This window comes from Amphiura filiformis, chromosome 18, assembly GCF_039555335.1.
Source record: "Amphiura filiformis chromosome 18, Afil_fr2py, whole genome shotgun sequence".
Classification (NCBI taxonomy): domain Eukaryota; kingdom Metazoa; phylum Echinodermata; class Ophiuroidea; order Amphilepidida; family Amphiuridae; genus Amphiura; species Amphiura filiformis.
Window position 1 is genome coordinate 11,287,547 of NC_092645.1, and position 72,089 is coordinate 11,359,635.

The window sequence follows — 72,089 nt, forward strand, 5'->3', positions numbered from 1 at the left end:
TGTAAAGATTAGAATTAGGTTTGTATGTCCCATATTTGCCCCTTCCAAAGACCGGCTTGTAATGATCGTCAACGATGAAATTAATACTCAGCAAGTTTACTATAATATGAACACGCTCATATTGCCACAATTCATATCTACATAATCACATCATTTTCAAAACTCGTTATACACAGCTGGTCCGAATGACGTTTTTACACGGTACATTGTAAGCATAGTCGACAATACAAACTCAACACCACTGATCTTACTTTAGGGGCAGTGCAATAATTATGAGCCTCCGGGGGTGTACAATTTCCAATCGGCTCGCCAAAAATTACTTGCCCCCCTCTTGGCCTGCCAAAAATTATTTGGTCCCTCCCTTGCACATGCCAAATTTTGGGGGTCCCAATTTGCAAACCTAAAATAGTCTAGATATATGTTGCGAGCACAGCGCGCATGAAAATCTGCATATTTAAACGTTTCCGTAGTACTATTTTCCTAAACCTTTTTAGAGCGGTTTATTTAGAAGGCGCCCCATGAATGTGTGCCAAAAATCGCTTGCCCCCCCCGACTTGCTAAAATTGCTTCTCGCCCCCCCCTTCGGCTCGCCAAAAATGTCTTGCCCTCCCCCCTCTCGTTTTACCCTCCCCAGGACTCATAATTATAATTATTGCACAGTCCCTTAGTTAACAAATTTATCTGTGTTGCATTATCAAAGTATTTAATTGATCATTTATGTGAATCATATTTTATACTCTCTATTTCTACACGTAACAGTTGTTTGAAATGATTTTTGATGTCTATATTACAGCATCATTTAAAGGGCATGGCTTGGACAACATTGGCAATCTAATATTATGAGGACAATAAAAATGACTCTTTTTTTAAGAAAATAAGTTCCCAGCAAACACAAAACGTTTTCGACATCATTCGCAAAAGGTTATAAAAGGTTGTCAGAAAACGTTTAAATGTCGGGTTATATAAAGGGTATATTAAGAGAATAAAACGTTTTCATAACCTCAAAAACATTTTTGATAATCTACTGCTCAGCAAACAAAAATGTTTTACAGAAAACGTTTAAATGTCGGGTTATATAAAGGGTATAAAAACGTTTTAATAACATTCCAAAAACATTCTTGAAAACTTGATACAAAACATTCTAAACAGAATGTTATTTTGGGAGTTGAAAAATATTTTGCGAAAAATGTTTGCCCAAAATATTTTCAATAACCTTTTAAAAACGTTTTCATGACCCTTGTATAACCCGACATTTAAATGTTATTAAAAGTTTTTGAAAAAAACATTTCTGTGCTTGCTGGGTTCAAATATTTTAACATGATGTTATTTAAGTATTGACAAAATATTTGGCAAAAATGTTTGCAAAATAGTTTGCAATAACATTTTTGAAAACATTTAAAAATATTGTTGTAGTGTGTTTTCATACAAAACGTTTTAAAACGTTATCATGACCTTTATATAACCCGACATTTTAATGTTATTAAAATGTTTTTACCTAAACCAAAACCCAAAATATAACTTATTTAAAACGTTTTTGTGTTTGCTGGGAAGGTATCATTTTCGCTTCGAACGGGGGGAGGGCCCGTAAAGCCAGCATTTTACCAACACAATTTCTCTTTTTTCAGGAGAAATACGAATAAAAAAAATGCAACGAGTGTCAACTTGTAATGTAATAATTATTCTCTTCGAATGGAGTTAAACCTGTTTTTGCAATAGATATGCCCTTTAAACAAAATTAATGGTCAACATCTGTTGCGTGTTACTGTCAAAAGCACGCACGTATATATTGAGTTGGATCTTTGTAACAAACTGTTACAGTTTATCACATTATCATTGCTATATAGCATTGAAAATTAAATCAAAAAGTAGACCTTAAAAAACACGCAAGAAATATGTCAGATTTATAATTTTTTTTTTAAAGTGGCTAGAAAACCATATAATAACCTTTTTTTTTTAAACCGTGATTTTGAGAGGACGCTGTTGTGATGATCGAGAGCTGAGTGGTCAACGTGTGACTGCTCCGAAAATTATTGATTTTTAGTATTCTCCCCGAAATTTTCTTATAATTTTTGCAACGTAGTGATCATCATGTCAGGGAAGCACAAGATCGATGAATCGCCAAAAAAAAGAAAGACGCCAAAAAAGAAGAAAGACAACACAGCCAAGAAGAAGAAATCTGACGACCCGGCTGTTGCCAAAGAGATTTTTAAAGATGGCGGCGCCCCGGCATAGCTCAGATCATAACAACGGAAATAGTGCAGGTATTGATAACGAAACACCACCGAAGTGGTTCACTAATTTTGAAAGTAGATTGGACAAGAACCTGAGTGACATAACAAATCCGATAACACTCCAAAGTGAAACGTATGACAAGAAGCTTAATGATATGCAGAAGGAAAATCGACAGAGTCTGGGACAAAGATGATGAATTTGAAAACCGAGCAAGGAGAAATAATGTGATGGTTTTCAATATTCCAGAAGGTACAGAAGGATCAGGATCTGGTATTAATATTAACTTTGTAAAAGCCTTCATTAGAGACTTTGTTGACCCTGATCTAACTGACCTAGATATTCAGAGAGCCCATACGACACCAGCTTTGTCCAAGAGACTTCAGAACAAAAGGAAACAGCTAATGCCAGCTATCATAGCTCAGGGAAGAGGGGAAGAAGCCGCTTTTCTCGTATCCAGCTACTTTGTAATTTTGGCAAAATGGAACTGCCAGGGTGTATGATCCAGAATTACAGCCACTCTCGCAACCTATGAGTTTGAATGGAACTGCAAGCTAGACTGCTTAAACTATTTAATACTCAACATGGTCTGACTTTGTTTGCATTGACTCTTACTAAATTTAGCAGTCAGTTTTATGATTTACATGCCTAAAGTATAGGCTTCTGGACTTTTGAAAATTTTGCTTGCTTTGACTTTTAAATTCTTTTGAAAAGTAATTTTTGCTGATATGTCCATATTTAGTTCTATTTTATTCCTTTGTGATTTATATTGATATGATATGGGTGGGCTGAATGAGTCGTTTGTCGGTTCCTTTTTGACCATTTTAAAGGGTTTTTAATCTGTGGTTCCCTTTTGCCCCATTTTTGCCCCCTGTATCCTTCGGGTGGTTGTTTTGGTGGTTTGTCTAGTTTCTTTGTATGGTTAACTTGGGACCATCAGTTGGCTCATTTTGCTTGCTCGCATCACATGATGTTACACTGGTTGACATACCGTATGCATAATTTTATTTGGCCTTGTCATTAATTGTTTTGATTCTTTCTCCAACGTACATGTACATGTAACTCAAGTGAACAAACTCACTTGCATTATTTGGCTTTCATGTTTTTCATAGGGAAGATTGCTGTTCTTTGATTGTTTTTTCTGTGATCTTTGTTTTGCTCCATTAAAGGGCAATCGCTTTTTATGATATTTTATCACGGTAGATACATGGTCATGCATTTGTTTAGAAACTGATTTTGACTTTTTCATATGTAACTCTTTTGTGCACCAGTATTGTTTCGTTAAATGTTCTTACTTTCAATTATTGTGTTGTCCACCATTCAGGTATTCGATGATCATGGTCGATTATCTCACTTCGTCGATGCGTCCGATGAGTCTCTCCGTACATGGATGTGTTACGTCAACTGTGCACGGAATGATCAAGAACAAAACCTAGAAGTCTTCCAGATGGGATCAGAAATATTCTACAGAACTCTCAAGGTATGTTTGTTTTAAAATGAACTTCATGTAGAAACTCGACAACGACCCGAGGGTTACATCTCGAACTACCCGCATCCCCGGTCTACACCAAGCTGAATGTTGATGTCTTTCAGGAAATGCCATTTCGTAAAACTTGCGTCTTGACCATCCTATTTGGATGATACAATATTTCAACACAAACGGACTAACTGATTCTAGTCTCTAACACCACTAAGGCAGAAGTATTTTAAGACATGAAATAAGATTTCTTCTGAATATTTTATTCTATAAGACTTCCTTTCATCTTTCATGTCATCAATTGTTTTTATACTTGTTTGGGCATGAAAAGTATAAAGTTTTTATGCCTGCCTTTATAATTAATCGCATCTTTGTGTTTTTTTAAGAACATACTATTAATCGATAAGGTGATATTGTCAAATGACACTAATTTCCACAATAATTTCGACAGTATAATTATGTCACAAGGCAATAAAATAAGCCACGTGCGTGACAAACTCACTAAATCATGTAAATGTATTTCTAGATGATGGTGCGTCGTGGTTTATTTGGCAATATTTACAGCCATTAATTTTGTTACACTAATTAGCCAATACATCGATCAATTAGCAATAACGGATACATCGATTGTTCTTTTTGTCCAGACAATTCCACCAGATCAAGAGTTGCTAGTTTACTACGGCACTGCATATGAAATGTTCCTTGGTATTCCGATCGCATTAGCTACACGTGACAGCCCACCAAATGAACCAAAGACGAAACAATCAGGTATGTATACATGACATGACAGGACATGACATACGAGGATAACATACTATGCATACTGCAGTTACTGTCCGTTTTCCTATACACAATACACAGTGCTCTCACCATTGACGCGTGACCTCTACAAATGATGTACGTTGGAAGAATGGACACTTGCCTAGTTAACATCACTGTGTGAAAAATAACCAGCCAATATTTAATTTATTCTCTCAAACTTCTAGCAAATGTGTTTCTCTAAGGGACGCACCATTAGATTCTCAGGGGGGGCATGGGAGTTTGGGTCAGGCAGAATTTTTTTTTCGCCGCAGGAGGCGGTGGAATTTTTTTTTTTTTCGCCTCCAAGAGCACCAAATTTTTTTTTTTCGCCGCCTTCGGCGGCGAAGTTATTTTTTTTCAATTTTAATGTAAATTTGTATACAAAGTTGGGTGGGGGAAATTTTTTTTTATTATTCATCAGTGAGGCAAAAAAATTTTTTTGTCTCACTAGTGGGCAAAGTTTTTTTTTTCCTCACTAGTGGGCAAAGGTTTTTTTTTTCAAAAAACTCCCATGTCCCCCCCTGGAAATCTAATGGTGCGCCCCTAACATGACCTAAAATTACAGCTAGGTTAGATGTTCAGAAATGGTCGCACTTTTGTAAAATATGAGTGAGGGCAAAGTATAGCTAGCTCATAGCTAGCCAACTCCCCGTGTTAATTGAATGGAGATTTGACCGAAAATATTGAGCTATATTGGTAACAGACCGCTCCGTTCTGAAGGATGCCACAAAAAAACGGTACAAGCTACATTTCAACTATTCTAAATAGGTTCTAGAAAATATAGTTTTGTAACATGTCCTAAATTTTTAGCTAATTTAGATGTTTGGAGAGGGTCGCACTTTTGTGTTTTAGGAAGGATATGTAAACGACAGATAACACCAAAAATATGAAGAAATTATTTCCAAACCGTGTTAAGGCGATATAATACCCCGATTTTCATCAGTACCCCTCTTCTTTTTTTTCTTGCAAATTTATTAAGTACATATATATATGTTTATCACCTCATGTCCTGAACTTATAAAATATATCTACATATAAAGTGAATTTCAACAATTTTAGTAAGTCATTTTAGCCCTATATATGTTTTGTTTACTGTAACCTAGTAACTCAGATCTGTGTTTCATAACAAACCATAATTTATTCTTTTGAAAATGTTCAAGTAGGGTACATGAATAGAATACTTATTTAAATCCTTTGTTATACTCTCTATAGAAAATCTATAGTGGTGCATGCAAAATACCTACCATGATATAACACTGAATAAATTAAATAAACACTTATACAATGGATGCATAGTCATTAGTTGTTAGGAGAAGAAAAGGCTATTAGGTCACCGTATGTCAGGTTATAGGTCAATTGGTTCAGGTCAAATTTAAGCATCAATTTTGAATACACATGTGAGAGTCTGTGATATCATATGAGGCATAATTTTGATATTCTGTCTTTAACTGGATATATATCGAGAAGTGCATGGTGGATATACTAATATACCTTGGGATGTAAATGGTGAGTACAATTTAGAATGCCTAGTTGAGACGGATTTCACAAATAAATATAAAATAGTTACCAAAATCACAAAACTTAAGCTTACGGAAAACTACCCAATATGGTTGTATAGGTGACAAGAAATACAATTTTTTTCATCATTGCTGTAGTATGGTTGTTGTAACCTGTTACCTATGGCTTAATTAAGTTTCAGTGCAATAATGTCGCAAGTTAAAAATGCAAAATATAGCTCAACATTGAAAATAGAAGCATTTTAACCAGTTCCTTTTTTGATAGTTGTGGAGCACCAAGTTCATGAAGTCATAAAAGAAATCAGGAACCACTTATTCCCATTTTACATATCAACTTTATTTCCCTAATGTGTTAGCAACACATATCCAAAATTTTAACGAAATCCGTTGATAGTAAGCTTTCCAAAATGAAGTGAATTTAAATCATCAGTGATGTACCTCCTTTTGGCTTCTATCTGTAAAAGCATGTAAGCTACATTGATACCGATACCACCAATAAAACGAGAAGATTTGCCCTTCATTTTGCATACCACTTTGTCCAATTTTTTTTGTAATTTCTTCACAAAATGCAAAAAATGCAAAAAAAATCAATGGGTGTAGTACCCCCTTAAGTCAACAATCATTATGTTGCTCATTTTGAAGAATGCTGGTTAACAAAAAGCAGGTCTTTGTCTCATTTCGTGAACAAAGCTACACATACCATTGTTTCCTTTCGTTTCCTTTATAATCGGTTACCCAACTGAAGCTATAATACCAGCTTTATTGCGATGTCGCACATTGAAAACAGACACTTGTGCACAACCAGAGAAGATCTATTTAATTTAATCAGTTGAGCTGCTTCAATGAGTGTTATCTTGGTTTAATAGCTTTTAATTGGGTTTAAGTCCTGCAAAGGTCGAGATGAATTCTACTGTAGACATGACTGCATCATGGTGACATAACATGACATTACATGATGACATAGAACATAATAACATGACACAATATATCAAGACTGCAAGTGATACCGGTATGACATGAACTGAAATGGCATGGCATGGCATGTTGTGATCTAAAATGACTTAAAGATAGGTATGTGATTAAATAATTAACAGTCACCAGGGGCGGATCCAAGGGGCGGACACCAGGGGCCGAGCCACCGCCGCCTTACAAATTTATCTTTCAACTTATGTCACTTTAACGATCTGAAATACTTTTACAGGTGAATGTTCTCCCGAAAGACACAATAATCATCGAGATTCACCCAACACTAATACTAACAATATAACAACGTCCGATACAAGCAGCTCACCAAGTCGTCTCAACTGTACAGTCTGTAGACGGGGGTTCAATTCCCGCAGTAATTTACGCTCACACATGCGCATCCATACCCTTGAGAAACCCTTTGAGTGCATGTTTTGTTATCGAAGATTCAGCCAATCATCGACACTTAGAAATCACGTGAGACTACACACGGGTAAGTTTACATAAATGATTTGTTTTGTTTCATCTTTAAAAATAATCAGTGATGATAATACAGACCTCCGATTTGCAGATGACGTTGCCCTTACTACCTCAACAGTGAAGGACATGGAAACACAACTTAATGACTTGAATAAAGAAAGCAAGAAGGTGGGATTGAAAATGCACAAAGGAAAAACAAAATATTGACAAATTTGGCAGCAGATGAAAAGATCATCATTGAAGACCAGGAAATTGAAACAGTTGAGGAGTATAAATATCTGGGCCAAACACTGAGGTTAAATGATTGTTCGAATGAAGAAGTATTGAGAAGGATAAATGCAGGATGGAGCTGCTTTGGAAGACATAAAGAAATCTTATGCAACAAAATTATACCTATATGTCACTCAAAAGGAAAGTATATAATCAATGTGTCCTTCCAACAATGATGTATGGCTCTGAAACATGGTCATTAACTAGATATTTAGAAACTAAACTACAATCTGCCCAAAGAGCAATGGAACGTCAAATGTTAATTATCTCACTGCGAGACAAAGTAAGATGCTCAACCATTAGACAGCTGACCGGTGCTGCAGATATTTTGAAAAAAATTAAACAATCAAAATGGAGATGGGTTGGACATGTTGCCAGAAGAAATGATAACAGATGGACAAAGAGATTGTTAGAATGGCAACCAAGAATGGGAAAAAGAAGAAGAGCTAGACAGAAGAGGAGGTGGAGAGATGATATAACATCATGTATTGGCACAACATGGGCGAGAGTAGCAGAAGATAGAAAGGTCTGGAGTGATCATGAGGAGGGCTATATATATACATCCAACAGTGGATTGACATAGCCTAGATAGAAAAAAAAATAAGATTCGTGTAAAGTATTTCACTTTTTTGACCTGCTTTTCAGGATTCGGTTATGGGGAAATTCGAAGTAAAAATGACCGGTTTGTTCAAGTATTAAGCTATTCATAAGTGAAAGAAGTGCCCGTGTAAAAACTACCTGTCAACCGCTAGCGTGTACTTTTTCATGATGACTATTCAAGAGCCAATAGTCGCTTGGATCTTATATATATATGTTATATACCTATTTAATGAAATCATAATAAACACTTGTAGTAGTTAAAACGGATAATTATCATCGTAGGACACAGTTCGTTGCAAAAATCAAATTTAAAAAAAGATTTAAAGTGCTGAAATTTTATAGTTTGCTAGAGGGCGCAGACTGTCCTTAAGTCTGCAATTAGGTCGGAGACCGTACGCGCGTCAAAATGATCTTCAGGCTCGTGTGGTGATAGCTTTTTTTAAAAACAAGCAAATTACCTTAATTTCAAGTTGCACTTTGTTGGAATTTCAGGGTTAAATTCATCGGATGCAATGTAATGATCTGATAAGTTGGAATTTAAGTTGGGTGAAATAATGATCTTATAAGTAAAACAGCAATGTAGAGAATTTTGTTAACAGATTGTGTCTTTTTATTTTGATTACGTGTTAAGTGCTGATGTGATTTTTGGGCAGTGGCTGTGATTTACTGTGAATTCAATATAAAGTGTGACCTCTATAAATAGACCAGTTTAAAAACAAGTTACAGCTTTGCAAGCCTACTGGTTTAACTTCATGAGGCTAACTTATTTCTAACATGAGCTGAACCGTTTACTACCATGGCTTATCAATAATTGAAAATCTGAGAAGAAATACAACATTTTATGCCGGACAGTGTGGTCCTTTGACCAGGCCGACTATGACATATATTTCAAGTTCGCGCGATTCATTTATGCCTGCATTGCCGTGGCTGCAATCCTGAAACCATCATTACCAATGTTTTAGACAAGTTGCAAAGTATATCAAAAGTGAATTTAGCCTGGAACCATATCTCTGCTGAAGAGCTTGAAATACCAGAAAAAACTTTAGTGGCAAATATAAACCTTGCTCCAAAAAGTGTTGTACAGGATCAGTCAGGGGTCAAATTTCAAAATTGATCAGATTTGCTGCTCAAAACCGTACCAAAGTATAGGCCTATCCTTCTTGTCAAAATGATTCAGAAAAAGTATAGTTTGGTAGTCTCTCTGCGATGGTTGGTTCTCGACGTATATGCAAAAACAATTAAAAGTTTTAAAATTGGCAGGCTATTAAAATATATCGGAAGTCAAGATTTTCTCGCCCATCTGCACAACCTGAACATCATGGCACTGTAGCTCATGTTTCTGCATATAACTTTTTGCAGATTTAGATTTCCACGAGATTTTTTTCTTACAATTATTTTTATTTCTTGTATCTTTCCATGCAGGTGAAAAGCCCTACCGTTGCAATGTATGTCACAGTGCCTATTCACAACTTGCCGGTCTGCACGCTCATCAGAAGAGTGCCCGCCATCGCCCGCTAGTCACGACTGTGTCACCCCCCGCGTCACTTACAAGCCTGCAGCCGGTTCCAGTCAGCTTTCAAGACAGAACATTAAATGCAATTAAAACGCGGGAATAAGATGAACATTTGAAACAGAAAGGACATGTGCAACTAAAATAGTAATAATATGTTTATATTTATATTGTTTAATATATTATAGGCATGAGAGGCCTTTAGTCATTAAATGGCTAAATTTTGTCTTCAAGCCATCTGTAAGTCTCTAAAAAGTACCAATAAGAAAAACAAAAAAATAAAAAAATAAACAAAGTTTTAACAAACACACCAAAACCAACATCTAAACACCCTACACTGATAGCCAGGATAGAGTCAAGTGACTCTATAAGTGGAGTAAACTAGCACTGGCTCTAAGGAGTCACCTGCTTATCACAGGAGAGTCAGTTGACTCTACCTGTGGGGTCAATTGACTCTACATTCAGAGTCGTCGACGGAGTCAAGACATTTATGACTCTTCAAGGGAGTCAAGAAATTTATTGCTCTTCAAGGGAGACAAATGACTCCCAATATGGAGTCATTTTAGACATAGAGTCACCTTTAATGTTTAATTTACACTGCAAAATTAAATGAGCAAATTTACCTAACCTTTGGTCTAACATCAACTTTGATGTAAGTTTACACATTATTAATGTTTTGATGAATCCAAGTGTGTGAAAATACTGGATCCAAAACATAATAATGATAAAATTGGATGCTTTACGCCAAATGTTTATTGGTATTGCTATGAGTTTAATATTAGACTCGACTACGTCTCGTCCAATGTTTTTAATAATTAATCGATCCAGTTTTAGTATATGAATGTTGGGGAAAATTTGAAATTTGAACCAAAATTGCTTAAATGTTTCCCAATAATTTTGACTGTTGATATTAGACGTGGGTAATACTAATTTTGCAGTGTATAGGGTGCTTAATGTGGGACGCTGGTTTTTGTTGCATCATGTTTTTGAATTGCCATGGATGGACATTGGACAAGTATCAAGGGTGGATCAGGGTGCAGAGGGGGCACCAGGCGCCAATAAATCTGCACATTTTTCTGAATCTGAACAGCCAATTATAGCCTTTCAACCCCGATAACTTTAAATCATATGCACCCGGTATTTCCCAGCAAATATTTTTTTGTTTTGGTCAAAAACGTTTGCATGACATTCAAATATCGGGTTATATAAAAGTCATGAAAAAAATTTTTAATACTGTGTCAAAATGTTATTGCAAAATATTTTGTCAACACTTAAATTTCGTGATCCTCTTTTTATGACATTTTTCAGTAGAATAATATATCAGTTGATTCGAGTTATGCATGATTATGTGTATTACACTGCTCAATAGGCCATAGTGTTGTAATTTCGTTATTTTTGCCAAACGAATTAATCTGCGAGAAGTATTTTGTAGTACATAAACGTTATTTGTCTCCATTGGTATAAAAATAAATCTCAAGAAAGTGGGGGGATGAGGCTGTGGATCACGAAATACCCGTTTGATAACATTATGTTATAATTGAAGACCGAATTAAAAACACTAGTTTGCGTCTGACGTCAGGGCAATTTAAAGGCGCGGCGTGATTGGTTGCTGACCTGCGCAGTACGGCATTTTTGGTCTGGTTGACAGGACGTCATACGCAAACTATAGTTCGAACATTGATGTATGTTATCCCATTTACCTTCCATTATGATACAATATTTTGCATCGAGTTTTCAAAAATGTTTCTAAATATTATTAAAACGTTAGCCCATACCCTTTACGTTTTCAGCAAAACCGTTTTGTGTTTATTGGGTTCCAGGCTCCACGACATACCAGGTTTTAGTTTTGTTTGCATGTACTGTTCATTGCATAAAAAGGATAAGCTTAGCTACAGTTGCTACTCAATTGGTCAAACACGTTTTACTTCCACGTTTTAACCAAATTTCATCATAGTTCATTGAATATAATAGCTGCATGGTCAGCGCTATCAATTATTGGCCAAAATAAAACAATTCTGAAGTTTGGTCACGCTTTGGCACCTAAATCAGTGCCGCCGGGGGGGGTTAAGGGGTGCGTTACCCCCGGGCCCGGGGTCCTAGGGGGCCCGTAAAAGTAAAGAAAAGATACTTTACTACGGGCCTGTAAAACAAAGAAAAGGGACCTCACGGGCCCGTAGAAAAGTAAAGTGCTTTATTATACGGGCCAACTAAGGTATCTTTTCTTATCCATTAGCCTTAGGGTAAAGGTATCTATTCTTTGCTTTTTACAGACCCTCCTTGATCAGAGGTCCTTTTTTCTTTGCTTATTAAGCTTTATTTTAAACATGCTCACTAAAGGTCTCTGGTCTTCCTTTTAATACGGGTCCATGGTATATTTTCTTTGCTTTTTTACGGGCCCAGCTACGGTCTCTTTTCTGGTTCATTACAGGGTCTATTTTCTTTGCTCTTTTACGGCCCATTAAAAGCAAACAAAAGTAGTGGGCCCGTAAAACAAGTAAAAGAGACGTGCATTAACAATACAAGATTGTTACCTTTGACACAAACTTTCTAAAAAATATTTCACTTGAAATATGTTACTGTCTGCTTTTGCCACAATGATCACCCTCGATATAATGAAGACTTCGAGAAATCAGGGGAATGCAGCTTAATCGTGGGAACATAAATTGTAAATTTTCGCGCTTCGCGCGCATTTTGCCCCCCAATGTTCATTATTATTTGATCATTCAGCTTAAAATTGGCAATATTGTTCCAATAACTTCAATCTGGGAGTAAAAGCCGTTATTTTCGCATTGCAAATTTTCGCGCGTTTGTCCAATTCAACGGTTCATACTTGATCATTTTAGCTTCAAATTGGCAGTGAAATTGGTACATTATCTGCACTTCGCGCGGAAGTTGTTCAGAGAAACTTAATCTGGGAGCAATATGTCGCTTTCAAAGAAATTATTTGGTGGTATATGTCAACCATATTAAGGGGTGGGGTATGAACGTTTGGACAGTATTAATTGTGGGACATTAGAGCACATCAGACATATCGAATTGCATTATGAATACGAAGAATGACCTTCTGATATCAAAAAATTTTGATTTATTGAAATTCGCAATTGAAGATATGGATTTTTTTCCCCAAAACACCACAAAAATTAGCTCTTTTGGGGGAAAAATCCATATCTTCAACATGAAAGGTTACAATTTTAAATTGATCGTCGGCTTTTCCTCCCAGCTACATACACTTTAAGAATATGCCATTAGATTTATAAAATTTACTTCGAGGACTGTCAAAATGTGAAAAATATCAAATTTTAATAATTTGTCATAAAATTTGTATTATATCGTGAATTTCAAAAATGAAAATTATTTGATATCAAAAGACATTTTTCGTATTCAGAATGCAATTCGATAGGTCTGATGTGCTCTCATGTCGCACAAAAAATACTGTCGAAACGCCCAAAACGCTCATTCCAGATCCCTTAAACAAGAAACTATTTTGTTGTAAGAACAGTCATAAATTCATCAATAAGAAACTATTTGATCCAATACTTGCATAAAATTCTCAAAAGTACCAGATAACAGTCTAAAATATGAAAGATGGATGTTTAATATGTTACTTATTCCACATGTCCTGTATTCAAATTCACACTCACTCCAGGATACCAATGGTAATGATGAAATAAGTCTTTTAGGTTGAAAGAAACAAGTTCAAACATCCATTTCAAATAGTGAAAACCGATTGTACGTTAGTAACATAACTTCTTAAAAGAAGACTAGTTATATATCTGCCGCCCTCACTAACGTAACGAAAAAAGTCCCACCAAGTTATGGTGGCGCAGTTAGTTAGCGCTCCACAGTACCGGCTGCAACCCAGCAGTCACCTTCTTACTCTGTGAAGATTATGTCACTCACACATATCAATTTGTAAGCGCTCTTTAGCAAAGTCATAGTTCATTGAATTTACAATCATATGACAAAACTGGCGAAAATAGTAACTTTTTGCACAAGATTTGCAATTTAAAGAGAATTGGCCATTGCTCATTCTAGTGACGTTAGTGTATAGACAATTATAAGTGTGCTTATAAGTCCGACCTTCTTTCTTTGTGAAGATTATGTCACTCACCATGATGCAGTCATGTCTACAGTAGAATTCATCTCGACCTTTGCAGGACTTAACCCCATTAAAGGCTATTAAACCAAGATAACACTCATTGAAACAGCTCAACTGATTAAATCGGATCTTCTCTGGTTGTGCACAAGTGTCTGTTTTCATGTGCGATATCGCAATAAAGCTGGTATTATAGCTTCAGTTGGGTAACCGATTATAAAGGAAACGAAAGGAAACAATGGTATGTGTAGCTTTGTTCACGAAATGAGACAAAGACCTGCTTTTTGTTAACCAGCATTCTTCAAAATGAGCAACATAATGATTGTTGACTTGAACACGGTTTGGAAATAATTTCTTCATATTTTTGGTGTTATCTGTCGTTTACATATCCTTCCTAAAAAAGTGCGACCCTCTCCAAACACCTAAATTAGCTAAAAATTTAGGACATGTTACAAAACTATATTTTCTAGAACCTATTTAGAATAGTTGAAATGTAGCTTGTACCGTTTTTTTGTGGCATCCTTCAGAACGGAGCGGTCTGTTACCAATATAGCTCAATATTTTCGGTCAAATCTCCATTCAATTAACACGGGGAGTTGGCTAGCTATGAGCTAGCTATGCTTTGCCCTCACTCATATTTTACAAAAGTGCGACCATTTCTGAACATCTAACCTAGCTGTAATTGTTACAAAACTATATTGTCTAGAATTTTAGAAGAGTACTTTTAATATTGGCCGGTTATTTTTCACACAGCGACGTTAACTAGGCAATGTACTATTACCTATAACATTAACTAAAACACCAAAGTACGAATATTTCCAAACATCTAAATTAGCTAAAATTTAGGACATGTTAAAAACTATATTTTCTAGAACTTTAGAAGAGTACTTTTAATATTGGCCGGTTATTTTTCACACAGCGACGTTAACTAGTCATATCCCCATACTTTTAACGTAGGGCTATTTGTAGAGGTCACGCGTCAATGGGAAAGAGCACTGTGTATTGTGTATAGGAAAACGGACAGTAACTGCAGTATGCAATTTACCCATTTTTATTGTGAATGTAGGCCTGCTGCATCAGATTCTTGGAATTGTCGAAATTCTGGAATTTCGACAGTTCAAGTTTCTGACGCAGCCTGTCTTGGAATTGTCAGAATTCCAGAATTACGCAAGCACCCTCTGTCGTAATTCTGGAATTTTGACTGTTTCAAGTTTTTGACAGGCTGCGTCAGAATCTTGGAATTCCAGAATTTCGACAATTCCAAGAATCTGATGCAGCAGGCCTACATTCACAATAAAAATTGGTAAGGGGTAAATCATATGGAAAGGTTTCTATACAAAAACGATTCTCTTATAAACCACCTCAATACACCTGACCTGAGCACAGTCGTCCAAGAGCTTCCAAGCAGAGAACAGGAAGCAGTGAAGTGTCTCCATCACAGTCTTTGATTACAGGCGGTTGAGTGCATACCATCGTATGAGCTGTGGAGCTTCTAGCTGGAAAATGGGCCTCTGTAATTGGTTTTTGTCGAAACCTCAAGTGTTCCCTTCATCCAATCGGATTGTTTTTATATCAAACGAAAGCTAAAAAAACTTCCTCTTAAAAACACTTTTTGTCATTAGGTCAACAGATAACGCAATTCAATGTTATAACAAGACGAATGTGGTAAATCTGTTGAAAACTACCTATCCAAGCACATTTCCTTACAATATTTTGTAAAATTTTATGTCATTAAATGAAAAAGCACACTTATAATTGTCTATACACTAACGTCACTAGAATGAGCAATGGCCAATTCTCTTTAAATTGCAAATCTTGTGCAAAAAGTTACTATTTTCGCCTGTTTTGTCATATGGTTGTAAATTCAATGAACTATGACTTTGTTAAAGAGCGCTTACAAATTGATATGTGTGAGTGACATAATCTTCACAGAGTAAGAAGGTGACTGCTGGGTTGCAGCCGGTACTGTGGAGCGCTAACTAACTGCGCCACCACAACTTGGTGGGACTTTTTTCGTTACGTTAGTGAGGGCGGCAGATATGTAACTTCTATAATTCTAATGATAGGTTTTCAGTATTTGAAATGGATGTTTGAATTTGTTTCTTTCAACTCAAAAGACTTAATTCATCCTTACCATTGGTATCCTGGAGTGAGTGTGAATTTGAATACAGGAAATGTGGAATAAGTAAGACATTAAATATCAGAAACTAATTTTGCATGTTTTCTTACAATTGTAGTCACAAAATTGTAAGACTTGGCACAAGTCTAAGCATTCAAAATCTTGAGTATAGGGGAAGAGTTAGCTCATAATTTTAATATTATATGTTATTTTTTGCTAATTGGTTATGAAAAAGATTGGAAAATGTTTTTTCCAAAAATAAGAATGCATAACTTTGTTCAAGTCTTTGGGCTTGATTGTCGAAAAAAGGTCGAAAAACACCCTAAAGATGCATGTTTTTGGCCCTTATTTCCAAAAAATTGACCAAATATTAAAATTTTACTTTCATTGCCAGTTAGAACTAACTAAAGGATTAGGATTTAGCTATGTTTCATTTGGCAAAGCAGGATAATATTTTGTTTAATCAAAAAAAATTAGTTCTGTATTTTTCTGGATTCGGACGCTATGTTCATAAAACAGTACGTACATAGCGTGCGAGATGGTTCATCAAAGGACCGTGTCGTGTCGTAGCATAACCGACGGAGTGACACGCATTGGCGATATCGGAGCTGGTAGTAAATTCCAATTTTATTTTATTTACCTCAGTTGTTCGGCTCAAATTTAAAAGGAACATATCTGACAGTAAAAGCTAACATTTTATGGAAAAGAAATACTAATCTATTTTATATGGAAATGTTACAATACCGTATGGCTAAAAACGTCATGTAAATAATCGCTTGCAGGTGATTGCGCATTTTGACACCTCAATCACTACCCTACGACACTCTTGAGAAAAGATATGAATGTAAAAGTAACACGAGATCGAAAAATGAAAATTGCAAAAAAGGCCTATTCAAGTTTTCAGTATAAAAGAACAACAACAAAAAAACATGCAGATAACATTTTTGGTTTACTTTCTGAGCACATTTCAGGCATCATACTACCGCTTCCAACTTCACTTGAGATTAATCTCTTTCTTTACCAGTCTTTCAGTACTTTGTGTGTCCACCGTTGGCTTCCCTTACAGCAGCCACATGACGTCTCATGCTCCTAATGAGGCGTCGAATGTTACCTTGCTCAATCCCATTCCACAGAGTTGTATCTGCCATTGTCGTCTTGTTGACTCGTCTCTTGAGCTGATCCCAAAGATTCTCCAAGGGGTTAAGATCAGGGCTTCTTGAGGGCCAATCAAGTGTCTCAATTCCTTCTGTTTTGGTAACATATTGAACATACAGTATCTTCCAAATTGCTGTAATCATGACCTGTTTTGAATCCCTTTTCCAAACCCATCTCTCAAAACGTTTATGTCTTAGTACCCACTCACCTTTGTCATTAATCATTCATCTGCACATTTATATCAAGCCTTACTGTCTGGGGATCTCCTATATAAAAACCCATACCATCCAATTTGTACATCAGCTTTAATTCACTGTTAAACTTAAGTTAGTCAAAAAAGGGTCTAATTCGACTAATTAAAATTAGTCATACAAGATTAATTAAATGACTAATTATTTATCGAAAATCAGATTTTTGAAAAGTAATTAGTCATTTGATTAGTCATTCAATTTGTAATCAATTAGTAATGCATGCAAATGACTAATTAAATCACGATAAATCGCAGTCATAAATTCGTCATTATCTTATTCTTTACAAATTGAATATTATAAGGAATGAAAATATGTAGAAATGATGCAAATTAATGTGAAATTATATTACTGTTCTTTTAGAAATACATTATTTCAGCATAATTTTCCTAAAAAAAGATCTTGTATGAATTTCAGTTAGTCGAAAATTAGTCGAATTAGACCCTTTTATGACCAACGTTTAACAATGTTGACATTTTGGATTTTAGTTTGACAAAACCAAGTGAATATTTGGTACTCACTACAATATTTCGTCCTATTCATCGGAGGACTTCATCAGGTATGACTGATATGGTCATCTGATCCTCTTTTCAAATCTTACTAGTCCACCCAAAAGACAAACGTGAAAAAGCTAAAACCGGCAATTGCATTATTATGAAATCGGATGCAAAAATTGTGACCTTTCCTATATATGTCGGTGAGACCTCACGGATGTTCGGTACCAGACTTGCTGAACATCAAGCAGAAGTGAAAAAGGCAAATGAGAAAAAGTACATTCGCTCGGGACGCAGAACATCAGAAATAGAACAGACAAAATCAGCCATTTCAGATCATGTTGCAAGGGATAACCACGTTATAGACAGGGAAGAATCTAAGATCCTTGGGCGGGAGCACGATAGAAGATCTAGAGAAGTTCGGGAAGCAATGGAGATACGGAGACGGGGCACCAAGACCCTAAACAGAGAGAAGGGCACATACCTCTTAAGTCACGTCTACGATCCACTTCTGAAGTCTGCAAAAGAGACTAAGCAACTCCGGAAACCACTCAAACTTGTTTCCCGGGAAAGTGGTTCAGATGACCATATCAGTCATACCTGATGAAGTCCTCCAATGAGTAGGACGAAATATTGTAGTGAGTAGGGCCTACCAAATATTCACTCGGTTTTGTCAAACTAAAATCCAAAATGTCTATTGAACAAACCTGCAGCTGATGAATCTATTCAACGTTTAACAAATTATGTTGTCTCAAAAACCAGGTCATGCCATAGGCGGCACAGGAAATTATTTTGGGAGAGGAGAATCGAGGTGAAAAGTGGATTTCAGTGGGGGAAGTCAAACATTTTTTGCGCAACATTGCCGCAAAATGTGAAATTTTTGTAATGTTGGATTTTTATCGGGAGCATGGGGGCAATAGTTTTGACTGGAGGTAATTTCCCCCTCCTCCGCAGTAGCGCCACCACTGGGTCATGAGCTTCGACCTGTTTCAAGTCAAGTCAAATCAAGTCATTCATCTCTTTAAAAGATGTAGGATAAAAGATTGATAATTATGATGATGGAAGACTAGAATATGCAATCTTATACGTACCACCCCCCCCCCAACTTTTTATGCAAATTTGTAATGAGAAAATGTACATTGATTGCGTACCGAATTCAGCACGCATCTCAACACGGTAACATCGTGTGCACATACAGGACTGGTTGACGTGTTAGTTTTATGCAAATCTATATCGCTATGGGCAAGTCACGGGTGTAAGTTTTGTACATAACTGGTATGTACATGGTAATCGATCTTAATTTGTGTTATAAAAACATTGCACTAGTGTTGAGTTTTATTCGCAAAAAGAAAAGATTAAGCATCATTTTCCGTAATTAACAAATATATACACACTTAAGGGTATCACGGATCCGCTGGGAACTTTTTGGACTGCCTGAGGGGTTCCGAGATGCTAAATAATAATTGAGACCAATTATTGTGTGTATATACTTTTTTCGTGCATGATCACATAGAAACAATCGGCAAGATTTGACGTCCAAGAAACCCCGCCAAACGCACTTGATCGTTTGGAATTTAAAGTCATTTTAAAAAGGAATTAAATCATGGCGTATAGGATAAAGTGGCTTAATAATGCATTATTTAGGCGCCAAAGCGTGACCAAACTTCAGAATTTTTTTATTTTGGCCAATAATTGATAGCGCTGACCATGCAGCTATTCTTTTCAATGAACTATGATGAAACTCGGTTAAAACGTGGAGGTAAAACGTGTTTTGACCAATTGAGTAGCAACTGTAGCTGGACTTTTACCCTTTTTATGCAATGAACAGTACATGCAAACAAAACTAAAACCTGGTATGTCGTGGCGCCTGGAACCCAGCAAACACAAAACGGTTTTACTGAAAACATTTAAATGTCGGGTTATATAAAGGGTATGGGCTAACGTTTTAATATTAATATTTAGAAACATTTTTAAAAACGCGATGCAAAATATTGTATCATAATGGAAGGTATATTATGAGTAATATTCATCAACATTCTATAATTGAACACCGAACTATAGTTTGCGTATGACGTTCTGTCAACCAGACCGTACTGCGCAGGTCAGCAGCCAATCACGCTGCGCCTTTGCCCTGACATCAGACGCAAACTAGTGTTTATAATTCGGTCTTCAATTATAACATAATGTTATTAAAAGGGTATTTCGTGATCCACAGCCTCATCCCCACACGTTCGTGAGATTTTTATACCATTGGACACAAATAAATGTTTATGTAGAAAATATTTCTTGAATTACGTTCTGGTACAGCAGAACGAAATAACAACACTGGTCTATGGAGCAGTGTAATGCACATAATCATGCACAACTCGCATACACAAATTCGGAATCAACTGATATTTTGGGAATAAGGTTTTTTGCTGATATCTACTGAAAATGTCATAAAAAGAGGATCACGAAATTTAAGTGTTGACAAAATATTTTATAAAACATATTTGCCACAAAATATTTTGCAATAACATTTTGACAGCATTTTTAAAAATGTGTTTTTATGACTTTTATATAACCCGATGTTATTCAAAGTTTTGACCAAAACAAAAAAATAGTTTGTTGGGAAATACCGGGTGCATGCATATGATTAAAAGTTATCGGTGCTCTTCAGATTCAAAAAAATGTACAAAATTAGCACTACCCACGTCTAATATCAACAGTCAAAATTATTGGGCAACATTTCAGCAATTTTTGTTAAAATTTTCCCAACATTCATATAAAATTGGATCGATTAAGCCCATAATTTATTGGTCGCGCTATGAATTTTAAAATATTGGACGAGACGTATATAGTAGTCGAGTCCAATATTTTAAAGCTCATAGCACCACCAATAAATATTGGGCGTAAAGCATCCAATTTCATCATTATTATACTGTAAAACCACTTAATTTCGCTAGGGATTTAATTTCGCTAATTTCGCTAGAGGCCTTAATTCGCGAAATTAAATACCCGCAAATTGAACAGTTTTACATTGAATTGTACACATAAATTGCTGGATTAGCGAAATTAAATACCTACAAAAATGGTGGTCATTGGCAATTAGCGAAATTAAGTACTAGCGAAATTAAATAGCTTTACAGTAATTGGATCCAGTATTTTCACACACTGGGTTCATCAAAACATTAATAATGTGTAAAATTGCATCTAAGTTGATGTTAGACCAAAGGTTAGGTAAATTTGCTCATTTATTTTTGCAGTGTAAATTAAATATTAAAGGAAAACACTCTTCTCTTACAACAATAGTTAAAAAATCGTTTTTATATTTTTATTATATTTCCGCTATTTCTTTATTCAAGCATTTTGTTTTTACTTCCTCTCATGGAACAAACAAAAAGTTCGATGACGTCCTGTTTGCAAACATATGATTAAAGAAAGTCATCTCGTTAGGGGGAGAGGGTCAAAAGGTTTTATTACGTTGTTAAAAACTAGTTAAAATATCGGTCAAAGTGTGTCTTTTGAAAGTTGGAATTGTCAATATTTCACAATTATGTTACAGGAAGGGAGGGAGGGAGGGAGGGAGGGAGGGAAGGAAGGAAGGGAAAACACTTTCGTTTATAGGACGTCATCGAACTTTTGGGTTATTCCACAAAAGAAATGATGGAAAGAAACATATTTTCAGTGTGTTTGTGTGAATATTTCAGGATACAAGTTTTCAGGCTTTTGTCTGCATGAGGCTTTTTGTAGTCTAGATTTACGCAATTTCTTTTATTATCAGCCCGTTTTAAGGCATTCATGCTGATCATTTTTACGCTGTTTTCAGGCTATTTTCAAACGTGGAATTTCATCCCTGATGTTTGTTTGTTTGTTAGGATGTTTAGATTTTTGTTTTTGTAAGTTTGTTTTGTTTGTTTGTTTGTTTGTTTTTCTTCCTTTCTTTTTGGTACTTTTTAGAGAATAACAGATGGCTTGAAGACAGAATTTAGCCATTTAATGACTAAATGCCTCTCATGCCTATAATATATTACACGGTATAAATATAAACATATTATTACTATTTTTGTTGCACATGTCCTTTCTGTTTCCAATGTTCATCTTATTCCCGCGTTTTAATTGCATTTAATGTTCTGTCTTGAAAGCTGACTGGAACCGGCTGCAGGCTTGTATGTGACAGGGGGTGACACAGTCGTGACTAGCGGACGATGGCGGGCACTCTTCTGATGAGCAAGTGTGTCTTTTGAAAGTTGGAATTGTCAATATTTCACAATTATGTTACAGGAAGGAAGGGAGCGAGGGAAGGAAGGAGTGAAGGAAGGAAGGGAAAACACTTTCGTTTATAGGACGTCATCGAACTTTTGGGTTATTCCACAAAAGAAATGATGGAAAGAATCATATTTTCAGTGTGTTTGTGTGAATATTTCAGGGATACAAGTTTTCAGGCTTTTGTCTGAATGAGGCTTTTTGTAGTCCAGATTTACGCAATTTCTTTATTATCAGCCCGTTTTAAGGCATTCATGCTGATCATTTTACGCTGTTTTCAGGCTTAAATTCGGGCTTTATTTTCAAACGTGGAATTTCATCCCTGATGTTTGTTTGTTTGTTAGGGTGTTTAGATGTTTGTTTTTGTAAGTTTGTTAAACTTTGTTTGTTTGTTTGTTTGTTTGTTTGTTTTTCTTCCTTTCTTTTTGGTACTTTTTAGAGAATAACAGATGGCTTGAAGACAAAATTTAGCCATTTAATGACTAAAGGCCTCTCATGCCTATAATATATTACACGGTATAAATATATACATATATTACTATTTTTGTTGCACATGTCCTTTTGTTTCAAATGTTCATCTTATTCCCGCGTTTTAATTGCATTTAATGTTCTGTCTTGAAAGCTGACTGGAACCGGCTGCAGGCTTGTATGTGACACGGGGGGTGACACAGTCGTGACTAGCGGACGATGGCGGGCACTCTTCTGATGAGCACGCAGACCGGCAAGTTGTGAATAGGCACTGTGACATACATTGCAACGGTAGGGCTTTTCACCTGCATGGAAAGATACAAGAAATAAAAATAATTGTTAGAAAAAGCTTTGTGCAAATCTAAATCTGCAAAAAGTTATATGCAGAAACATGAGCTACAGTGCCATGATGTAGGGCCTACGGTACAAGTTGTGCAGATGGGTGAGAAAATCTTGAGTTCCGATTTTTTTTAATTGCCTGCCAATTTTAAAACTTTGATTTTTTTGCTTATACGTCAACAACCATCCGTCGCAGAGAGACTACCAAACTATACTTTTTCTGAATCACTTTGACAAGAAGGATTGGCCTATACTTTGGTGTGGTCAAAATCTGATCAATTTTGAAATTTGACCCCTGTATGATCCTGTACAACACTTTTTGGAGCAAGGTTCATTTTTGCCACTAAAGTTTTTCTGGTATTGCAAGGTCTTCGGCCAGAGGATGAATTAAGGACTTCCCATCATGCACTATAAAAGTGTTATTACCAGAGTTTCAACTGACACTTTACTGTTCAAATCCCATTGACATGATTGAACAAAAATGTTGTTTTTAAATTGTGTGTGTGTCATTATTACTTGGTCGATTTCAGATTAAAAGTGATGTGTGTAGAAAGGATAAATCACAACTTCTGTAGATAAAATTAAAATACAAATTCGACTGGCATAAAACTGGTGTTTTTATCATAGACATAACTGTCTAAATTCAAATTTAACCACACACTTCTATGCAGTAGCAGAGCAGTGGTGTCACGTTTCCTCACACTGCTATAGGCCTACTAGGTGCATGGTTTCCCAGTGGGGTGTTGGGTAGTACTTAAATCATCCTCTGGTCTTCAGCAGAGATATGGTTCCAGGTTAAATGCCTTATGCTTTGCTACTTGCCTAAAACCTTGGTATGTTGTTTCAGGATTGCAGCCATGGCAATGTAGGAATAAATGAATAGTAGGCCTGGTCAAAGGACCACACTGGTCCTGCATAAAATTTTGTATTTCTTCTTAGATTTGCAATTATTAATAAGCCATGATAATATTAACGGTACAACATGTTAGAAATTAGTTAGCCTCATGAAGTTAAACCAGTCCGTTTACATAGCTGTAACTTGTTTTTAAACTGGTCTATTTATAGAGGTCGTACTTTATATTGAATTCACAGTCAATCACAGCCACTGCCCAAAAATCACATCAGCACTTAACACGCAATCAAAGTAAAAAGATACAATCTGTTAACAAAATTCTCTACATTGCTGTTTTACTTATCAGATCATTATTTCACCCATCTTAAATTCCAACTTATCAGATCATTACATTGCATCCGATGAATTTAACCCTGAAATTCCATCAAAGTGCAACTTGAAATTAAGGTAATTTGCTTGTTTTTAAAAAAGCTATCACCACACGAGCCTGAAGATCATTTTGACGCGCGTACGGTCACCGACCTAATTGCAGACTTAAGGACAGTCCGCGCCCTCTAGCAAACTATAAAATTTCAGCACTTTAAATCTTTGGTTTAATTTGATTTTTGCCACGAGCTGTGTCCTACGATGATAATTATCCGTTGTAACTACATAATGTGAACAAGTGTTTATTATGATTTCATTAAATAGGTACACAACATGTAAGATCCACGCGACTATTGGCTCTTGAAAAGTCATCATGAAAAAGTACACGCTAGCGGTTGACAGGTAGTTTTTACACGGGCACTTCTTTCACTTTTGAATAGGATAATACCACATAATACTTGGTACTTGAACAAACCGGTCATTTTTACTTCAAATTTCCCCATAACCGAATCAAGAAAAGCAGGTCAGAAAAGTGAAATACTGTACACGAATAGAAGTGTGCTTTTTCAACAAACATCTTCAGGTTTTTTTACAAAGATCTCTTTATCAAGTCCCCCTTTCTCGTAACTTAAGCCCATTCTTTTGTCCGCGATTTTCTTAAGATTTATTTTAAATCCAATTCTTATGCCCCAGGCGGTTTATGGTACGGTGCACGTTCGAGTAATTAAAAAAAAAAGTCAAAATTTCAGAAAATATATTTTTCATGGTGATGTTTGAAATCCATAATTAAACAATGCATTCAAATAAGTCGAGTGTTTTCCTTCATAGTTAATTTGAGTAGAAATTCCCCGATTTTGAGATTTCCGTATCGTGAAGTCCGTAGTCCCGTGCTATGTATATATCTTTTGTATAGGCTATCGCTTGGAGGCATATCTTTCTACAACGCTATTCAGGGCATTCTTGATACTGTTAACGATCGAAACATTGGGTGCTATTGAGGTTGGTTTTTTTCACTAAATTTACCAGCAACATGTCCTGAGGCGGGGGTAAGAAAGTACAAGATGTCTATTTTCAGGGAAGGGGTTGTTCCTTTAACCAGGCATAAAAAGATAGCTCCACAGGCCATGTGTGTTTTCTTTGGTCAAAATGGAAGTCAAGTTGCCCTGGACATAATGCATTGCACCACGACTTAAACCGAATCATGGGCTTGGTGTATAAAGCTTTAGAGTCCCCCTCCCGGGCCCATGGAGGGGTCATGGCCTTTAAATGGCATTAGAAAGTAAATATTTTTCATCTGGCTTGATTACAGGTTGCATTTTGTTGGTATCACACCACAAAATCGGGTCCGAGTTTAATGGCTAGTAACAAAATACATTGTTTTCATTATGAGAACCACATTGCGTTGATTTAATGGGGAAAAAAAGTACAAAAATAACGCTGATGTGCCTGTTTTTGTTTTTTTGTTTTACATATAGGTAGCACCAACAAATGATTCTTATTTTATTAATATTTTTATCTTTGCATTCCGCCAGGCTTACGTTTCAAAACCCTGGGTGTGCAATTTAAATTTCTCAGTTCCTAGTTTATTGCGTATGTCACTAGTGGACCTGTGGACTGTTATGCCGCCCTCAATTGACGGGATGATGTGTGAACAAACTATTGACCAATCACGATTACCGAATTCCTCATAGGCTCTTAAGTCTTAACCATACTCGGCGGAAATACTTGCACAATATACTATATTAAATAAACATGAAACTTTAACCACTATCATCATCACAAAATCTTTCATCATCATCATCATCATCGACTCATCGTCGCGTCGTTATCATCATCATCATCATTATTATCACTGTAATTTTAAAGATGAAACAAAACAAATCATTTATGTAAACTTACCCGTGTGTAGTCTCACATGATTTCTAAGTGTCGATGATTGGCTGAATCTTCGATGACAAAACTTGCACTCAAAGGGTTTCTCAAGGGTATGGATGCGCATGTGTGAGCGTAAATTACTGCGGGAATTGAACCCCCGTCTACAAACTGTACAGTTTAGACGACTTGGTGAGCTGCTAGTATTGGACGTTGTTATATTGTTAGTAGTAGTGTTGGGCGAATCTCGATGATTATTGTGTCTTTCGGGAGAACATTCACCTGAAAAAATATTTCAGATCGTTAATGAATTTCAAGTGACATAAATTGAAAGGTAAATATATTTGTAACCCAATATTTATTTTCTGTTAATTATTTAATGACATGCCTTGTAAATTATTCACGACATATTTTGTAACTCATTTTACATCACATAGTGCCATGCCATGCCATTTTAGTTCATGTCATACCGGTATCACCTGTAGTCTTGAAATATTGTGTCATGTTATAATGTTTTACATGTTTTATATCATCATGTAATGTCATGTTATGTCACAGAGTAGGTTATTCTTCTAGTATGTCATGTCTTACAATGTCATGTCATTGTGTCATGTCACACCCCAGTATGTGATATCATGTCAAGTACTGTCATATCATATAATACATACCTGATTGTTTCATCTTTGGTTCATTTGGTGGGCTGTCACGGGTAGCTAATGCAATCGGAATACCAAGGAACATTTCATATGCAGTGCCGTAGTAAACTAGCAACTCTTGATCTGGTGGAATTGTCTGGACAAAAAGAACAATCGATGTATCCGTTATTACTAATTGATCGATGTATGCTAATTAGCACTGCATAACCAAATTAATGGCTGAAAATATTGCTAAATATGAATCGCAACATCAAGCAAGTTTGTCACGCATGTGGCTTATCTTATCATCATGATCATGCTTATTGTCTTGTGATAACATAATTATACTGTCGAAATTATTGTGGAAATTAGTGTCATTTGACAATATATTATCAAATGACACAAAACTATGTTATTTAAAAAAAAAAAAAAAAGATGCGAGAAAAACTTTAAAACTTGTATACTAGTATTTTTCATGACCAAACAGGTACAAAAAATAGTGTCCTGTAAGATGCAATAATGAAGTCTTATAGAATATATTCAGAAGAAATTTCCATTTCATGTTTTAGATATCTTATACCTTAGTGGTGTTAGAAACTGGAATCATAGTCCTTTCTCATTGTCCAAAAGGCTAGAGCAAAAGACGCAAGTTTTACGAAATTGCATTTCCTGACAGACATAAAATTCAGCTTGGTGTAGACCGGAGACCGGTTCGAGCCGTGACCCTCTCCTATGGGTCGGTGTCGAGTTCCTATGGGAAGATAATTTAAAACAAACATACCTTGAGAGCTCTGTAGAATATTTCTGATCCCATCTGGAATACTTCTAGATTTTGTTCTTGATCATTCCGTGCACAGTTGACGTAACACATCCATGTACGAAGAGACTCATCGGACGCATCGACGAAGTGAGATAATCGACCATGATCATCGAATACCTGAATGGTGGACAACACAATTAAAAGTAAGAACATAAACGAAACAATATCCTCTCCTTCTCCGTCCTCTTCTTTTTCCTGCTTGTTTTTCTTCTCCTTTATATTTGTTCTTCGTCTTCCTCCTCCTCCTTCCTCTTCTTCTTCTTCTTCTACTTCTTCTCTTCTTTCTCCTCCTCCTTTTGTCACTTCTTCATCTTCCTTAGTTTCTCTAGATCGTACAATTTTGCATGCATTATGAATTAACAGACACGTGTAATTTAAGCAGGGTTATCCGTAAAAACTTGATAGTTAGCATATGTGCTTACTATCGAGCGCATTTGAAATCATGAAATTGTACCAAAGTCCGGCGCTTTACCAACTGAGCTAATGGGGTTGAGACACAAATTTGCAGGTTTACTTGATCGTATATAACTATTATGTATATCGATGATTTGCTCAATTCCCTTTAAACTTTCGTGGATGGGGCTCTTCGTGTTTGCCTGTTTTAAAAGCGCTCGAAAGTAAGCATATGCTAACTATCGAAATTTTACGGTATGTACAATAACCGATTTCATCCCAAAACTCCTCTTCTACTGTCTAAATGTCTATGCGCCCACAACAACATGCATGGTGGGTGCCTTTTCTCTGCATTGAGTAAGAAAATTATTTATACGATATCAACGTTCATGTCTCCGCTTTCTAACGTTTCTCTACCAATGGACCACTCACCTCCCACATAAATCGGTTGTCCATATCTTTGGCTATATCTGGTAGTCTAATTACTCTTCCTGTAAACGGGCCCATCTCGGTTCCTTCTTTGATCCAGTCTGTGGAGAATACACCGAGTGATGCCCTGGTAAGGAGGAGGGACAGAGGGTGACCTGTGGTGGGGTTGGCATATCTGTAGAGTAAAATGGGAGAGAGAAAAACATAATTGAGTATGTATCATCGTTTTATGATGATGGCAAGTCCTGGGTATCCAATGATACAACAGGTAGCAAAACCCGGAATATGAGCAGACATGCAAGAGAAGGCAAAATCTTCAACTGATTCGCTGCTAGTATGGCGTTGGATTCGGCAGACTTACCCGTATTTGTAACAAGCGAACACCATCACCTGTTGGCGATGCCACCACTTTGAAACAGCTACAAAGCCATGTACAGAGTTCCATCAGTGACTTTCAGAAACAAGTCTAGAAAACACTGATCCTCTCAATCAACTGATTCATTATAATGCATCTGAAGATCCGCACTTTTTGTTTTTTTTAGATTAATGTGATAAAACACTATAAATGATAAATTCTGGCTATTCCAAGAGGATCTTTGCATTTGAAAGAAGCAGGGTTTTCGATAAACACCAAACTTTGGTACCAATCGTTTTGATACCGAACTGTTTAAGAAATAAGCACAGAGGTAGGTCTTTTCTGTAGAGTTCAGATAAAAATTATACAGACAAAAAACCAGAGCGTTTGTTTTAAAATTCATTTCTTAAACGTCTATTATGTTACAGTGGTTGCTGAGCCTCAGCCCAATGCGTTGACGAAAGTCGCTCACCGTGGCACGCGTGACTTTGGCTAGCGTGACTTTGCTCAGGGGTGTGATTCAAAGCTTGTGGAATATCCAGAAAATAGGAAAAAAATCAGGAAAAACAGCGTGAAATAGGGCAAAAATACCATAAAACGAGCTGAATTTTTTTTTTAATGCGTACATTTTGGCCACAAAAAATCTAGAATTACGGAACGATTGAACTTTAAGCGTGTAAAAATGAATACATAAAAAATGTACAATATTACAATGAATTTGTGGTCGAATAAACGTTTTTGATTAATGTGAAACATATGAAAACGTTATTGTGTCAACTGTTGTAAATAGACGGTGGAAGCTGGGAGGGGGACGGGGGACCGTCACTCCCCTGAATTGTTCCATATCCCGGATCCGTCCCCTTTAAAATCCTAGAGAAGAAAAACAAGCAATAGGATTGTCCTGGGCATCTTCCTTTTGTCCGAAAAAACCTGTTTTGAACGAAGACGTGGTAAAATTGCACCAGCCCATCAACCCCAGCCCATTAATTCAGCTTCATTTTGGGCTAAAATAGTTTGTAAATGACATTTTTTGCGCGTAATTGTCCCAGTAAAACCAAAAAAAACACGCCCCCCCCCTCCCCCTACATCTTAATTCTTCCACCACTGGTTGTAAACGAATTTGTTTCATGTTTAGAAACTTACCCTTTTCCATTTTTAGAAACATCAAAGTCTACCAAACACACAGAAGAAAATAAACACGCGTATGTCCCAAATCAACACCACTCTATAAAACCACTTGCTGACAAATAGCCCTCGACACACGATCACTTCAGTTCCCTGTCCAACCTACAACTGACGACACCATACTAAAGCACACGACGCCAAAGCAAGTCAGCTCCACAAATGAGCGATTTGCTCACTCGCGCAGATTAATCTCCTACCACATATCATATACGCTACGGTCACGAACTAACCGACCACGACCAGTAAAGTAACCACACCAAGCAAGATATATGATCATGTAGGGTTTTATTAACCAACCAATTCAAGTTTATACAAACACTAGCTGATATGCTCAAATAAGTATCTTAAAATTGTATCAGAAGGACTGACCGGTACCAGGGGTACTCCCTTAAGGGTGTATGCTATTTTGGCTTTGGGGGCACAACAAAAACATAGAATTGGGATGTTTTAACTGAAACATGCAGCTGACATGCCCACATTGTTGTAAGTTCCATTTTATGTGTTTTATTGACATGAATATAAAAAAACTTTAACATAATCGTGAATTATTAATTTCATTTGAAGCTGCGAATGTCACGCTAGGACGATTGAAATGATGATTAAAATAATCAGTATGTTTATGAATAATGTTTCCAAAACATTAACGAAGCAAGATAAATTTATGATCCATATCCAGCTTTTACTTATGAAAATGAACATAGAATTTGCCTAAAAGCCCAACAATATGTGATCGTTGTGATAGTCAAGTCTTTATTAATAAATGAATATGTGTCTTCAAATTCGGACAGTTTCAACCGAAGTAAAACCAAATGTATTGCTTGACCTATTAACCTAAAAATGATAACTTCTAAAAGTTATTTGTGTAAACAGATACCGAATGCATATCCAAACAACAATTAGTGTGTATTAATGGTACAATTAGTATTAAAAATTCATTTTGACGATTGCGCTCTTGTTGAAATTAAAACGCTGATGAACATTGCACATAAAGATGTAAAATTTTTGTTAATTCATGTCATTTATTAATTGATGCCAGTGCGTGCGCTGGCCCCACGTTTAATAACAACAACATAGAATTGTCAAACAAGAAATCGCTCTTTGTTATTTTCCCACCGCACGCGATATATAATGTTCGCAAATTAAATACAAAAGTGAAACATTTCTATTCATTAATGTTCTATAATTATGACGATATTATTGAATATTAGTTTTATAATTACAGTGCGCATGCACGTGATAATTCTCGCCATATTAAAAAAGAAGCAATGATTAGTAATGAATCGATTCAGCGGAAGTCATTGATGTAGTTATAACCTCTATCAAACTATCAAGCTTTTGATTCATTTCATTGATCAAGTTGGCATTCCATAAAACAAAACCTAAAAAGTATATTGACGTCTATTTTTGGTTGTCTCTTAACTTCATATGAAATTTAAACGTCTTTTTTGCGTTCATTAATACTATTTCAGCGTTGTCATTCCATTGCTATATAGCAGAATTAAATTATAGTTAATTTAACGAACGAAGATACAATAGCAGTATAACGTAGATAGCGTTATACTTTTAAAACATTTTTTTTTTCGTTTAATTTTTAAACCAACCATATAATGACAGTCATATCATCTTTCCTGGATCTGTGATGAGACAGAGATGACATGAAACGGTGTAGTTCTACAGGTGGTTTTCGTGTCGATCTTATCAATTCGAGTGCCCATATATGTGATTGTGTTAGTGTTGTTTCTATCAAAACTAAGGGGCTTTGTAATAAGGGGGTAAAAAATATCCAAAACGGCGTGCCAAAAATTGCTTGCCCTCTCTAGACATCTTTGCCCCCCCCTCCCCTCGGTCTGCCAAAAAATCTTTATCCCGCCCTTCTCGACTTGCTAAAAATCTTTGCCCAAAGCGACTTTTGTCTTTATTACATGACATGAAACACCTTTGAAATTGTCAGCAACAACCTATACGTTCTTGGACCATGTAGAGAGCCAATAAAATTGTCTTAAAGTGTTACTCTCAGACGTTGACGTTTGACATGGAAGCATCTTTAATTTTAACGAAACTTGAGTAATACAATCCCATCGCTTTGTTTTAATCTTTAAAGATAATGGTTTTTGTCTATTACATTTATTGTGTGTACTTCGTACATTACTCTTTTAAAATTGACAAATCTCGGCTGTTTTTCTTAATTTTTCGATTTTTATCGTAACTTTTTCGTCTTTTTTGAAACAGTAATTTTGTGTCGCTTCTAATGAAATGTTCATGAAAAAATAAAACTAAAAATAACGCGTTTGAAAATAACGAAATCCTAAGAAAACAATAATGATATGCTGATTTCAATTTTCTTAGGTTTTTCATGTCCCACCTTTTAAATACCAATAGCACTTTACATAGTTTCTTTATATAAATACCACAAGAAAAAACACATGTCACTAAAATGGTAAATGTATCAAACATAACATTTTAAAGCGTTATATCAAATATCAAACATACAGTGAGAACAAAATCTGTTCATTCAAAAAATAGCTTTATGAAAAATTTTGATATCGCAGACTTCCTCATTGACGATACCACTTTCAATGTTTGTTTTTCCATCGATTTAAATCCTATAATTTTCTAATTTATTTTTCTTTCTCTAATCCCTATGATATATACACTCAATGAATCTAGACTTTATTATGAAATCAGTCAGAACCAACTCAAACAAGCCATAAGATGGACCGATTCTGGGCATGGTGTTTATTTTATATTAATTACCAGAAAAAAGTTACTACACCAACAATAGACAATTCTTGGGCGTTGACCTGTGTTGGCAGACTGATTTCTGACCGTTCACTTTCAATGATCAAGTGTTGGTACAGTGCTGGTCAAACTGGCCGGAGGCATGTGTCCAGTCCGACACGCGTACACTCTATTATTTCTGTTCTTTCCCCCTTTTCATTAGAAACTTTCACTAAAGACCCATTATGTGTCTGTAATTTTTAAATCGTGAGATTTTTTTACCCTTCCTGTGGTTACTCCATGTGGTCGTCACAATGGGCTGGTATTGTATTGGTCATACAAGTTTGGTCAAAACAATGAAGATTCATTAACCCTATGGGTAATGCTCTGCAGCTAAAATATATACTCAAAAATAAAATTGTACTTTTTCGTTAACATAATTCAAAATCTACATGCAACATGCATTCAAATGGGTACAAACATTCCTAGTATTGGCTCAGTGGTTTGTGACGAGCTGAAGGATGGATCACGGTGATTTGAGGTGTTTTTCCTGTGAAGCAAATGGCAGTCTAATAAAAGTTGACGCGTCTTTTTCAAAGTTTTGTCGTCTTGAAATAACGGATGTATTAGCACTAAAGTCAAGATTGGAGCACGTCCGTCCATCAATTGTAATAAATGGCCACTGGTTTCTGTAAGACGGCATAAAGAAACCTCGGCCCAGCCTGATGGAATTCTTTTAAGATCTGTTTTGATATGTTTCTTGTTATAATAGTAGTTTTAACAACCATCTGGTGACTAGAATGATGATAGTGACTTTTGCGGTGCACGCCATTTATGCACTCGGGTCTTATTTATTTACACTTTTTGACACATTGTGGCGACACTCGTATACAAGTCGCAATGGGCATTATAAAAAGTACTTCAGTCCAGATTTTAACACCATTCTATCGCTAAATAGAATATAATTATCTAAGCATAAAGCCACCACTGGACAACACACGGTTACATTATTTCAAATTATGTGTATAATACTCAAAGTGGACAAACGCAAGCATTTGGTCGCGTTTGGTTAAATCACTCTGTTGGTCATTATCACTGCATTGTTGCAATGTTTGCTTTATTATTACCAAATTTTGTCCCAATAATGACCAAATTTCACAATGACTAAGCTTCATAATTCACTTTCCCATGGGTTTACAGAAACTCTGTCAAAATATATTAGTGCTTTTTATATCTTTATCGGTGTCTCTCTCTCTGGTTAAAAAGTCATTGTATTTCTCCTGATTCCATATACTCATGTTTTCAATTCTATTTTCTTAGTATCTAGATTCTGGCAATAAACGATGGAATTTAGCTTTATATAAGCAAATAAATGCTGGCATTTTATAGAAATGTGGGCGGGGAGACGGGGATGTAAACTTTCTGACCATCCAAATATGCACATGCATGACTCTATTATCTGTGAAGAATGCATGCAAAACGCGAGAAAAGTTGTTAAGTTTGACAGTATAATATATATATACTAAGTATCAAAGTTAATGTTTTTGCTAGACTGGCCAAGAATATGCACACATGATTTTGCTCTGTTCAAAACCGAGCAAAATCGTAAAAGTACCAATGTAACTTAATATTAAGGTTCAATGTCCAGTCTGCAGACTGGACAAAAGGTGGTGTCAGATAAAATAATAAGAAGTGCAGGCATGCATGTAGACGGCAAATCGAGGATTTAGGTCGCATTAGACACGGGAAATAGAAACGTTTTGTGTCATATTTTTCTTGTCTCTATTTTCTATATCAATTCACTTTAAGTAAGATTGCAGGTGGCTCAACCCAATTATATTTGAACTTATTTTTTATAGATACAAAGTTATTCCGGTTTGTCACTTTGTATTCTACTTCATATATTATTGTTACCAAAAGTTTGTTATTGTAAGGAGCAGTGCAATAATTATGGGAGGATAAATTTCCAAACGGTGTGCCAAACATTGTTCCCCTTCCCCTCATGTGAGCATATAGAGCAGGCAATTGTACATTATTCTACACGTTTCTGTATTCTGTTTTTTGGCTTGCCAAGAAGTTCCCATGATATGTATGCATATAGATTGTGGAATGTTATATACCGTAATACTTTAAACCACTCCTTTGGTGAAATATTTTACTGGTGCGGGGAAAATAACAAATGATAATTTTGTTAAATGAAAACACAAGAAGGTCAGGATTTATCCGTCAATAAAACGGGTTTCGGGAACTGGTGATTTTTATGCAAATTAGTGTTGAGCCTTTGAACTGAATTCGCTGTTGTCTTTCGCGTTCGTGTCCTAATTTGGTTTAAATTTAAACTGTGAAAGAGATAAATAGCCATCCTTCTATAGTGTTTAGTGCAATGGTAGTTTGACCCTTTAACTTTGGAGATCCATACATACTTTTTCAAGTGTGAATTGTCTAAAGGGATTGACGATATTTCAATTTGAATACACGCGGACTTGACACGCGCCTTCAAGTCAGGGGGGACCGGACATGTATCATCACCATGGTATTCTAAGGACTAAAACAATTCATTGGCGACTACCTCAATCGGCCACTAGGCAGTGACCATCTGGTATTGATATACACTATCAAATATTGCAATATGTTAGGACACAGTTCATTTAACCCTAGTATTAGATACTCATTGAATGACCTTTGAATGTATCGGCTGTACTAAAACTCATACCCAAAAACATGAGGTCAATTTCGGATCTGAACTGAGCTAACATGAACATTATTGAATGGGAGACTTTTGAACTATAGTTTTGCAAATGAGACTATTTGGATTCATATTAAAGCTGGATGAGACACAAAAGTCACTAAATCTGTGTTTTAAAGATATTGGTGTATAATAGTGCAAAAAACCGCACAGCATTCCACGCGTCTTTGTTTTATATCGGGGTTTAAAATGATTGAGTAACTTTTGGTGATCGGTCTTTGATGAGCTCACGTTTTTAATAGATTTGATACTTAAGGCCCAACGAGTTGAACATTGAGTTGATTCCTATTATGTCTTTGTTTTACGTCAATAATGGAATTATGATGAGCGCGAATTTCGTCGGATTGTTCTACTTTAATATAACGTGGATTTTTAGTTGCGAACAGCACTACATGCATTAACCCTGTTCTTTACATCATTTTTGCAACAATGCGGTGATAATTAACAACAAAGTGATTCAATTAAACGCGACCAAATGCTTACGTTTTGTCCACTTTGAGTATTATACAAATAATTTGAAATAATGTAACCTGTGTTATCAGTGGCGGCTTTATGCTTAGATAATCATATTCTATTTAGCGATAGAATGGTGTTAAAATCTGCACTCTGGATTTGTGAAATTTGGTCATTATTCGGACAAAATTTGGTAATAATAGGCAAACATTGCAACAATGCAGTGATAATGAACAACAGAGTGATTTAACCAAACGCGACCAAATGCTTAAGTTTTGTCCACTTTGAGTATTATACACGTAATTTGAAATAATGTAACCGTGTGTTGTCCAGTGGTGGCTTTATGCTTAGATAATTATATTCTATTTAGCGATAGAATGGTGTTAAAATCTGGACTGAAGTACTTTTTATAATGCCCATTGCGACTTGTATACAAGTGTCGCCACAATGTGTCAAAAAGTGTAAATAAATAAGACCGGAGTACATGCATGGTGTGCACCGCAAAAGTCACTATCATCATTCTATATAGTCACCAGATGGTTGTTAAAACTAATCAAAATAGAAACATATCAAAACGGACCTTAAAAGAATTCCATCAGGCTGGGCCAAGGTTTCTTTATGCCGTCTTAGAGAAAATAGTGGCCATTTATTACAATAATGATGGACGGACGGACACTGGCTCCAATCTTGACTTTAGTGCTAATACATCCGTTATACGACAAAACAAGTATACCATGCTTGATCAAAGTTACGTAGTTTGTGCACAAATGAAACTACATAATCTTTATGTCAAGGTTTTAAAATATTTTGTTGTATACATTTTACATGATCTTTGTTCTTATTTACTTATGTTTTATTGAATGAAATGTAGCAAATTTGTTAGCAAATATGACAATGGAACAGAATGCACAATGGTTGTCAATTCCATTCATATCATTAATAAAATATCAAACTTTTCTGTCATTTTCACCGCTTTTCCATGTTTTCTGAGTGCATTTCCAAATTCTCGAAGAATGGGAGATATTCACCGAGGATATTCAGTCGCGCTATAATCATAATAGCTGTCGTTGTTGCGTTGTTGCATTTTGTCATGTGTTTGTGAGAAGTTGATGACACACATTATAACTTATTTTGGAATGCAATGTGAGCTCTATATATAGTAAATCGGATAATAATGTTTTCAGTGAGATCCTAAATATTTCAATTGATCCTAGCAAAATAAACAACGGATTTTATATGCATGAAAGTGCTTGCATTTTATAGTAAAGTTGCTAGGTTTGACAATATATCAAAGCAAACATTTTTGCTTAACTAATATGACGAAGAAGATGCACACCACAATTTCGTCCCATTTTTAGCTATATTTTAATGACACTTTACTCTTTGCCTTCTCCATTTTCATATCTAAAACGAATACTTTTTCCGAAACTAAGAGTATAAAAGTAGTACCATATTCGCCCTACTTTTCTTGACACGATCAAAGAAACATAAGAACACATCAAATGTCATTATTATCAAATCAATTTCCATAACAAAACGAAACCAGTGATCTAACATGAATCAAATATCTTATTCCATTTGTCGTTTTCTTTACAATTTTGTCACAAAATACGGTGGTATTGTAATATAATGCCTAATCACGCCAACACCACATTTGGTCGATGTTTAATGTGTGTACAGAGAGCATAAACTTAATATTTGAATTCCATTCCTTTAATACTATACGTCGGCACATGTTTTGAGAGCAATTGGCGATTAAATTTATAAAAATATACATTTTATAATCTTGGTATAATACGCATTTGATTTTCCCTAATATCGTGTTCACGTAAATCCCTTGTGTATGTATGGGGTGTCTTTTGTGCGTATAATTCGTGCGTGTGTGCGTACATCGTCCAACAACATTGTCCAACGACAATTTGGGGATATTTTCGCCTCTCAAGATAAGAGTTCTTTCAAGTCATCGTTCTGGAAAAACTCCCAAGAGCAATAAGGTGGTATATTATTGACTTAGAAGTCAGTCGTTTCGTAATGATTTGAAAATAAGGAGGCGAAAATTACTAGAGAAATTATCGGCGGCACAATAAATACATATAAATTTTGATTAAATTGGTCAGCCCTGAGCGGTGCTAATCAAATAGCGTTTATGAACCTTTGTATTCATTCATGCGTTACGATCACATTGAATTTGAGCCTTGAACATGATTGATTATGAATGTGTTGTAAATAAAAAGTATATTCAAAATGTTCAACAGGATTTTTTGATGTATAAAAAGGATTTGGTACTACACCCCGCAGTCCTACTTGCCCTACTAATACAGTAGAATTCCATAACAAAGAAACGCTTACATAAAGTTAATAGTACAGCAAATACGATGCTAGTTTAAGGCTATGTAATGTTCCCGTCAGTACATATATGAAATGTGCATTTTTAGTCGGAAAAGATGATACAATTGTTGTCTCTTTATGTCTTGTCTCTGTAAGAGGTAAGGAGGGGTCCCGGGAGGGGGTATTCTATATAAGAAAGGGGTGTGTAACGGGTCGACAGAAGGGAGGAATGTCTTTTGGGGATTACTTGCGGCTGGTATATTTTCATCACGCGCTATAAACAATAAAAACCTTAAAGAACTTCGAAGTATGTTTCATATGCGCATCTTTCCCCATAGGCCTTCGACAAGTTTTTGTTGAAGGCCTATGCTTGCCCAAATCTATTTCATAAGCATTAAGCGTATTATTCTGTGTTAAACCATTCAAAACATTTTAATTATAAGTACCAATATGAAGCTAGGATTAACGGGAGCAAAAGGGGCAGATTGACAAATTGAAAGCAATACAGAAAGTAAGAAAAAGAGACAATTAATTAATTATTGCAAAATTTTCTTGTGCCGTGAAATCGTTTTGAATTAGTCCAAAATAAAGTATGCTGCTTTTAAGTGGAATGAAACCCAAAATGCGAAATGCGGTTGCTGCTTTTCAGATTAGGATGTATTCTGAAATATTCCTCAAATTGCACATATTGATGCCCGGTATTATGGTCAAGTCAACACTATAATTATATAAAATAAGGTTTAACTAATTTAATAATTATAAAATAATTGTGGAAATTGTTTTGAACTGTTTTAAGCATCATTTATAATTGGATTTCGTGCGCTGGTTGGTAATGTTTGAATGTTTCTAAGTTACGGTGTTTGTTTGTTTTTCTCTATTTTTATTGGTATCCAATTGATTCCGTATACACGATTGAAGAATAGAATGAGTGACAAAAGATATGGGAAGGAAGAAAGAATTTTGATGTTGTGTTGAAAAGAAAACAACAACAAACAAACAAACAAATAAAATAAACCAGCCGAATTTGAAATAATATATTTGCAACAATTTTGCAAGAATTGTTACGGTAATTTAGCCTCTTCCACAGGAAAACCACCGTCTACTTGGCAAGTTCGCCCGCTCATATCGACGCGTTGGACAGGGGTTTTTCCGTCGCCTCAGCGCAATACCAGTAAAACGCGTCTATAGCCTGGAGGCTTGATTATAGTTCTCACACTCATGACAATAATATAATCATCATTAGTTCAAAATGTTTCTGCAACTTAAAAAGAGCTACAAAAAGTACACCGCAATCAAATAATGCCTTTTCACGACGTTACTTCCCTTACGGGGGTCGTAATTGCTGCAAATAAATCATCCTTGTAAAGCCTTAAACGGGATAAATATCTCGATAGAGACCTAAGCCTTAAAAAGAAATTACTATTGCCGATTTCAAATCTGTATTCTTACGTTTCCGATCGCTATTGTGGAAAGTAGAGTAATACAGACCAAGAAATGGTGCGATTGTGTTTGGATATTTATCAGGCGGAGCTAAAATGTAATCAATCGGTATAGCTTGGAGTATTATTTCTATTATTACGACACTATCCATACTATCATGACAATTATAAAGAGTTTTATTGACAAATCTATGATGGCTTAAAATCAAATGAATCTATTCGTTACATTGTTGCTGATTTTGGTTTGAAAAGAAAAAAGTTTTTTAGTTCTGCTAATGATAGGTTAATGTAAATCACATATGGTGTTAATGGGTGGACATTTGCTGTGCCATGATATCGTTGTAACAGCTATGCTACATGCCGTATTACTGAACATGTGGATAACGCATTGTGTTACAGGTCTTAATGAAGTGTTCATATAGGTCTAAATTAGCTTCTCAGGAATGAAATCACGAAAGATGGCAAGTTGCTACTTGTTATAAAGTTCTAAGGGATAATACTTTCAAGTCCCTGAACTTGCGACCTAATAACTTTTTTTATTTTTTTATATTTTACTTACAAATGTGAAAATGATAAGCAAATAAAATAAAATAAAGCAATTTTAAATATGTGGCTTTATAAATAAACAAATATACAAAAATAAACTAAATATAAGAATGAATTTTTACATTAGTTTCTAGCTTTAAAGAAAATATTTAGGCCTATGTCTTATTTTGTTTCAAAATCTAAAAAGTACCCGTAAATTTTGAAGGTCTTTATTTCATTGTTTGATCAATAACGAATAATCATTAATGATAAAATATCACAGAAATTCGTTTATATTCATTCTTTATCCATTATTTCAAAAAGTATTAATATTTCAATATTAACGAAGAACGAAAATAATTTTATTATCACATCTCTGAATTCATTTATAAACTACATTCAGTCTAAATTTGGCCCAATAAACCGATGAGCGAGCGTGCTACTCATATAAGTCAATGTGCTCTATTATTTGCATGTTTGCTATCTTCAGTAGATAACGATTTTCAAAAGCGCAATTCTTTCGTGAACATTCATGTTACAGAGGGCGCTATTTTGATTGAACATATCAACGACAGGTGCATGCTTGCAAAGTGATAATTAACAAATTTATTTACAAAATGTCACAATTGATGCGTGTAGGCCTACTGTAAAATATCAATAATAGACTTTAATTTGTAACATTCATTAAAGGGTTTTAACTGTTGTATGTTGGTATAAAAACGCCTCAGTCATCATGTCTAGCACAAAATCCCATTCAATGTTTCGAATAAAATCGTTCTAAGCCAATTAGCACAGTTTTAGAAAAAAAAATCATAAATATTCCTTGCTTATAAATGTATATATCACACGATAATTGGTGTTATATGTGGGTGGTTACAGATCAGTGCGCATGTAAAGAAGTATGAAATCAAACTACCGTGAACAAATTATACATACAATTAACAAAATAATGTGTTATACACGGTTTTTATGCTCAAATGTTACGCATGGATGGGACAATACAGAAATGTTGTCAAAAACTCGCATCATTGATTTAAAAAATGCAGATGTGAATATTCCTTTTCAAAATGTAGCCAAATTGAGCAGCCATTATAATGTAGCAACTTGACAGTTATTAATATTATTAGTTTTGCAGTGATATAAATTATTGACATGATTAGCATTGATCAGAGACGAAACAGTTTCTAGTCTATAGATTTAATCAAATATTTTGCTGTGCACTGAACTCAAAAATATTCTAATTAGGCCCCCTATATTATATCAATGAAATTACAGTAAATAGAGAAGACAAATAATTTAATGGATTCAGTTTGAAAGATATTTACCGGTATTGAAGAAATAACAGAAAAAAAGGCAAAATGATACTTAACGTACTATCAATTATATGTATAGTTAAAAACAAAAGTACAGGGAAGTATAGGATCACAGGAAAGAGAGAAAGAACGAAAGAATGAACGAAAGAAAGAAAGAACGAAAAAAGAACGAACGAAAGAAAGAAATGTAGAAAGAAAGAAAGAAAGAAAGAAAGAAAGAAAGAAATAACGAACGAACAAACGAATAAAAGAAAGAAAGAAAGAAAGAAAGTAAGAAAGAAAAAGAAAGAAAGAAAAAAAAAGAAAAAGAAAGAAAGCAAGAAAGAAAGAAAAAAGAAAAAAAGAAAGAAAGAAAGAAAGAAAGAAAGAAAGAAAGAAAGAAAGAAAGAAAGAAAGAAAGAAAGAAAGAACGAACGAACGAACGAACGAACGAACGAACGAAAGAAAGAAAGAAAGAAAGAAAGAAAGAAAGAAAGAAAAAAAAAGAAAGAAAGAAAAAAGAAAGAAAGAAAGATATATATATAAGTATAGGATCACAGGAAAGAGAGAAAGAACGAAAGAATGAACGAAAGAAAGAACGAAAAAAGAACGAACGAAAGAAAGAAATGTAGAAGAAAGAAAGAAAGAAAGAAAGAAAGAAAGAAAGAAAGAAAGAAAGAAAGAAAGAAAGAAAGAAAGAAAGAAAGAAAGAAAGAAATAACGAACGAACAAACGAATAAAAAGAAAGAAAGAAAGAAAGAAAGAAGAAAAAAGAAAGAAAAAAGAAAGAAAGAAAGAAAGAAAGAAAGAAAAAAGAAAAGAAGAAAAAAAGAAGGAAAAATAGAAAGAAAGAAAGAAAGAAAGAAAGAAAGAAAGAAAGAAAGAAAGAAAGAAAGAAAGAAAGAAAGAACAAACGAACGAACGAACGAACGAACGAACGAAAGAAAGAAAAAAAAAAAGAAAGAAAGAAAGAAAGAAAGAAAGAAAGAAAGAAAGAAAGAAAGAAAGAAAGAAAGAAAGAAAGAAAGAAGGAAATGTTATTCAGAATTTATGTTCACATCTGATCGTACCAGTACATACATGGCGTTGCAATTCATTAACCTATAAAATTATGATAAAAAGTTTTAAAGATCAAAGTTCCAACGATCAGCAATGATTTTAGTTAGCACAATGCATACTACGGTCAAGAACAAACAAAGAACACGCTTAAATGAGAATCCTTTTTCGATCAAAAGCAATCATTATATTAAGAATCCTTTAGGTACGGGCGCATTGAGATTTCTTCTTTCATATTGGCGTTACGTCTTGATTGAGGCTGCATTCTTCGTTGCGTCAAACGCACACGTGTTATGCGAACATCAAAAGAACCAATTTATATCCATAATAATCGAAAAGTCAAGAGTCCGTATTATAATGAAGACAAAAGAGAAAATAATAACCAAACCGCTTGAGAACAAAATCACTGGTAGGGCAAAATAATAATAAGGACAACGTTGCGACAATACAAGTCGTTTGGGGGCACTGCCGCTAAGTTGCCAACTCTATGTTTTTATTTATGAAATGTGTGTTATTTTAGTAAAATATGGGACATTGAAGATGACATATGGGTAATGGGAATGCGTACATACATACATTGACTGTATTCATGTTTACCGTACCCGCTACTGTGCATGGTTTAGCAGACGACAGTCAGAAAAAAAAACGCGGGAAAATTGTTGGTGAGCAGACGACACTCATCTGCTAATAAGTTTTCACTGTTTCCTCCACATCCGTTTTCTCAAGAAGTGACAGAAGGTATCGGAAAGGGGTTGGAATAATAAACGATAATAATTGAAGAAAAGAATGTGAACATGATTTTGAAGTACGGTATCAAATGATTTTTATTAGTATAGGACCATGCGTGAAGTATATTTGCATTGTGTCGTTACATGTGGATGTTTGAGAGATGATTTACTTCATTATGCCGATTATAATGGGTGAACATGAAAGCTACACTCTGGTACATGGATAATCAGCACGTTTGAGGATTTGAGGTGATTTAATCAACTTCGTTGAACTTAGGGCAATATCTTACATTAGATTAGGCTATTGTATGCATCAAACCAGATTAGTCTTTATTGACTGGTGTCCGTGTTAAATAATTGCGTTATTCTGATGTGTATAATCCATAAAGACATTTTAAAATTTTATTTGGTATTCTCTCACTTTATACACTATTTTGTTTTTGGCTAAGATATTATGAAGATGCGTGAATAATAGTATTTTATATTTGATACAAGATAACACCGTTATGTATATACCATTATAATATAGGCCTACTATCTTCAGTAGAGAGCAAAAGAGTCATCTTTAATACAACATAGCCCCATTATGTACACCGTTATAATTGATACATACTATCTTCAGTAGATAACAAAAGAGTCCATAGTATTATCTTTGGGCTATACCATTATAATTGATACATGCTATCTTCAGTAGATAGCAAAAGAGTCATCTTTAATACAACATAACACCATTATGTATACCGTTATAATTGATTCATGCTATCTTCAGTAGATAGCAAAAGAGTCCATAGTATTTTATCTTTGGGCTATACCATTATAATTGATACATGCTATCTTCAGTAGATAGCAAAAGAGTCATCTTTAATACAACATAACAACATTATGTACACCGTTATAATTGATACATGCTATCTTCAGTAGATAACAAAAGAGTCCATAGTATTTTATCTTTGGGCTATACCATTATAATTGATACATGCTATCTTCAGTAGATAACAAAAGAGTCATCTTTAATACAACATAGCACCATTATGTATACCGTTATAATTGATACAATCATGCTATCTTCAGTAGATAGCAAAAGAGTCCATAGTATTTTATCTTTGGGCTATACCATTATAAATGATACATGCTATCTTCAGTAGGTAGCAAAATCTTTAATAACATAGCACCAATATGTATACCGCTATAATTGATATATACATGCTATCTTCAGTAGATAGCAAAAGAGTTCATAGTATTTTATCTTTGGACTATACCATTATAATTGATACATGCTATCTTCAGTAGATAGCAAAAGAGTTATCTTTGCGCTGAACAACATAACACCATTATGTATACCGTTATAATTGATACATGCTATCTTCTGTAGATAGCAAAAGAGTCATCTTTAATACAACATAACACCATTATGTATACCATTATAATTGATACATGCTATCTTCAGTAGATAACAAAAGAGTCATCTTTAATACAATATAAGACCATTATGTATACCGTTATAATTGATATATACATGCTATCTTTAGTAGATAGCAAAGCAGCCCATATCATTTCATCTTTTATACAACATAGCCCCATTATATGCATACCATAATTGATACATGCTTTCTTCTGTAAATAGCAGAAGAGCCCATATCATGTCATCTTTAATACAACATAGCACCATTACGTATACCATTATAATTGATACATGCTATCTTCAGTAGATAGCAAAGGAGCGCATAGCATTTCATCTTTAATATAACAACACCAAATGTATAATTGATATAGGGCTATGTTAAAGAGCCCATATAGCGTTTTATAGCATTTTATCTTTAATACGATATAGCGCATTATAATTGATATATGCTATCTTCAGTAGATAGCAAAAGGGCTAATACAAGTATAAACGTATCTTCAATAGTTAGCATTGTAGCCCGATAAACAGGCCTACGCTATATTCAGTAGATATGATTATTGCTTAACGGGATGATATCTTCAGTTTAGTATAATCTGTGCTTCAGAAGATAGCACCATTTACTGTTATCTTCTTAAGTAGATAGCATTGTTCCCCTGCTTTTTAATACATGACTTTATTATTGTGCTATCTGCAGTAGATAGCATCATAAACTAATATGCTACCTTTAACAAAACCCATCATTGTATTTTGTTCTACCTTTAGTATACAACGATATAAAATTATGTGCTATTCATTTCATTACATCGCACTTGTGCTGTTTGGGGTAAACTATTTAAAAACCACTTCGAAGAAGTTTTAAAAGAAATGTTGTTCTTCTATTACCAACAACACAAAAAGGAATATTTCAAAACAACTCAAAATAATTATACAGTTATAATAAGTTTTCGTTTAGAAGATCTTGAATAAAAATTATTCAAAATGTTCCTAGAATCCGATAATTATTTGTTTACTCATGATAACCTCTATTAATGTCTATTAAAGTGCACTTTATTCTATCAGGCATACATATCTCTACCCTGGTGTGATAATCGTTTAAGAACTAGTCTCGTTATAAGCGTTGATTGACTGCTAAACGACGCTAATAAAAAAAACATCACTCTTGTAACAAGAACCTCAAAATGACATCAACAGATTGTAGAAATAACATGAGTCTGAGACCATCTTGAAAACTATGTTTCCTTTGCAAGCTTCAATGCACATACGATGATGTGTGGTAGATGCACTAAATAAGCATGCTGGACACATCTCTCATACCAAGACAAGAAGGCACAACTGACATGATATTGGTGATTTCAAGAAAAAGGACAAAGACGGCTGATTTGTACAAGCACGTCAATTTTAAGTAGGTTTGATTTAGGTTCAGAATCGGAATTTTAAAAATGGCATTGATAATAGTGGTAGTATTTTGATCTTACGTATAACTGGTTTTTAATTGAATTTCACAAGTGATGTACGCATTTGGTTTTTTTTTAAGTCCCCACTGAATGAAATGCTATACATTGCAATGTGAAAATAGGGTGTTCTAAAAAGAGTTCATTCTTTATTATATCTCATTTTAAGCTAGTTGTACTTGCCAGTTGTTTTCAAGCAAATCAAACGAAAATAACTTCTAGAAAATTCTTAAGTCAACTTTTATGAAATGTTGATTCATCTGGTCAAAATTGAATCACATTTCATTATTTAAACAGAAACCAAATGGAAAATAAGAAGGGACAGATATTTTAGAGAATAATTTGTTTATTAATCACGTTTGGACACCCCCTCCCCCCAAAAAAACACGTTATTTTTAAGGAACATTGTGTTGAAAAACCATATAAGATTCCTTGAAGTATAAAAAGTGATAAGTTTGTCCCCAAAATGATTTGAGTATTATGTAATGTCGCTAAGCATGTCTTAACATGACAGGCGAGGCAGGGCCAAGCCCACTGTCATAATTACACAGCCGTGACGTTAGTCACGGCTGTGTCTTTTTTCTTACAGGATCTTCTTCTTCTTCTGTCAACCATTACATTTGCTCTAGCACTCACATGCTTACATCGATTTTGACCTAACTTGGTCACAATGATCATTGACCATGCCCCTACATGTCATATGAAACTGCGGGGTCAAAGGTCACGCAGGGTCACAAACGTGATTTCAACTAAAATGCATCTTCTCCTACAACTTACGTAGGACAGCGACCCCACTTGCACACATGCATTGTTATTACCCAGTGTCTATGTGGTGTACACAGATTTGTGGTCAAAGGTCATTAAGGGGTCACTTCCGGTATAAAACGAAAAACCTTCAAAATTTTTTATTAGCTAAATAAAACATAGCACAGTAACGGTATGTTCACATATGATCTGCATTCACCCAATGTATATGTGGTATTTTTTTATTTGGGGTCAAAGCTCATTAAGGGGTCACTTCCGGTATAAAACGAAATACCTTTAAAATGCATCTTCTTCCACAGATTCTGTAGGACAGTGACGCCACTTGCACACATGCATTGTTATTACCCAGTGTCTATGGGGTGTACACAGATTTGGGGTCAAAGGTCATTAAGGGGTCACTTCCGGTATAAAACGAAATAACTTCAAAAAATTTTATTAGCTAAGAAATACATAGGAGAGTGATGGTGTGCTCACACATGAATTGTGTTTACCAAATGTATATATGGTATTTTTTTATTTGGGTTCAAAGGTCATTAAGGGGTCATTTTCAGTATAAAACGAAATACCTTTAAAATGCATCTTCTCCCACAAATTACGTAGGACAGTGATGCCACTTGCACACATGCATTGTTATTACCCAGTGTCTATGGGGTGTACACAGATTTGGGGTCAAAGGTCATTAAGGGGTCACTTCCGGTATAAAACGAAATAACTTCAAAAAAATTATCAGCCAAGAAAAATATAGCACAGATACGGTACATTCACACATGAATTGATGTTACTCAGTGTATACGTGGTATTTTTTTTTTTTTGCGGTGAAAGGTTATTTCCGGTCTGAGACAAAAAACACTTCAAAATGCCCCTTCTGCCACAAATAACATGTCAAAGTGATGCCATGTGCACACATACATTGACATTAGCCAATGTCTATGGGGTTTTCATATATTTTGGGGTCAAAGGTCATTAAGGGGCCACAACACGGCTGTGTTCGTGGTCTTAGACCACAGCTAAGTCTAGTTATTATTCCCTTGGATTTTTAATCAAATCGGCGCAATTCTATAACTTATAAGTGAGTTAACAAACCATGTTGATAACCATGTTCTGTTTCACTGACCATGCCGAAATGTGTCGGTTTACAGAATAGTTAACATGTTTTAACATGTATTACCCTCTCCACGCGGATGCTGATTGCAGATGACAAATTTAAAATTTTCTTTAAAAATTCAAAAATTTCAAAATGCATTAAAATGAGTACAAACAAGCCTAGTATTGGTTCAGTGGTTTTTGAGATAGCTCTTGATAATTTTGAGGGAAAATCTCAAAATTTGGACTTTTTATGTTGAAGTCTATGGCCAGCACGCATAATTTTGTTATCTGGTGATGTCTATTCTCTATTCATTAACACGTTGTATACTACCAAGTAAGTTTTTGTAACGTATTCGTTAGGCTATAATGTTTAGATGAACCCGGACATCCACGTTACGTTTCGATGAACTTCTAGGCCAAGTTATATATGCATTGTTTGTTCATACTCATGATAAAGCACATTATTGACATGTTTAAACACGAAATGCAATGCTTATTAATTTTTGGTCATCCGATTTACGGCTTTCCTTGAAAATTGATGTAAATATGTGTGATTGAGTGACATGAGCAATGATGCGCCGTAGTGATAATTAAACAAACATTGTTTGTTTTAATTAAGAAATTATAACCAGTAATAAACTACTTACATGCTTTGTTATCAACTTGGTTTGTCAATTAATAAATGTCATGAAACAAATAATGCTTTGTTTAAGGAGATATGAATATTTTTATTTATTTATTAACAAACTTTTTAAATTAATATCGCATCGCGTCGATGTTAAGGGCGCACTACACCAAATCATTACGCAGATGGTATTCATTTTTTAAAGTAATTTTGGAGTTGCACGAAACTTCAAACCGTCAGAAGGGAATTAATTTCTACGTTACGTGTTTATTCTGTGACTTGAGTTGCAACTATACAGAGTGTATCAAATGATATATAAGTTTAGTAATGATACGTGGGTCAGGTACAAGAATAATATGTTAAATCGATTTAATGTCAAAATAAAACATAAATTCCTTGAAAATAAGGAATTAGGCTCCCAATGGGATCTTTAAACAGGGCTGGATTTACCTTTTGGGGGACCCTGGGCCATGTCACAATTCGGAGGCTCCAAACTCAACGTGAGGACGCCATGTGCGCTCAAGTGGCCAAAATAGAGAGAACAATAACCACATGCGTTGAGCATGATAGATCGATCTCTTGAAGATCATTGGATACCCTTTCGAATTACTTTGAATTTACAGTGTGACATGAAAATTTGTTATTTTATATAGAACAACTTCTGAATTTTGAACAACTTGCGTACAGATAGGTCATAAACTATTTTGGAAAAAGATATGAGAATGAACAGAACCTGCTAACGGATCCAGGGAATAGAGTCATTTTTATTTATTTTCAAACCTTTTTTGGGGAAGTAAAAGGTATACCTAACATAGGCTGCCTTACAAATTGCGTTTCCTGAGAGAAGGTATGAAAATACCAAAATGAACTTTCTCGATCATTCCACACTCCATATGAGAAATTGAAAGATATTGTACTCTTTCAACTTTATTTTTTAGCTATCTTGAGTAGACAGCAGGCTTCTCAAAAATTGGAAAAAGGTATGAAATACCAAAATAAACTTTTCCTAGTCACACATTCCCAACCACACACACGGTTCTAATTCACGAAATTGAAGGAACCCGATCAAGCTAAATCTTCCGTAGACAGGGCGCAGTTTGTTTTTTCACAAAAAGTTCATAAAAGGTTTAAAAATACTAAAACATTTAAACTTTCTTGACCATTCCCCCATTTGAAATTTGAAAAGATAGTATGCCTTTTCAATTTTCATTTTTGCTATCTTGAGTAGATAGCAAGCTTCTTAATTAGAGGTTTCCAAAAACGTTTGTATAAAAGGTATATGAAAATACCAAACTAAACTCTCTTTGGTCACGCACCCCCCCCACCACCCCCCCCACCACCACCCACACACCCACATCCACTTCTCCTCACACGAAAAGACTATTTTGTCAGTTTTAATTCAAGAAATTGGAGGAAACCAATTAGTAATGCTTATTATTTTGTCTGCTATCTTCAGTAGACAGCAAGGAGGACTTTTCCAAAGGTGTGAAAATACCAAAAAATGAGAACCAATAAACTTTCCTGTTCCTGAGGAATTAAAAAGGACATGCAGCACACAAAGCAATACTTTTAGACGTTTAAACATTAATACCTCGCGTCGGTGTGAAGTAAGGTTGTTATAAAGGCTCGGGACCTGTTGAAGAATCTTGTGTCTTCTGAAAGTTTAACACTAAACATTTCATGCACGTGAAGCAGAGACAATAGAATTTTAAAAATCTAGTTTTCAATAAAAGTTCAATTCTTATTGGGTCAGGCAGTGCTCCTAATCCGTAGTCACACGACTAACATTATGAATTAGAAATCTTTTATGTGTTTTTTCCATTGGCTGCAAAAATATATATCTATCATATGATTGTCCGATGGTGAAATCGCTGGAGACGAGCGGTTAAATGTTAGCCAATGAACTAAGTTGTTCTGTCTAAAGCAACAGAGAACAATGACGCTCATTGGTCAGATTTCAATCGCTCTTTGTAAGCAAACTGGAGTGTTTTGATGGAAGGAGACTGATTAATGTGGCTTTCGCATTGACCACGAAGCAAGTCGTCAAAAATCCCTCCCCCTTTTAACTCGTGCGTATAGGCAGACACGTGACGGATATATGTATTGTTTATATCTACGACACGCTCTAGAGAACATTTGACCTGAAAGGTAATGTAATCGGATTATGAAACGAAATTGTCAAGTTTATTTTATCAGAGAAAGAAAGTAAACCAAAATGTGCAATCTCTTATACCATACTTGGCACTCTCTCGGTACTTACATATCAATCAATCAATCAATCAACCAACCAATCAAACAAACCTTATGTTAACTATATAATACGGTCCCAATGTAGGCGTGAGTAACCGTTGAAACATCATTTGACAATTAAAGTTTCAGTTGTCAAGACAGTTTTAAATTAAAATTTAATTTTTAAACAATGGGATAAATTAGATAAAGAATATCAACTTTGGTCTACATGTGGCACCGTTTTCTCGTATGTATTACCGGGCCTTAGGGGTGTATTTTCAGACACACTTATTGACGTGTGAGGGGTAGTAAAGCATTTGTCAATGTTGTTAAATATATAGTTCTAGAAAAAGATTATTTTAAAGCGAATTTTGAGAAATAAATTTGCCAAAATGCAAATGCCGAAAAATGGCAAAATGAATGCCGAAAATCGGCAAATTTCAAACACGTTCGTCACTCTCATATCGCACTTCAATCTGGTCAATACCTATCCTTTATTCTAAATGTTTCGCATTCACTGCACATATAAATAGTACAAATTTAACCGTGCATTTGTTTTATTTAAGAGGTTTAGTACGAAATATACGGTAATCGTTATTTCAAGTATATCACTTTCTGATAAAATGGCTATTCCCTCACTATGCACGCAATATAGTCATAGGTCTAGTCGTTAACCCCATGAGAACTACCTGCCGATTGGCCAAAATGAATACTGTGTCCAATTTTAAACCAATCAAGGATGGTGTTAATCAGATCATCTACAAATGCAAGTTTGACCATAAATAGTTCAAAGCCTAGTCATAATTGGCAATTGAAATGAGCATTTCAAGTTATCAACTAATCAGAAATGCTGTTATATGACCAGTAGTGTTCAGGTGGTTAATTCGATCATAATGCATGACAAGTTCATCTATATTAACCATTACCTGCATTTAAACTTGTAACAAACTATCGTGTTTTAATCTATTATATATATTTTTCAAATTGCAACAAACTTTCAAAAAGCGGTGTAAATTAAAATCAAATCAAACAAAATTGCCCAAAATCGGCATTCATTTAAATTTCCCTTCAAACTCGTATTATACGGAAAAAGACAGCATTATGGTCCCTACCATCATGACCATTAAAAGGTCAATACATTTACTACATCTCACAATACAATGAACTTATATAAAATCCTTCATTCTGTCGAAGATAACAATACAATCAGATCGGTATTTAGGAAACTTGGACATGTTAGGCAAGTTTGAAAGTTTAAAACAAGTTTTCAACACTCACTTTTTTGACATGTTAGGCATGGCCATACATGTCGACTTCGGATGTAATTTTAATGTTGCACCTACACGCACCATCGCATTTGGCGTACGGTATATTATCGGCAAATGAAATCATACGCGTAATGCTCTATTAGTTTTTGCACGTCATTGTTTTTACGTGGTGACAAAAATATTTAGTTCAACCTAATTTTCCCGCTAATGTTCAAAATTGACATCTCATATTTTAATCCCTATAAATCGTCACTGGCGAGTAACAACCCAGCCATATCCCTAAGTGTGTCGAGTCAGTAATGCTACACACGCGACGTTCGTTGTGCTTCATGTAACTCATATCATACTTATATAAAAACTTACAATTTATTTTACTTTGTAATATTTTTTCATAATAAAAATGTGACAATAAGAACACGGAATTGACGTCACGCCATGCCGATTTTATGAGTAAATACCACATCGGTTGTATGGGAGTGCGTAAGCCTAACTCACACGTGAGACTACTGTAAACCGGCAGACTGATACAGTGATTTATATAGGTCTAATCATTTTATCTTTGTCTAAAGATCACGGCGTCATGTATCGTAAGTTAATTGTTTAACGCCAATTAGCATGTTTTGGAGTAATAATGTTTGTTGGCACAAAGGAAAGTTGGAACATAGGTCAGGGAGGTTGGTTAGGGTACAGCCCGCTCCTGATTGCAGCCGCCCTCCGATGATATCATTTATGGTCCGTGGATATAATGATGAATGATTTATTATACCAGGGTCCTACTAAGTATATTGACGAATGTAATCAAATTGTGTATAAAGTTTGTTTCGATATTATTAATAGTTTGCTTTTTCAAGAACAATTTTAACGCAAATGACTCTTATCGTCATTGATGAGATATTATATAGTTTACGGCGAGCAGACGCTGGACAAAGTTGTCTTATTAAACATATCTCCTCTTAAGCCACAATTTGCTTACATTAAATAATATGTTGTATTTAATATATATTTCACAGACCATTAGACATTTAACGTCAAAAGCAAACGTTTATGAAGCACACTTCGTAAACTCAAATATAGAAAAATTAGCGAGCTTAATTATACACCGTCATTCAAAGGTCAAAATAAACCCACATTAAAAAACCCAGACATTATACGTGATGCATACTTATTAAAGTATAACACATTAATTTTATCACCGAGTCGTCTAAAAGCGGGTGAGAAATTAATATTTAACGTTGTGTGAATATAAACACACTCATTTTAAGTTTCATAGAGCAATATTAATGTTTATTGATCATCATTAGGAGGAGCGATAAAATCACAGCTCATCGGTACGTGAGTTCGTTACACTTGTAGACATCATGTTATGCCAGCGATATGGTCTCACGAATGGGGACATTTTAAGTATTATGCAGATTAGCACGCGTGCTTTATTAATCATGCCCACTATTTTTGAAACAAAATCTGTATAATTAAAAGATTTCTGGATCTTAAGACTAAAAGCATATGGATAAGTGGACATATTTGTCGAAATGTACCGACAATTTTCAGCATGGATGGTGCACATCTTTCTGTCTTGACTTTCGTCACCGACTAATATGTATTCAACGCTGCAGGGCATGTCTAGTTGCCATGGTTGATCGCCAAATTTAAAAACAATATGCGCATGATTGTAACGATTATTAAAAAATATTGAAGGAATTTGTGTCAAAATAACTATTTATAACATAAATGCCGAATTTGTGCCATTTTTCGGCACTCACGGTTGCCGTCGTCAACATTTGCATCTATAACAAGCATGTGTAATCCTATACGATTTAGAGTCTAATATTATAAATTAAATTGCAACGTTTAATGAAACTAAAGTCAGATCCAAAATTTCAGGCTGTTAAACAATTCTTGCACAGAACAAAATAAATTAATCAAGCGTAAGACAAAATTAGTCACATGTGCCAATTTTCGGCATTTTTAATAAAGGCCAAAACATAGAATCAATATGTAGGCCTATATTTACTCACACTTCATCGCAACCATGTGACTTACACGGGGCATAAAGGCTAGTGTTTAATATGATATTAAAATAAGCAACATGTGTGCTTCAAAGTTGAACAATTTCAGATAGTGTTAAATGAAAAATAAAATATTTTTATCGTTTTCATTTAAAAATAAGAGTGTGTGCCAATTTTCGGCATTCTCCATCCAATGTCGTGTATCGTCAATATAAGCTTGTGTTATTCGATATACACGTGTGTATAGTAGAGACGGTGTAACTTTCTAATGAAGTTTTTGTGATGTGATAATTAAATCAATGTAAATGAACGCCATATATTTTAAATTATAATTATCAACATTATAAGTGAAAATTTTCAAGAATCAAACATAAATGCCGATTTTTTGCCATTTTTCGGCATTCTCAACACTCGCCACTGCAGTACTGTCCATATTATATATTTTATTGATGTAATGCATTACATATATAGGTGGTTATTATACACGTAATATCCCGGCAATTTAAATGATATTTATGCGTGTGCTTAATTATTGATAACAAGAATTATCACAACAAGAAATCAGGAAAATTTCAGAATGTCTGTATTTTTGTAGGAAAGTGTCCACATATGCCATTTTTCGGCAAACATTTTGCTACATGTCCTAACAACTACCCTGTCTTTTAAACAAGACTGATTTTTGTATGGAGTAGGTAACCAACATATATTGTAAATAAGGAAAGAAAAATCAAAGAAGTTTATAATACTTTGAATAATTTTTAAAATAATTTACTATCAGAGCAAAATTGTTTGAAAACTTTTTACGAATTTCAATCTCGATTTTGAAAATGTACTCACAAACCGCTTTCTTTAAATGATACGAAACATATTATATGATCTGAAACTAATTAAACCTATTAGTCTCAGATATGATCACATATACACACCTGAACTTCCAACTTATTTGATCATAACGCAAACTTTTAAACTCACCTTTTTTCTGTTCCACAAGTTCTGGAGATGCATTTTTAGTTTCACGAGTCAAACTGTGCCCAAGAACATTACACCATTTGCCGTATAGTGCATTACGGATTACTTCAGCTCCGATATGACTTGTTGCTGCAGTGTCCTGGGGTGGTGGTGGGGGTGCTAGGATAGGGAGGCTCGCCGTTGGCGGGATTAACGTCTTAGTTGCCATCTCCCCTCAGATACTTCAAACCAGCAGGTGAGAATATCTTGATCAAAATGACTCGCCCATCAACTTTCCTCTCTTATTTATATACAGATTTTCTTGTTAGTAAAAGTTCGAGTGGCCTTGTGATAATGAGTACTAAATAGACTTGTAATAAGCGAAGACCAACACCTCGGTGACAATTGAAAAGGCTCTAAACAAAGGCTTGCCTCAATTTAATAAGTGTCTAAGATGATTAGTCCGTGTGCTATCACCGTCACTATCGTTAGAGTTTTTCCTATAATGCGCACAAGTTTCTAGTATACACTTATATGCCGAACCAATGGCACCTGCAACTTGGAGTTGGCAAAGGCCGCGTGCTGGTTACCCGACTAACGCCTCCATGGACAAAAGTCGATCGCGCTTTCATTTACGGACAGGGCCAGGCAAGTGATGAATTGTAAGCACGGTGCCTTAGCCTTGCCCCTAATAGCTCAATTAATATAAATAAATACGATAAATGTTCCGAGCGTGCGTGTGCCGAGTTGAGAGTGAGAGAAAAAGTAAGGCGCCTTGATTGGTCGTGTCGTTTTTTCCTAGGTAGCAGGTTTGCACACGTACACACACCCCCATCTAAGGCGGGTAACTCGTAAGCGAAGCAGATTGAGACGGGTCTCTCAGTCCCTTTGCTATGATAAAACAACTGCTTCGAGACGATAGACTTTATGCTTGCCAAACAAAACAGAGAGCCTCGCACTTATGTCCTGATTTGAGCTGAAAAAGACGCGCACGTTCATATGGCTTGTGTCGTCGGATTGGATACCGGTTTTTTCAACCACATTGGATCATATGGCGCGCCCTATTAAAGCTCTATTTTACCGGCTCGTCACCCTCTTTAAATACATTACACTGTGTCGCGAGCAATCTGTTAACGCTTTGTTAGAATATAAATCTTTTTTCTCACGCATTAAAAATGGATACTTGAATTTTTTTAATAGAAAATGTTGAAATGTGTTTCCGTCTAACATTTCATTTAATCTTTTGAACATATTATGAAATTTAAACATCGATGATGATATGGGTGGGACAATACACAGCACTGTCGTTTAACATTGACTAAAGATTTAGTGATATCTACCCCCTACCCTCCTAGAGTATAGAATATGCAACATATATGATGGACTTAGGAATAAAATATTACTTCTCTTTTAGGTAAAATTTAAGGGTGACGAAGTGGGGGTTATCGGGCACTTGGTCCAACTTAGACGAAAACAAACTGCACGTGGGGTATAAACATATACGTGTGTAGGGACATATAATGGACTGGTCACTCGCTAATAGACAAGGGGGTAGAAACTAGGATGTTATCATTAAACAATACACAACCCCTGGGGTTAAGAAGACGTTCTTAAGTTACTTTACTGTCATCTCAAAATCATTTTACAAAAGCGCGATTATTTTTCACTGCGTCTCCGAGAAGGGGTTTAACAATAGCTTCTTCGACCACGTGTAAATCAAGACGTGCGACGTGACACCAAAGGGCGAGGACCATACATGTTTAAGAAAAATAAAGTCTACATTCTTTGTTTAAAAAATCCATTCTGTAGACCTTGTTTTTAGAGAGTTTGTTTCCAGAATAGAGAGTAAAAAGAAGTTTCTGTTTGGATGAAAGTTGAACAATATCGGCATGGTATAATTATACAGACAGAATAAGCGCCCGCTATTGACTGAATGGCACAGTGCTCGTTACCGTGAAACCAACATGAGCTATGCAGACCGGTGGTGTAGTATGCACCACACTCCCAATAGAAATAGTATAGGTTCATCTCGTCATATATAATTTCCGTGTTTACCAAAAGACCCTTAAAGGGGAAAAATTGCCTTGTTTCAGTCAATTATAAGTCGACTGGACGAAAACATGGTGGCTGGTACTAGTGGGACCTGAAGCTACCACGAGTTGTGACCGTACGCCAGATTTTTACAAAAAATCGCGGTGTGGTGCTTAAGAATAACAATAATGGAAAGTGGGTCTTGGCTTCTGCGTCCCAGAACGCCTATAACAAACACCACGCACTTGAATTTTGTTATTGGTATCTCTGTATTTGGGGAGTTCTAATAAAAATAATTAAACAATCTAAGATTTCTTTATATGCGTATAATAAGAAAAAGCAATTTCTCTCGTATCCAGTCAAACTGCCAGTCCTATAATAGTAATCGTCTTCGCTGGCTCGATTCAAACCCCACGGAATGTCACACGTGTGCTGGTTTTAGTACAGTTAGTATAGATATAGATTTCCCGATTTAGATATTGAATTTCAAAATTGTTAACGAAGGAAGAGATTTTGGTAATAAAAATGACGATGATTGATATTAAATCTTTTGACATATTAGTTATTTGCTATTTTTCGTAAGATAAACTTAATTTGACCACGCACATACTGGTATAAACAAGTTAATAATGGAAATTAATATTTTGACATAGATATTGTGAAATATGATGATGATTAATATCAGTAAAACGTGATAGGAATTTGCTTAAATGTCCGGCTATATCGTACAAATCAAGATAAGAAATGAAATAAAACGTCACCAAAGGAGATATAATACCTCAACAGATGACGTTAATAATGACACATGTAGATCACATTAAACTGGTCGTATAGCAGGTCGTCGTGGAATATTAGGCCAAACAAAAAAAGGTTCGTCTCAAAGCTTGCGCGCGCATTTGTAAAATCGCAAAGATTTGGAAAAAAAATAGAAATGCGGAATTTTTTTTTTTTTTTTTTTTTTTAAATGGGAAAAATTCGGCGAAAATCAGACTTTTTTTCTCAAAATACCATAAAAAAGATACTAAGTCGGGAATTTAAAAAATCGCATTTCGCATTTGTTTTCAAACCAATCATGATCTTTGAGACGAACCTTTTTTTTTTAGGCCTTACCAGTTCATTTTCGAAACAAATTTAGTAACACAAAATATACAAATTTACACGGCTATAAGCGTCAAACTTATCAATTAACAATATGTTATTTATCAAAGTTCAACTTTTTTAATCAATTTATGAGCAGACTCTCCATAGTAATAGTAAGTTCCCTGACTGAATAGCAAGTCATTGCTATCTTCTGAAGATAGCAATGATAATGCTATACACTGAAGATAGCAATGTCAAATAATATCTACTGAAGATAGCAATGTCAACTGCTATCTACTGAAGATAGCAATATAAAATGCTATATATACTGAAGATAGTAATGTCAAATGCTATCTACTGAAGATAGCAATGTCAAATAATATCTACTGAAGATTGCAATGTCAACTGCTATCTACTGAAGATATCAATGTCAAATTCTATATACTGAAGATAGTAATGTCAAATGCTATCTACTGAAGATAGTAATGTCAAATGCTATCTTCTGAAGTAGCTGACCTTTGAGAAATCCACTTTTTAGTAAAAGTAAAAAAAGTTCCCTGACTGAAACGTTGTTTGTTTGCTTGCTTGTTCGTTCGTTGGTGTGTTTATTCGTGTGCTTGTTTGTTTGCTTGTTTGTTTGTTTGTTTGTTTGTTTGCTTGCTTGTTTGTTTGTTTGTTTGTTTGTTTAAATGGTCGCTCCGTGCGGATACACACATGAATTGGGTCATGCTAAGACCAGATTCAAGCAAGAAGCTTATAAAATCCTATACGCATAACAGGCTACTAGTATACATGAAAAAGAAAGAAAATTTCAGATAAAGAACAAGCATGACAATTAAAAGAAGGCAATCCGCAACAAAATCATGTGTATAAATTTACTGTCAGCTTTTAAGCTCGATTCAGCATGGCGGTTAATGGCAATCACGTGTTATCAGCTTATTACAAGATGTTAGTTTCTAGCTATACCTTGACATAAAATAACACCCTAGAAATAACAGTTACCATCTAAGGAATACTACGGTATCAATTTAGAAAAAAAGTTAATTGTATAGCATTATTATTTTACATTCGCTGTTGGTAAATTGACCATTTTTGCAAGTGTGATATTTTACACCACACGTTAACGGCCCGGGGTAACGGTACGGTAAAGTGCATTAAACACATGAGCATTTCTTTGTATTTCACTATTTACCCGTATGCTGTATAATTTCGGCCATTCCAGTTGAAATGCACGCACCCCCTATGGAAGACATGATCTTAATCTCCCACACAGGTCATAAAAATAGAGTCACCATTCAAGTAACACCATTTTAAATTTATACTCCCTTTGTGGGAAGTCAAGGTCATAATTTCCATAGGGGGGTGTGAATATTAACTAGAATAGCCCATTGTCATCAAATGCATTATATAGTGTCCCACAAAAAAACGCCCCTATACTATATATTATGTTGATTTCTTTGCAACTGTTCCAACCAATAAATTTAAACTTTAACGTCTTCATAAATACTTCGTAACACATGAAACTATATATTTCATGTGCATGCTTAATACATTAGTAAAAAAACACTCCGGGAATAAAGTCCACAACGTTTTAATTTAATATAGGAGCGAATATTTAAATAAGGAGCGAAAACTTATATCAAAACATTACTTCAAATAACTCACTTAAAAAGACTCACTACAGCATAAATGTTGGTGTAAGGTGGTTTTTTTTTGGGGGGCGCCATTCTTGATAGGTTGAAATATTATGTTATTATTTATTTTCACATCTAAATTGTAATACAGGAGTGTGAGTGAGTGAGTGAAGTTCAATAGTTCAATGCTTATATACATTATTGCTAATTGAGTAAATACATTGATATGTGCAAGTACACTGTAGTAACCTATCTATGAGTTATACACACATAAACGAAGTGTATAAACTACACTGTAACACGCCAAAATGGGCTAGAATGGTACAACGGTGTGGACGAAATGAATGTTTATATTTTAATTTAATACAATATAAGTAACCGAAAAGCCTATTATGCTAATAGCAATACTAATATGAATTTCTTGGGATTCATAAGATTCATATGTTGGTTTTCCAAGTTTCATATTCGTCTTTTTTATTTTAAAAGCAAATTAATCACAGACATAAAAAAACAAACTTTAATTTGAAACTTTACCAATTTTTATTTCTAGTATTTAGTATAATTTGGAAAGATTTTTGAGCCAAATGCGCCAATCAGACTAAAGTGGTTATTCGCACCTTATATTTTTTATGAAAGAGGTGTTCAAAAATAATTTTTTAAATCACACAAATCTGATTTTTTAAGTTGCTTAACCAAATCAGATCAATATCTATGATTACAAAAAGAAATGTCTAAAAGTGGCCAAAAGAAGCAAAATCAGTGTAGGCTACTCCTCAAATCGCTTTATACTTAAAGTAGTGTACTAAGTCAATAGACCTAAGGGTCCGGTAAGAGCGGTCAAGTGTTGCTAATTATTTCATATGATATGGAATAATAGACTATTGGACCACCAATTTATGACTATAATAGCTCGGATAATTTTAATGATCTTCTAATAAAGCAAATAGACCTATGGGCATATGGATACAGGGTATACATGGTATAGACGATGACTTACGTATATTGTTATGATTAACTTTTTAATAGTACGATACCGCCCTCTAGACATAACGAAATTGCCTCGAGTTCGCTCGAGTTGGATAAAGCGTTTGATTAAGTTGATCAAGTTGGTGCGCGAACGATTGAGCGGTTATTTGGGTTGATTTTGACAGGAACAGTCTTCCTGATCTTAATCAGAAATTAGTTTCAAAGGAAAACATGTTTTAGATTTTGTTTTGATATATTTTCAATCATTGTAAGTCAATTTGAATTAAATTAATGTGTGATTGAATGCATTTTAATGTCAAAGGAAGTGTGTACGAAAAGAAATCAGTCAAATCACGGTTCTGGGCTTATTAAAACGGTGAAGTCCTTATCAGGAAGAAGTCGATTTGTTTAAATATTGATATCGTTATCAGAAAAATTGATATATTTTTATCAGATAAATCAATAAAACAAGTGGGCCTATATAAATTATAAGAAATGATATAGCTTTGCGAGAAGACTAATAAGTTCTGTATATCATTCCCATCATCATAGAGCCTTGTATTAAGCCTTAGTTTTTATCAATTTTTTTCTTGAAACGTGTATTCAAAGAACTTTTCAATCAAACAATATTATAATTAGGTTAAGTATGAATTAACAAATTTGAATATTCATAAGCGCACCGCTATCGGCCTTTATCCTGAGCATGATTTGGGATTTACCTCTCATCATAAAACCACAATACTAATAACAGTGGGTCTCTTTATAGTACCCAAAAATATTACTACTTTTTCAAACGCTCCAGCTCAAACAGATACAACGAAACAAAATAAAACAAAAGTTTCCGTCTAATAAACTGTGCATCTAAAACGTACACAACATTCACCAGAAACAATTTGAAGAACACCCAGTCTATACACCACCATTATAGAGAACGTAAAATATCCACAAATCTACCACCACACATATGCTAATTTTAAAAAAAATGGTATTGAATACAAATAAACGTGTAGACACATTTTTAAATATTAACAAAAATAACAACAATTAATACCAAACATGTAAAAAAATAAGATTAAAAAGCTTTTATACTAAATGTTTACAAAATATTTATCCTACCTTTTGCACAGATTTCCATTAGGTCGACTCCCTCTTGCTCTCTGTCGCTCTTGTTTGAAACAAAACTAAAAAATACAACTTTCTGTGAAATAATATCATGAAGTAGCCTTTGAATTCAACCCCGCAACCAGCCACGCAACCAGGCCGGCAACCAAGCAAGCAGTCACACTGTTTCTTTGACGGCACAACAACGTATTATTGTTATCGTTATTTTGTCACGACAAAAAGTTGACTAGAAATTCCCGCTATTGGACTCTTTTTTGAAATAACCTCGATACCGAACAATACCCGCCACACAAGTCTATCATTATCATAATACAAGAATGATGTGCACTTTCAAAAGACTAAGCACGCGGCTATATATTTCATCGCGTTGTCGGAGTGCTAAAATCGTCAACTTTATAATTTTTGCACGAAATTTTAAGGATGTAATTTCAGAACAGAGAACCGAAAACTAGGCATATTGGTTCTTATTTGAATATATCTGTCGCTTCGATTCCGGTATGTTTATAAAAAATGATTAATTCTTTTGCAAAATTTTGGAATTTTTACAACTATCGTCTGCAACGATCGTTCGCGCGGGAAGCGGGTTAAGGGTGTATGCCTTTCCATATTCATTTTTGCTTTAGAAGATTCACTTTTATGAATATAAACGCATGTAAATACCCCGGTATAGAGGATAAGCATGGTCTGAAGCAATTTGAGTGCAGTTCCCACCCTTAGGCATTTTTGAAGTGAAAAGTGGCTCGCGCATATCAACAAGTTGGCGAGCGACATCGAACTGATGAGAGGGTGTACATATAACTTTAGTATTGGTCATTTTATGATCTAGTCCGTATTTATCCCATACATGTAAACTACACTATCGCCTATAGGGTGTTACAAGTATTATGCTAAATCGACTTTTTGTATAGATAAATTTAAGCCCAACTGGACATCGGTGTGTCCGTGTTACCTAATGAGGGCCAAATTGTTAGTTCCCGTGAGAAAAGTATACAGGGAGATGAGCGCCAATAAATTGCCTAAAGTCCTACTCTTGCCAAAGGGAGGAAAGTTGTCCCGTTACTGGTGCCACGTTTACCCCATTATGCCTACCGGGTGAGGAATCCTGATGTCTGTACGGCATTGTATGGCCAAAAGGGATACAATCACGATTATGAATAATTATTAGTGGTATAGCTGCGCAAAGTTTTTTGTTTTCAAATGGAGATTTGATATGTTTTGTAAACGCTTAAAACAACGAGCATTTAAAGCATGCGGTAAAGCGTGGGTGTGTTGCCTTGGATGTCTAGTTAGTGTCAAGTTGACTTGATATGGTGTGCAAGGAAGTTACCGACAAGTTCTCATCAATCTTTATGCTAAATAGGCGATTATAAGGCAAATGATTGTTTGCTATGTCTTTGTTGATGACATCAATGGTACTGGTAGCGCCTAAGGTGCCGTGCCGTCTTCTGTACATAGCGAGTTTGAATGGTGTTGCTATCTACGGTAGATAGCGAACGCGTTTGAATAGTCGCAGTGTCGCTATCTTCGGTAGATAGCACTACTGGATATAGTCACACGTTGTAGACATAGTTTGATGAAGCGAACATTGTTGTCTTTAGCATAGGAGTATGGTGGTGACCTAAATAATTGTATAATTCTGTTAGCATCAAGAAGAAAGAGAAGAAGATGAAGATGATAAAAAAGATGGCAAAGAAGTAGAAGAGGAGAAGGCAGAAGAAGTTTGCAAACCATCTTCAAAACAATAGCATACGCATCTTATTTTGAAGCATGATACACCAAAAAGTAGGTCAATTTTTCAACCACCCACGTTTATCTCACAAAAACAGAGACTGAGCTTTCTATAGGTTTTAAATTAATTGGCTTGCTAATGTCCCTAAATAAGCTAACTCGTTGATGTTCGTTGCCCCACTTAAAGAAAACAAACGAAACACAACATTGCCTTTTCGATGTTGTAGGCACAAAGCAATGGCATTTTTTTTAACAAAAGGTACCTTCATTCATCTTTAAAAGAAGAGCTCAAAAAGTCGTTTACACCTTAACTCAGTAAAGCCTAATTGAATGAATCAACGATCTGGTCAATCCGCACGTTGGGTTGTCCTACGCTTAAAAAGATATCCCCAAGGCGAGGGCATGCTGCGCGCGTGGTTCCCTGCTCCTTTGGGTCACTCTAATGAAAGGAAAGCGTCAATATATGGTAGCAGCGTATTCATTATTGGATTTAGGCCTATAAGTACGATAAGCCTACCTTTCATATTAATGTTGCATTTCTCTGATTGGTCAATTGGGCTGTTCCAGTTGAAATCCATACCCACTATGGAAAACATGACCTTAATCTCCAACACAGTAGATTTCACCCAGGATCTGTGATTTCACCCATTCAGTCTGACATCCCCATTTGAAATTCACACTCCCTTTGTAGAAGGTTAAGGTTAAGGTCCTGTTTTCCATCGGGGGTATATGAATTTCAATTGTAATAGCCCAATTTGTTGACAGGTTTAGCATGTTTAACTGCTTTTAAGTTACATATTTAATACCCCGCATGTCACGTAAAGTACATGAATGTTAAGAAACTCGCATAAAATGTTATAGGTGTCACGACAACAGTGATTAATTTGGCTAATTTTTTTGAGATAAAAATTTGCGCATTATTGTATTATTGACATGTTTAGCATGTTTAACTGCTTTTAAGTTACATATCTATAAACATGTCACGTAAAGTACATGAATGTTAAGCCACATAAAATGTTATAGGTGTCAGATAATAGTGATTAATGTAGGCTAACATTTCTTGACATTTGAGACAAAAAAAGGGCATTGTGTGATTAAATATGTGGTGCCACATACATGGTATATTCCAATATCTATACCCTTTGTTAATAGCATACTGTTGAAACGCAACTCTCAGACTTTTTCGTTTCTTTTCCGTTTATCTTCCATCCAATAATAGAGAGGAATAGTTCTTTGATCTGTCTTTTTGTTATTTATTTCTCTTTCTTTCTTTCTTTCTTTCTTTCGTTCTTTCTTTCGTTCTTTCTTTCGTTCTTTCTTTCGTTCTTTATTTCTTTCTTTCTTTCTTTCTTTCGTTCTTTCTTTCGTTCTTGATTTCGTTCTTTATTTCGTTCTTTCTTTCTTTCTTTCGTTTTTTTTTCTTTCTTTCGTTCTTTCTTTCTTTCTTTATTTCGTTCTTTCTTTCTTTCTTTCTTTCTTTCTTTTTTTGTTCTTTCTTTCTTTCTTTCTTTCGTTCGTTCTTTATTTCGTTCTTTATTTCGTTCTTTCTTTCTTTCTTTCTTTCTTTCTTTCGTTCTTTCGTTCTTTCGTTCTTTATTTCGTTCTTTATTTCGTTCTTTCTTTCGTTTTTTCTTTCTTTCTTTCTTTCTTTCTTTCTTTCTTTCTTTCGTTCTTTCTTTCTTTCTTTCTTTCTTTCTTTCGTTCTTTATTTCGTTCTTTCTTTCGTTCGTTCTTTCTTTCGTTCTTTATTTCGTTCTTTATTTCGTTCTTTATTTCTTTCTTTCTTTTGTTTTCCTTTTTCTCCTGTTTGTTTCATTCTTTCTACTTTTTTGTTTTTACCTTCTTTCCTTTCCGTATTCCTTCATCACCTCTCATTTCGAATCATTTGTTTGCTCCCCCCCTTTTATTTCTTTTTATTTAGTAGATCGTTTCACTGTCGATGCACTCTTTCTTTTCTTTCATTCTTTTCTTTACTTGTTCTTTTTTCTTTTCCTTTTAAAAGGGCATACATATTGCTCGGACAACATCATATCATTGTCAAGCTAATATTATGAGGACAATGAAAATGACTCCCTTTTTTTAGAAAATAAGACGTTTAAAATTCGAACGAGGGAAGGACCCGTACAAGCCAACACAATTTCTCTTTTTGAGGAGAAATACGCATAAAAATTGCAACGAGTGTCAACTTAATTATTCTCTTCGAATGGAGTTAAACTTGTTTTTGCAATAGATATGCCCTTTAATGTTCAATTTGTGTCTCTTGTCCCTTTTAGTTTTTTCTTCTTCTTTCTTTCTAAGTTTACTCTTTTTACTATTTTCTTTTTCATTTTTGCTTTATTTATATCCTTCAATTCTGTTCTCTGCCTTCTCACTGTTTCTCACTTTCTTGCTACTTTTCCTTAGCATGCTGCACACGTTCGACTTGTCCACTAAGCCACTGCCGTGATTGAGTGTAAGTCACTCGACAAAATCAATTAACGATGCCTTTAAGAGAGAGCCGTGGGCACTGGCGCGGCTCTCTATACTCCCGTAATTACCGTCTCTTAAAAACTGACACCTTTACCTCCGAGTTAGTTGTTTTATGAGTAAAGTAACACAGCTAATCTATTACAAGACTAATATTATTAATTTTGAGATTCTTGATCTCTTTAAAGTACATATCTGATACAGAGGATTAAGTCTGATGGATGGTTTGGGGTTGTTGTTCTTTTGGCGCTATTGGTGATTGACTTGTGTAGGTTGTTTTGTTTTTCTTTCTTTACCTTTTTTAAATTGGTCTAATTATCTGGTTATTTAAGCTTAATGAATATAAGTCATATTTTCTTCACTTTCTATTCATTTGTTTCGCTTTGTTTAATAGGCCTATGTATATTAATATGTTTTGATATGCTTTAAGTTATACCTGAAACTTGAATTAGGATTATTTTTTGGATAGGATAAACAAACAAGTCTACGTGCTTTAACCCCATGAGAACTACCTGTCGATTGGTCAAAAAGAGGTTTTCATTATCTATTGGACCAATCAGCAACATTGTTAGAATAATTTCACCACGCAAAAAATTGGGGTGAATTATTTGCAAAGCTCCATTCTGACTGGTGATTAAAATGAAGATATCATGTAATTGACCAATCAGAGGCAATGTTAGATCGGCAGGTAGTGCTCAGGGGGTTAAAATGATACCACCTTACAACAATAGTTTGTATGCGTGCCTCGATTATTATTTCAAAAATATCAAAGAACAATATAAAAATAATTAGAATTATATAAATCCTAAAGATAACTTGACCGTGTCATCTGGCCAAGTTTTATAAATCCAAATGCCATGGGGTTCTGCTTTGTTTTTTCACTTTGTATATCTGTTAATTAAATGTATGCTGGCCATAGGCTTCAACATTAAAAGTCTAAGTTTTGAGATATCTTGTTTGTACTCATTTTAATGCATTTTTCATGCTGTTTCCAAATATAGTCATGAAAATTTACAAATCTGTGAAATTTTTGAATTAAAAAAAATTGAAACTTGCAGTTTAGAGAGAGTTAAAGATCTGCAACTTTAATTATGATTATTGTTTGGCATATTAAAATATAAACAAACAAATTTGTCCTTCATCTAAAGTTTTTCGAATATAAAAGTTTGCGCACGCAAGCGGTACTCATTCAAACATTAATAATAATATTTTTAAACATAGGCCTATTTGTGACAAAACATTATTTACTAGCCAATAATTTCAAAAATATAATTAAATACGGTAATATTAAATAAATTGTTTTCAGTCAGCCGTCAGTGTGTAAAATTCCACAGATTGGTAAGCAATAACTAAATTAATCACAAGAAATTACTTCTTCACACAATTCATAAAGACATTTTGATTAATTCTATAATTTCAATATAAATTCATAATACTTGACGGACCAACAAAACTAAGAGGGTTGGATATTATAGTAATTTGTTTTGCGGTTCGTTAATATTAGTAATAGCTATTTAAAACCTGTCTTTGGTCCACAGAACGCAATCTGATAACAATTTATTACAAGAAATTACTCCCTCACAATAATCACCATAAAGATATATTTAATATCAATTTTGATATAAGTTTACAATGCTTGATAAGACAACTTTTAATAACGCTTTCTTGGTCACGCATTCAGAGCTAAATAAAGGCAGTATTATACCATATATGGAAGAAAGTGAAGTCCATTTTGAATGGCACGTGCCAAGGTTTGCATTCCGTGTGTGTTCAGTGATTTAAGAGCTACTACCCTTAAGTGCTTTATGCGATGAGCACAAAACCCCATTCTTTAACATCGCAGCCGGACTCAAAGGATGGAGTTTAAACGGATGCCCATAATGCCTTGCGCCGTGTAACTCAGCTCAACTCATCGCGCCTGCGTACACGAACCTGCAGTACTACTCCCCCATTCAAGCATTCATATTTTGGGGTTAAAACTTTTTATTGAAGTTCTGCTAAATTAAACATAGCTCAATCCTAATCATTCATTTAGTCCTAACCGAAGATAAAAGAAAAAGTTCACTATTTTACTAATTTATTGCAAAAAGAGCCAAAAACATGCATTTTCGGCAGAAGTTGATAATATTTTTTTAATCTCAAAAATTTAGTGCTGTATTTTTCTGGAATGGGGAGTTGTCCTATTTGCTTGAACATGTCGTTCTCGTTAGAAATGGTTTGGTTCAATGTGGAAGATTAAGGTCATATTTTCTATGGGGTGTGTGGCTTTCAGCTGGAATATAGCCCATTGAGACTCTCTATCTAAAAATGAATATTTTAAAATTTCAAAATATAACACTAATTATTGAATAGGTCTAGAGGCCATAATACACATTACATGCAAAACAAAACAAAACAAGAAAAGAAAAAAGAAACCGTGCGTAAACGATGAAGGCAAACAACCCTCCAAACATTTAAAGTATATAGCCTATGCCAAATAAATTCATGTTTTCTATATAAAGAATGATATAGTTTTTTTCTTTTTTCCGGAGAAATTCGGCGAAAATTAGATTGTTTTTTCTTAAAATACCATAAAAATAACATATAGGCCTACCTAGTCGGGAATTTTTTTTAAATCGCATTTCGCATTTGTTTTCAAACCACTCGTGAGAGCTTTGAGACGAACCTTTTATTTTTTTGACCTAAGTTTGGTCAGTATTTTGCAATTTGCAATGTATTGTGGGTATGTTTTATTCTTTTCGTCCTCTCATGGTAGCCAAACAAACCAGTCTCTGATACACAATCTATGACGTTGTCAGAGTGATAGCGTAAACGTGGTAAATTCAAAAATGATAGAAGAGCAGATCTGTGAGATCGAGATAACAGTGGCTCCGGAACCGGGGTCGGGGGGGCTCGGCCCCCAATAATTTGGATGCCTATGGAAAATTACCATTGCCCCCCCCCCCCAATAATTTTGGCCAGGCACCATTGCCCCCCCCCCCCAATATTTAACATCTTCCGGAGCCTCTGGATAAGTATCATATACATGTATAGATAACTATATGCATGGCTGTGATTTTCTTTGAGAGGAGTCCATGTGATCAGAGTCGATATGACCTCTCTATCTCGATTTGAAAACTTTTATGCCCGGTCCCTCAAATTATTAAAAGGGAATTGTGTTATGAGTTTATTTATATTAATAAAATTAAATCCCAAATATGTTAGGACCCCAACCTCCGAAGAAAATAATATACCCCTCAGATGAAAAAAAAAACCAACAACTTATTAACAAATTGAGAAAATATGGAGTCGCCAACGTTTATATAGCGATAAGACAGATCATAAAATGATCTTAACCTAAAGTGGTCTTAACCCTGGAATTATGAAAACTTTTGGACCTCATATACTATAAGTATACAAAAATACAAAAGTATATTCATAGTGGCAAACATTTGATGAGTTCATCTGTGACATGACCGCGTCACTGACGTCCAATTATGGTAAAAATGCTCGGTTTAATTTGGAGAAAATGCAAAAAAAAAAAAAAAAAAAACACCATATTTTAACCCAATTGTTATTAAAAAAAAGGGTCAAAAACGCAACCTCGTATCCGGGTACATTACGCTAACACTTATTTTGTACAATGTATGATTTTGTATAAATAAAAAAACCCGTGTAGCACAATGTAAGCGTTCTTGACCAACTATAAACTAAACTGTTCCTTAGTCTCCAAGTTCTCAGTGCATTTCAAACAGAATATCAAGACTAAGAAGAAAGAACATTTGAATAAGTTTGAGTTTGTCACATGCTCAACTGTCACAGCAGACCGTGGGGTCATAACCCCTGTTCCACTTGATCGCCAAGCCAAGTAAGTCTCAAAGTGACTTGGTAGCCCTGGGGCATTATATGGGCCATTTGTTGGCAAGAAAATCATCGGGAGAAATTCAAAATCCATGTTGAGCTTATGGTAACATGAAGAGTTGAAACTTTGCCGAAGACTAATTGAAATTTAATACGGTTGTAGAAAGTGACACTGTATAATAGTGTACAATAAAAATAATACAGATGCTCTTACTTTGTTATTTGAATACTTCTCCAAATTAAAATAAATTATATGATATCGCTTTCAAAATATCTATTTAAAATAAATTATAATAGGTTTTGCGATGGTACAATAAAACAATTCCATTTTCTCACATATTTATCCATTCTTTTTTTTGTATTTCTGTTTTTATTGCCCTATACTTGGAACTGGTGGGTGGAGAAAGATATATTTATCCAGGTGGTGTATGACGTGCAGTCCCTAAATTCAGTAAATTTTCATCGTCAACCGTGTAATTGAATGGGATTATTTTGAAATTTTAAAACGCTTGAAATATCACAAGCAAATAGACCTATGTTGATAAATAATATAAATACAAGCTAAACCCGTTGGGGTTCGATAATTCCCAATAGCAATTTCTATGAAAAGCTCACTGCCATCTCTGACATTTTTGGTCTTCATCAGCTGGTCAACGATTACACACGCACGCCAGAAAATGGTCCTCCCTCGATGCTCGACCTTGTGTTCGCTTCAAGATCTGATCAAGTGTTTGATGTTCAAGTAACTGAGAAACTTGCTACTTCGGACCATCATATGGTAACTTTTAAAATTAGAGGGAAACCACGGGTTTACCCAACCTTCGCAGAACATTTTATCAATATGATCGCGCTGATGTAGAGCAATTAAATTATCTGGTTTCAAATACTGACTGGTACAATGTTTTCAAAGATGACTGGCCCATTGATCGGGTCTTGGACTCCTTCACAGAGACTTTTTTTCTCTTATATAGATAAATGTATACCTACACTGTAAATTGGCCAGAACACATGGAACGCGTTCATTAATGTAACGGTTTTTTAACACATGACACGTGTTCAACTTATTTAGAGAACACTAGTGTTAATGTAGAGAACACAGGTGTTATTACCTTAGAACACTAGTGTAACATGTTCTAATTCTAATAACTCTGGTGTTCAAAATTACTATCTATGAACACCTCGGACACATGAAAGAAATGTAACGGTTTTTTAACACATGACACGTGTTCAAACATTGATTTTCAGAATGCTGGTGTTCAACCTTTATTTATACATTTTCAAAATCTCATTACTCGACAATAAACAAATGCATGGTAGTATAAACAAGATAATGGCGGTGTTCCGAAGAATTCCGATGACATCAGAGAGTTTTCACCTAAGGCAAGCCCAAGGCTCGAACCCTCGCCGAGCGTATCTCCCGGCTGACAGCGCAACGCATTTGAATGCGATTAAAATCGCTCGGCCATAGTCACCCGCTTGTGTCTCTCCTATGCTTGTTCATCTCTGTCAACAGATATACGGGCTCCGAGTCGCTCCCAAAGTTGCCCTGAATTTCATTCTTCTCTAAATCCTTTGAATTTACTCTCACTATCATCCCATTTGTCTTGGAAAAGACAATTTGTTATAGCGTTTCTCGGAAGCGTTTCCACGTTGCATCGCCACGCCATTGTTGTTGTTGTTGTTACTTATATCCCTCCTTCAAAGGAGCACCGTGTATTTCTCGCTGACACGTCGCAGCTCTCCAACGCCTCTATCTGCTCATGCGTTCCATTTTTGAACACCAGTATTCAATATAATCATTCAGAACACTTGTGACACGTCTGATCAATACTATGTGTTCTACATTATACTATAAGAACACTAATGTGCAAGGCTTATCATATTTTCAAATACACTATTGTTCTAAAGAGACAATTATGAACACCTCGGACGCGTCTGAGAGGCGTCACGTGTTCGGGAACATTTGCAGTGTAAGGTTACTAAAAAACGTAAATTTAAACCATGGTTTTCTCATGATCTGAAGCGTATGAGTACTAAAAACAGAAAGCTTATCATAAAGCTAAACGTAGTGACAGACAAGCTGATTGGGAAACTTATCGTAAGTTGAATAATGAATTTACCTATGCTAAGAAACAAGCCTACAATTCTCACTGGGAAGTTAAGTTTGCCAAAATGATAACTTAAAAAGTTTCTGGTCATTTGTTCGCTCTAAACGTGCTGAGCCAGATTCTTGTTCTT

At 35.0% G+C, this 72,089-nt stretch overlaps 2 protein-coding genes across 2 annotated transcripts in view; one reads left to right on the forward strand and one right to left on the reverse strand.

The window, feature by feature from the left end:
* The window catches only part of LOC140138968 (PR domain zinc finger protein 12-like), an 11,754-nt gene extending 1,435 nt beyond the window's left edge, over window positions 1-10,319 (forward strand). The window contains exons 3-6 of the mRNA XM_072160749.1: window positions 3,554-3,709; window positions 4,351-4,474; window positions 7,226-7,480; window positions 9,760-10,319. Coding sequence (XP_072016850.1) covers window positions 3,554-3,709; window positions 4,351-4,474; window positions 7,226-7,480; window positions 9,760-9,953 — 729 coding nt within the window. The 3' untranslated portion in view covers window positions 9,954-10,319. The remainder of the gene's footprint in view (window positions 1-3,553; window positions 3,710-4,350; window positions 4,475-7,225; window positions 7,481-9,759) is intronic.
* An 11,945-nt stretch (window positions 10,320-22,264) lies between these two features.
* On the reverse strand, window positions 22,265-55,702 carry LOC140139368 (PR domain zinc finger protein 12-like). Its single transcript, XM_072161141.1, is given in 7 exon segments — window positions 22,265-22,977; window positions 26,130-26,384; window positions 26,771-26,894; window positions 27,519-27,674; window positions 28,383-28,504; window positions 28,507-28,554; window positions 55,009-55,702. Coding segments are annotated over 7 exon segments (1,104 nt in total). The 5' UTR covers window positions 55,214-55,702; the 3' UTR covers window positions 22,265-22,783.
* Window positions 55,703-72,089: the final 16,387 nt, after the last annotated feature.